Genomic DNA, 72,089 nt, shown 5'->3' on the forward strand with positions numbered 1-72,089 from the left:
GGAAGAGTTTATACTCTCAGAGATGGCGTATGTCAGCTTTGGAAGGTAATAATGTAAAACGATCTCCTGAAAACTGATTCCCTTCACACACATCCTAGAGCTGGGTCAGTGGTGGTGGTGGCTGTTATCACCCTTTCATATCCCAGAAACCCCTTGAATAGTGCCTTACATACTCAGTCCTAGGGACATGTTTGTGTGGAAACATGACTTGTAGGTTTTGAACCAAACCCAACAAAATGTTTCAGGCTTGCTCTTGGCAAAGTCCTTCTTTCCCTGCTCCCTAATAAAGGATTGGAAAGACAAGAGAGGTCTCACATGGCTCTTCTTGGCTGTTGCCTCCCTCTTTAAACAATGGCTGGATGCGTTCTGTAGGAAGAAAAGGAAACATATGGATTGAATTTCCCCCAAGTGCACTGTGGCCTAGGAGTGGATTGGGGGCTGGGTGTGGGGGAGAGTAGAGAGGAAGGCTTTGGCACAGCACACCGGGGAACTTAGTGAAACCTGGGTCCCATGAGAAGTAGTGGGGTGAGGGCAGAGGGTCAATGACTAGCCATGGCCAGGTGTGCTCTGAACTGGCTGCAGTGGGACAGACCTTTACAGCAGACCCTTGGAAATGGAGGAATATGTAGAGTGATGTTGTAATGGGAAACAGGGAGAAGATGCAGTTGTCAAGTCAGGCAGAGGCAACCAAAATTTCTGAAGAGTCCTCAGCGGTCTGAATGTTGAGGGATCCTTCCTGAGGAAGGCAGGTCTGGCTCTATTCTGTGCCTTGTGCAATGGGATTGGAAGTTTGAAATTTCATTAAGTTTAATCAGAGCACCATTAAACAATGTGTGTTAATCCTACATCTCTTGCCAAATTACTCAGGGCTCATCAAATGGAGAGTCATAATGGGGCCTCTCATTGGCATTGCAGATACCTCTGCAGATGGCAGCTTGGAGGGCAAGAAAGAGAGAGGTGGGATTATTTGAGAGTTATAAGTACATCTTTGTGCTTCCACCCACAAAGCCCTCTCATACTTCTCTGTCTTCGTGACCAATGCTGCCTTCCCCTTTGATGTCTGAGTTTCCTGCCATGGTGCCCATGCTAGCAAGATCATGATCCCCCAGGATTGACAAGTCATATAAAGCTCCCTTGTCACATGTACATGAGATTTGGGAATAATCTGTAGCTTTACATGTACATCCCTTATTCCAGTCACCCATGAGCTTGGGGTTGCTGCCTCTTATTTCTGATCCTGGGTGCTTATTTCTGTCCTACTGGTCCAGAGTGAAATACTAAAAGCTGAGAAGTTGGCTGTTGGCCTGACTCTATCCCAGTACTCATTGGCCCTTTCCTCTGGGGAAGCTTGTACCTGACTTCCGTCATCTCCTTTAGAATGAATCTTTTTAGTTTACATGTAGCACCAAGAACAGTAAATGTCTAGAAGCCCGAATGACACTCCTTGCCTCATTTCTTTGTATCGGATTCTCCCTGGTCCTGGACTAGATTGAACCTTGTCCATCTCCTTTGGACCTCGTTTTGAATTTCCAGTTCTAATGGGAAAGGGGCTGACTCTGCTGACCACCGTCCTCTTCCTCAGCTCCTAAGTATTTTTTGGTCTGGCTTTATCCCTTCTCAGAGATGGGAGCTCCCAACATACCATGTCATCAATGAACTCATCATTTAAGACTTATCCTAATGTTACTTGTTCTGTGAAGTCTGTCTTTCCTCATTCAGGAAAAATTAATGGCTTTGTTTCATGTGCTTCATACATCTATTTTGTGTTTATTATTATTGTATTATAATTACCTATGAACTACTTCCCAGAGCAGTGACTAGCATGGTTTATAACTGAATGATTATAGTGACACAGTTCTATTTTCATTCCTTGTAATCTGCCAGAGGGTATGTCAAGATAAAGGAAATCAATAAAAACTTCTCGAGTGGATGAAATATTTAATGCAATGCCCTACTCTTACAGATGAGAAAACTGACCATCAAAGGGGTTCAATGACTTAAACAGACCCTCAGTGAAAACTTTTAGGAGAAAGACCATGTCTGATTTATCTTTGCACTTCCGATGTCCAGCACAGCATCTGGCACACATTAGACAATCAATATACGTATTGTATTGAGTTGAAACAGAATTCTGGAAACCACAAATCTAGTTAGTGGCAAGGCTAGGGCTGTAAACAGGTATTTTGACTTTTAAACTCTTGGTCTGTAGTCAAATTAAATCATAACTAAGATGCTCAAGGTATTACAAAAAAAAAAAAAGTGACATGACAGCATCTCTTAAATTTTAGTCTTGGCAGATAGTTCTTATCTATTTTTTCCTTTTAACCGGATATCCCTCTTTATTGTCCTGTACGAATCATGCAACACTTAAAATATGTGGTTGGCTTAACACTGAGAAAACCATTTCCTTTCCTTTTGATAAATATTCCAGATTTTGAAAAACACCTTCAAGTACCAAGTCTCTAATGAGGTTTATTCAAGAAAGGACATCTATAAAAAGTAAAGGTTTTTTCATAGTCCTCCGGATAACTATTTCTGAAAATACTAGGTGCACACAGATGCTGAGAAATGTCTCAAGTGAGCAGAGTTAAATACAATGGTTAGAGGGGCTAGAACTACAAGAGGGTATCAAAAAGGAACAATGAATTATTTTGCTATATTTCCTCCTGTACACTAGAGGGCTCTGTGCCAATTATGGCTGCCTGTTTTCTTCCTGGAGATCAAAGGTCTAATTAAGCAATCTTTTTCTGTAAAGGGCCAGTAAATATCTTAGGCTTTTCCAGGCATATGATCTATCTTGCAACTACTGATTATAGCAAGAAAGTAGCCATAGACTATGTAAATGAATAAGCATGGCTGTGTTCCAAAAAAACTTTATTTATGGACAATGCCACTTGATTTCACACAATTTTCATGTATCACAAAATAATATTGTTTTTTGATCTTTTTAAACCATTAAAAAATGTAAAAATCATTCTTATCTCACAGGCTATACAAAAACAGGCAGGACAGATTTGGTTTGGGGGCTATAGTTTGTCGACCCCAGGTCCAGTTAATAATACTACTAATGATGATGATGATGATGATGGTAATAATAATTTCCATTTACTGATTTCCTATTTTGTGGCAAGCACTATATCAATTTTCCCACCTGTTTTTCCAAATAAACCTTATTTTGTAGAGCAATCCATTTTTCAAATGAGGAAACAAACAAAGAGGTTAATTTGGTCAATGTCACAAACTTATTAACTAGAAGAGCTGAGAATGAAGTCCAGATCTGTTAGTCTTAGAAGCTATGCTCCTCACCATTATGCCATGTTGCTTCTTATTTTAAAATATGCAGTTTTAGACAGCTCTTTTACTAATAAAACTGTGGTTTAGATTTGCAGTCTTTGGTGGAGAGAACACTCTACTGGGAATTAAGATACTGAGTCTTGGTACCAGCCATGCCAATAACTCCCCATGTATCCTTGACAACACTCTTGAATTTTCTGAGTGTTAGTTTCCTCATCTGTAAGATAGGGGTTAGAGAATGGCAGTTGTTTTCAAAAGCAGTGTTGATTTTGTCCCCCAGGGACATCTGACAACATCTGGATACATTTTTACCTCTATTTTGCCTCACATGACTGGCATCTAGTGGGCAGGGGCCAGGGATGCTGCTGAAAGTCATACAATGCACAGGACTGTGCACCCCACCCCGTGGCAAACACTTAACCAATTCAAAATGTCAGTAGTGTCAAGGTTGAAAAACCCTGGATTGGGGGACCAGTACAGTTTCTTCTATTTCTGAGAATCTGATTTGTTATTTATTTCATTGAAATATAGTTGACCCTTGAACAACACAGGGGTTAGGGGCACTGACTCCGACTCCCACACAGTAGAAGATCCATGTACTGCAATCTCTGCCTCAAAAACAAAGAGACTGATAAATGACTCACCCAAGGGCAAGAATCTGAAACAGTTTGGGTAGAATCAGGACTCAAACCGTACTTCTTTTGATTCCATGTATTGTGATCTCTAATCGAACACAAACATTCCCCCACAGTTAAAGAGCTATAAAATGAAAATACAGGTATATATTTATTTGAAAAAAAAAAAAAACCTGTGTATAAGTGGAACTGCACAGTTCAAACCTGTGTTGTTCAAGGGTCAACTGTATTTTTAGTTAAAATCCAAGTCACTTCTCTCTGAATCACAGATTCTTCTTTTGTTAAACAAGAGAATTACACCATGTAATCTCTGAGATTCTTTCCAGCTTTAAACTGCTCAAGCCTATGATTAACAGGGAAATTTAAAAAATAAATGTTATGCTATTAAATCCAAGATAATACAAATCATTTTATATTTTTGTCTCAAGAATCAGAGCTGCCAAACTCCCTCATCCTCACAGGGCAAAGGTTGCAAACTTGCTGTCTATGGGCTGAACCCAGGCTGCAGATGTGTTTTGTTTGGCCTATAGAGTGTATTAGATCTTTGTGAATTAGTGGCCAACGGGGATACTTCCAGTAAACATCCACATTTCTGGCTTCTCTTGAAGAATCATAAGACTGAGAAATACTGGGCTTGATTTTTGCATAGTGATCATGAGTCAAAGCTGATTAGAATCTGTCCCTTCAGATGGGGCTGAGTTCTTCAGCTCACCAGGTTTCCCCACTCACAGGTTTGAATTAGACCTGCCCACTTTCACTTATTTACCTTACCTCCCTCCCTACCTGCCTTGTCCCTATAGGTGGTTGAGTTTTCTATTCCTGCCCTAGAATTCTCAGTCCACACATGGAGTGCCCAGAAATATACAGGGTTGGCCACTCAGAATTGTTGGCCACTTAGAATAAATGAAATAAATATTAAGCCCTGTAACTGGGTCTAAATAAACAAGCAGATGAGAACAGGATGGGGAGAAAAGTCTTCACAGCAGCTTATGAAAAAAAGCTGTAAGAGTTTTAATGGATAGTATCAGGCAATGGTGTTTTGTGCCTGCCAACTAACTAATGTGATCCCTGGCTGCATTATTAGGAGTTCAGCGTTCTGATGGGGATGAGGTAGTCCTGCTCTTCTCTCTCCTGCTCAGATGCCTCTGAATCATCATGTTCATTTCTTGGCACTACACTCTAAGTGTGATTTTTAACAAGGGGTTGAGCAATGAATTGGTGAGATGACTCGGAATGTCTTTCTGTGAGTGAGATTGGCAAGAGTTGGGGCCATCGATTCTGGAAAAGGACTCAGGAAGCACAGGATGGATCTTTCCGAATATCACACAGTCGTCCTGAGGAGGAGAGTCAGATCAACTCCATGACATCCCAGACATACTCAGACCCCTCACTAAGCTTCAGTTTTCTCACTTTTATAAGAAATCCTTTCTACAAAGAAAAATTAATCTTGAAACAAACAATGTAAATATGTAAAGTAAATCAATTCAAATTTGATTTGATTATTCGAGTCAAGTAAACCAAATCAAATCAATACTCTGGTTGGGTGAGTGCAGAATGTCCAGAGCCCCAGCTGTTTAGCTCGTCCCTTCAGCCCTCTAAGGCCACATTGGATAGCACTTTACAGAGCCTCTGGGATCCCATGCAGTGTGAAAAAAACCTGATCTAGATTTCTAAGATCCCTACTAACTCCAAAGCCTTCATTTCCTGTAGCCTATGTTTTCTGGCTCTGAAACATCAGCATAGACTTTGGAAATTAGCTTGAGGATAAGATGGGCCATCAGAGGCAGGGGGAGAGATGGTCCCAGTGGAAGGAATAGTAAGAGCCAAGGAGAACTGGACAGTGTGTCTGCAACACATTTCGTCTGAAGTGAATCAAGACCTCATGACAACTGTCTAGTAAGAAATGCAGATGGCAGCTTGGTCTTTGTTTCTTTAGGAACTCTTGAAGACTGCCTCTTTTAGACACTGGGGTTTTCTCTTTAACATCATTTGCCTTTTTAGTCACTTCCATTTTGCAGTAGCCACGCAGTTTGAGGATTATCCCAGGGCTGAACCTGGCCCCTGGTTGGTTTAAACAGTTGTGATGATCCCTCCTTCTTGACAGTGATTGGTCCAGGGACCCAGGTATCAATGAATCAATGTTCATTAGACTCCTATAATGGGCATTGTTAAGGAATGGATGCATCGCTCAACTTGGGCAATGAGAAATTCAGGGAGTGTTTACTGAGGGGCCCTTTAGGAAACGTTTCTTTGTTTATAAGAGAGACCCAAATGGAGAGACAGTTTATTTCTTTCTCTGGATATTTGGATGTGGTGGAGAGACCTATAGTTACTGCTGTCATTTTACTACTAGTAGTCATTTCACTACTTTCCTTCTTTCCTTAGTATTTTAGGTAGTTCCCTTTGTGTTGTCTGCCTCTTCCAGCTTAATGAATCCTAGATGTTATGTTGGCTCATCCAAGCTGGAAAGAGTTCCTTCCAGTGACAGAGGAGCATGTTGAAGAGTATATTAGATGCATCCTATGTCCAGCCTCAGATTCTCTTGGTTAGATCTTTTTCTTGAACCTCTGACTACCTGCTCCGTCACAGCTGCTTCAGCTCTCTCTGTGCTGACGTACAGAGTTAAACTACCTGAGGCCGACTAACAACATGCCTGAAAGCATTTATGTCTCACAGCACTTCTGGACTCAGATGAAGACCAAGCTGCAGGCATGAGAGTGGTTTCCTGAGCAGCTGCTACAGGGGCTGAGTAATGCAACCCAGGAGTGTGGAGTTAAATCCCTGGAAGGCAAACTTAGAGCAATGGAACTCGGGAGATGTGAGGGATCTGGCAAATAAATTTACTCTCGTTTCCTCCCTCCAATAGACTGAATCAAGGAGTGTTTTCCCCCCTGAATAACCCATTTGGAGACATCTCATAAACTGCCTCATATAGATGCTTTGCTGGAATGTATCACCTTGCATTATTTCCTATCCTTCTCTGCCTCACTTCCCTTTTTGCTCATTTTTGCAGCTGTAGTATTGTACCTCCTAAATAAAGCATTAGCACGTAATCCTTGCCTTGGGCTCTGTTTCTAGGAGAAGCCACTAAGTTAGAAAGGAAAAAGCCAAAGAAGAAATAATTGGTGGAGAGTTTGCTATTGGCTTGTGTGGTTTTAATATTTAGAAAATCTGATCTTTTTTGAAAATCAACAATCCAGGTACAATGCACATCCTATAGTATAGTGGTTAAGAGCTCAGACATACATGTATTTAAGCCCTAACTCTGCCCTTTACTAATTGTGTGATCTTGTTCATGTTACTTAACTCCTCCGAGCTTCACTTTCCTCTTTCGTAAATAATGAAGATCTTACTGACCTAATTGGGGTATTGTAAAGATTAAAGGAGATGATGCATTTAAAAATACTAATTTACAGGATTTACAACCTCAGCACTATAGACGTGTTGGGCTAGATAATTTGTTGCTGTGGGAGGCTGTCCTGTGCACTGTAGCATGTTTACCAACATCTGGGGCCTCTAACCACCAGATGCAAGTAACTCCCACCCAGTTGTGAAAATCAAAAATGTGAAAATATAAAAACAAACAAAAAAACTGAGCCATTCAAACACCATCATAGGAACCAGACAGCCAAAACAAAATTGTGAGAAATCATAAATCACTGTCATTTTCATCCACTAAACCTTGGATGATTTGTTATGCAGCAATAGGAAACTGAAACAAATTGGTAACTAGAAGTGTAATGCTACCATAACAAAACCTCAACGATGTGGCACTGGTTTTGGAACTAGGTAGTGGGTGGAGGCTGGAAAGAGAACAGAGAAGAGAGGCTAGAGGAGCAGAAAGGAAATGGTTACTGAAGGCAAAGAAAGAAAGGGCGATCCTTGGTATATGGTGGCAGAACTGTAGTAACTTGGAAGATAGAAATGTACTCAGTAAATTTATTCGATCTGGCTAAGGAGATATTAAGGCAGAAGATAAAAATACCAAATGGTGTCTTAAACTGCATATAATAACATGTGAGAAGAGAGATGAGCTAATGAGTGAACTGCAGAGTTTGCAAGCATAATTTAAAGAAAATATAAAAGAACAAGGACTTGCTGGGTTGGAAAACAAAACTACTTTATATTTTCTGTGTCTGCAGCTCACAAAAGATTGCCAAAGTAAAACACAACTTCAGAGCAAATATCAGATCAAGGGTATGGCTGTAATACCTTTTGTTATGATCTCATAAGATTTAAGGTCCCCAGTTATTCCTCTTCACTAGAAAAAGGGGCTTCTAATAATCTCAATGGTATTGTCCCAAAGAAGCTGAATTTTCTAAAGTATAAAGAGGTATACCTCAAAAAGAATTATGGATTTGGCTTTTAGGAGCTTGGAGTGAATGCTGAGAGGATTGATGGGAAGCCCACAAAGATTTTAAGAAAATTATATTTCTAATCATGTTGATAACTTAAACTTTGGTGATTTGAATTGGGAGAGATGGAGATAGTTCAAATGAAAAGAGGCTTGTAAGAAGCAAGAAGTACAAGCTCCTGGAGAAAGCTACTCAAATATAAGCACAAATAAAGAAAAGCCTTTTAGAATGCTAGACCAAGAGCTCAGAAAGTAGAGTGAAGAGCTGAGGAGAACAGTGACACCATTCCCTGGGAGTAGAATCTGTCCTAATCAAGGCACATGTCCCACCCCCAGGGTAGGGAGCCTGACCACATGTGACATCTGGATTTCAGAACTGCTATTGATCAATGACTTCTATGTGTCTACTGGTATCTCATTATCCCATTATGATTGAGATTCTCTACTATACATAATTTTTCCCTATTTCCGTACTGTATGTTGAATGTGTCTGGGGAAGATATATTGTCTTTTTAGTTCACAAATCTCTGGAGATGCTGCTGTTCAAGAGTTCCTGTGCCTGAAAACCACACTTAAGGAGACTCACTCACATGTAGGCTGAGGCAGGTCATGAAATTCTGGACTTTAAGCTTGATACCATAATTGATGTGGTAGCCAGCCTCCAAAATGACCCCTGGTGACCTTGTATAGTTTCCTCTTATACTGAATGGGACTGGCCTGGGTAATGAATGAGATATTATAGAAATAACTATGTTTATCTCCCATGGCAAGGTTGCAAATGACCTCTCTTATGTCACTCACTCTGGAGAAAACCAACTCCCATGTTGTGAGAACACTTAAGCAGTCTTATGGGGAGGTCTGTGTAGTGAGGAATGGAAGACTCTTATCCACAGGTCTGTGAGTGAACTATCTTAAAAGTGAATCCTCCAGTCTCATTCAAGCCTTCAAATAGGACTATGACTGACTGACATTTTGACTGAACCCACAAGAGAGACACTGAGACACAAGTATCCAACTAACCTCCTGAATTTTTTACCAAAAAATTGTGTGAGGTAACAAATGCTCATTGTTGTTTTAGCCAGCTGAGTTTGTGGCTAATTTGTTATGAAGCAATAGATAACTAAAATAATTGGGATGGGACTTTTGGAGGTCTTAGTTTGGAGGTGACCACATTTTACATGTAGGAGGAATATGAATAATTTATGGCAAGAGGGTACACTCTAATAGATTGTTTAATGGCCCCATCCCAGAATTTGTGCCCCTTTTTGCAACGTGGCTTTGCTGCAACTCCCATCAAGAGGTGCAATAGATAGATAGAGAGATAGATAGATAGATAGAAAGATATAGATGTAGATATAGATATAGATATAGATAGATAGATATTCTTGAATCTGGATAACTTAGTGACTTGCTTTTACTAATAGAATATGGCAGAAGTGAAGTTATGTGACTTCTGAAGCTAAGCCTTATAAGACATTGCTGCTTCTGCATTTGCCCTTGAGAATACTGCCCTGAGATGTCACCTAGGGAAAATTAGCCCAGTCTCATAGAGGATGAGAGGCCACATGGAGGAGAACTGAGGCACCAAAACCCATAGCCTCCACCAGCTTTGAGTTTTGTAAGTGAGGCTATCTTGGACCTTCCAGCATAGCTAGATCTCTGGCTGATTGCAGCTGCATGAGAGAGCCTGGGCAAATCTATCTGAGGAATCCTCAAGCCAACCTACAAAATTAGTTGCCATTGTTTTGGGGTTGGAAGTTAAGTAGCAAAGGATAACTGAGAAAAACTATTACAGGAATTTATCATTGAGTATCAGTTTGAGCTCATTGTTTCTCAACAATATCAAAAACTTAATATCAAGAAATGGTTGACTGGGGGGGTCACTGACGTAAATCCAGGGCCTCAGATATGGAACTGGGGTGCAGATGCCTGTCAAGCTCAGGCGGAGTCCCTGGCGCACTGGGTGGTGTGGGTGGCACATATGGCCCAGCTCTGACTCTGAGGAGACTAGGCCACCCCGTACACCTCAGGCCACCACCCTGCCCTCCGGCAGTTCCGGGTTCCCATCGCCAGGCACCAGCCAGGTGGTTCCAGGTATTTGGATGTCTGTGTCTTTGGGGGACCATTACTTCACCTGCCACATGGATCTTGGTGCTCTGGACGAGTGTCAGGTCTGAGCCTCTTAGGTGGGAGAGCAAAGTTCAAACACTGGACCAGCAGAGACCTCCTGGCCCCACGTAATATCAATCGGTGATAGCTCTCCCAGAGATCTCCATCTCAACGCTAAGACCCAGCTCCACTCAACGACCAGCAAGCTCCAGTGCTGGACACCCCATGCCAAACAACAAGCAAGACAGGAACACAATCCCACTCATTAGCAGAGAGGCTGCCTAAAATCATAATAAGGTCACAGACACCCCAAAACACACCACCAGACGCAGTCCTGCCCACCAGAAAGACAAGACCCAGCCTCATCCACCAGAACACAGGCACTTGTCCCCTCCACCAGGAAGCCTACACAACCCACTGAACCAAACTTACCCACTAGGGGCAGGCACCAAAAACAATGGGAACTACAAACTTGCAGCCTGCGAAAAGGAGACCCCAAACACAGTAAGTTAAGCAAAATGAGAAGACCGAGAAATATGCAGCAGATGAAGGAGAAGGTAAAAACCCACCAGACCAAACAAATGAAGAGGAAATAGGCAGTCTACCTGAAAAAGAATTCAGAGTAATGATAACAAAGATGATCCAATATCTTGGAAATAGAATAGAGAAAATACAAGAAACGTTTAACAAGGAGCTAGAAGAACTAAAGAGCAAACAAACAATGATGAAAAACACAATAAATGAAAATAAAAATTCTCTAGAAGGAATCAATAGCAGAATAACAGAGGCAGAAGAATGGATAAGTGACCTGGAAGATAAAATAGTGGAAGTAACTACTGCAGAGCAGAATGAAGAAAAAAGAATGAAAAGAATTGAGGACAGTCTCAGAGACCTCTGGGACAACATTAAACACACCAACATTCAAACTATAGGGGTCCCAGAAGAAGAAGCGAAAAGGAAAGGGACTGAGAAAATATTTGCAGAGATTATAGTTGAAAACTTCCCTAATATGGGGAAGGAAATAGTTAATCAAGTCTAGGAAGTGCAGAGAGTCCCATACAGGATAAATCCAAGGAGAAACATGCCAAAACACATATTAATCAAACTATCAAAAATTAAATACAAGGAAAAAATATTAAAAGCAGCAAGGGAAAAGCAACAAATAACATACAAGGGAATCCCTATAAGGTTAACAACTGATCTTTCAGCAGAAACTCTGCAAACCAGAGGGGAGTGGCAGGACATATTTAAAGTGATGAAAAGGAAAAACCTACAGCCAAGATTACTCTTGCCAGCAAGAATCTCATTCACGTTCGACAGAGAAATTAAAACCTATACATACAAGCAAAAGCTAAGAGAATTCAGCACCACCAAACCAGCTCTACAGCAAATGCTGAAGGAACTTCTCTAGACAGGAAACACAAGAGAAGGAAAAGACCTACAATAACAAGGACAAAACAACTAAGAAAATTGTAATAGGAACATACATATCGATAATTACCTTAAATGTAAATGGATTAAATGCTCCAACCGAAAGACATAGATTGGTTGAATTTATACAAAAACAAGACCCATATATATGCTGTCTAAAACAGACCCACTTCAGACCTAGGGACACATACAGACTGAAAGTGAGAGCATGGGAAAAGATATTCCATGCAAATGGAAATCAAAAGAAAGCTGGAGTAGCAATACTCATATCAGACAAAATAGACTTTAAAATAAAGACTATTACAAGACACAAAGAAGGACACTACATAATGATCAATCCAAGAAGAAGCTATAACAATTGTAAATACTTATGCACCCAACATAGGAGCACCTCAGTACATAAGGCAACTGCTAACAGCCATAAAAGGGGAAATCGACAGTAACACAATCATAGTAGGGGACTTTAACACCTCACTTTCACCAATGGACATATCAAACAAAAGGAAAATAAATAAGGAATCACAAGCTTTAAATGACACATTCAACAAGATAGACTTACTTGATATTTATAGGACATTCCCTCCAAAAACAACAGAATACACTTTCTTCTCAAGTGCTCATGGAACATTCTCCAGGATAGATCATATCTTGGGTCACAAATCAAGCCTTGGTAAATTTAAGAAAATTGAAGTCATATCAAGTATCTTTTCTGACCACAATGCTATGAGACTAGATATGAATTACAGGAAAAAAATGTAAAAAATATGAACACATGGAGGCTAAACAATACACTATTAAATAACCAAGAGATCACTGAAAAAAAATCAAAGAGGAAATCAAAAAATACCTAGAAACAAATGACAATGAAAACATGATAACCCAAAACGTATGGGATGCAGCAAAAGCAGTTCTAAGAGGGAAGTTTATAGCAATACAATCCTACCTCAAGAAACAGGAAAAATCTTAAATAAACAACCTCAGTTAAACCTAAAGCAATTAGAGAAAGAAGAACAAAAAAAACTCCCAAAGTTAGCTGAAGGAAAGAAATCATAAAGATCAGATCAGAAATAAATTAAAAAGAAATGAAGGAAACGATAGCAAAGATCAATAAAAGCAAAAGCTGGTTCTTTCAGAAGATAAACAAAATTCATAAACCATTAGCCAGAGTCATCAAGAAAAAAAGGGAGAAGACTCAAATCAACAGAATTAGAAATGAAAAAGGAGAGGAAACAACTGGCACTGTAGAAATACAAAGGACCATGAGAGATTAACTACAAGCAACTATATGCCCATAAAATGGACAATCTGGAAGAAATGGACACACTTGTAGAAAAGCAAAACCTTCCGAGACTGAACCAGGAAGATATAGAAAATATAAACAGGCCAGTCACAAGCACTGGAATTGAGACTATGATTAAAAATCTTCCAACAAACAAAAGCCCAGGACCAGATGGCTTCAAAGGCGAATTCTATCAAACATTTAGAGAAGAGCTAACACCTATCCCTCTCAAACTCTTACAAATTATAGCAGAGGAGGAACACTCCCAAACTCATTCTATGAGGCCACCATCACCCTGATACCAAAACCAGACAATGATGTCACAGAAAAAGAAAACTACAGGATAATAACACTGAAGAACATAGATGCAAAAATCTTCCACAAAACACTAGCAAACAGAATCCAACAGCACATTAAACGGATTATACACCATGATCAAGTGGGGTTTATCCCAGGAATGCAAGAATTCTTCAATATACGCAAATCAATCAATCTGATACACCATATTAACAAACTGAAGGATAAAAACCATATGATCACCTCAATAGATGCAGAAAAAGCTTTTGACAAAATTCTAAACCCATATTTGGTAAAAACTCTCCAGAAAGTAGGAATTGAGGGAAATTAGTCAACATAATAAAGGCCATATATGACAAACCACAGCCAAAATCGTTCTCAATAGTGAAAAACAGAAACCATTTCCACTAAGATCAGGAACAAGACAATGTTGCCCATTCTCACCACTATTATACAACACAGTTTTGGAAGTTTTAGTCACAGAAATCAGAGAAGAAAAAGAAATAAAAGGAATCCAAATTGGAAAAGAAGAAGTAAAACTGTCACTGTTTGCAGATGACATGATACTATATATAAAGAATCCTAAAGATGCTACCAGAAAACTACTAGAGCTAATCAATGAATTTGGTAAAGTAGCAGGATACAAAATTAATGCACAGAAATCTCTGGCATTCCTATACACTAATGATGAAAAATCTGAAAGGGAAATTAAGGAAACACTCCCATTTACCATTGCTACACAAAGAATGAAACACCTAGGAATAAACCTACCTAAGGTGACAAAAGACCTGTATGCAGAAAACTATAACACACTGATAATAGATATCAAAGATGATACAAACAGATGGAGAGATATACCATGTTCTTGGATTGAAAGAATCAACATTGTGAAAATGACTATACTCCTCAAAGCAATCTACAGATTCACTGCAATCCCTATCAAACTACCAATGGCATTTCTCACAGAACGAGAATTAAACAATTTCACAATTTGTACGGAAACACAAAAGACCTTGAATAGCCAAAGTGATCTTGAAAAAGAAAAACGGAGCTGGATTAACCAGGCTCCCTGTCTTTAGACTATACTACAAAGTTACAGTAATCAAGACAGTATGGTACTGGAACAAAAACAGAAATACAGATCAATGGAACAAGATAGAAAGCCCACGACATAAACCCACACACATATGGTCACCTTATCTTTGATAAAGGAGGCAAGAGTATACAATGGAGAAAAGACAGCCTTTTCAATAAGTGGTGCTGGGAAAACTGGACAGCTACATATAAAAGAATGAACTTAGAACACTCCCTAACACCATACACAAAAATAAACTCAAAATGGATTAAAGATCTAAATGTAAGGCCAGACACTATAAGACTCTTAGAGGAAAACATAGGCAGAACACTCTATGACATAAATCACAGCAAGATCCTTTTTGACCCACCTCCTAGAGAAATGGAAATAAAAACAAAAATAAACAAATGGGACCTAATGAAACTTAAAAGTTTTGTACAGCAAAGGAAACCATAAACAAGACAAAAAGACAACCCTCAGAATGGGACAAAATATTTGCAAATGAAGCAACTGACAAAGGATTAATGTACACAGTATACAAGCAGCTCATGCAGCTCAATATCAAAAAAACAAAAAACACAATCCAGAAATGGGCAGAAGACCTAAATAGACATTTCTCCAAAGAAGGTATACAGATTGCCAACAAACACATGAAAAGTTGCTCAACATGACTAATCATTAGAGAAATGCAAATCAAAACCACAATGAGGTACCACCTCACACTGGTCAGAATGGCCATCATCAAAAAATCTGCCAACAATAAATACTGGAGAGGGTGTGGAAAAAATGGAACCCTCTTGCACTGTTTGTGGGAATGTAAATTGATACAGCCACTATGGAGAACAGTATGGATATTCTTAAAAAACTAAAAATAGACTACCATACAACCCAGCAATCCCACTACTGTGCATATATCCTGAGAAAACCATAATTCAAAAAGAGACATGTACCACAATGTTCACTGCACCTCTACTTACAATAGCTAGGACATGGAAGCAACCTAAGTGTCCATCGACAGATGAATGGATAAGGAAGATGTGGCACATATATACAATGGAATATTACTCAGCCATAAAAAGAAATGAAACTGAGTTATTTGTTGTGAGGTGGATGGACCTAGAGTTTGTCATACAGAGTGAAGTAAGTCAGAAAGAGAAAAACAAATACCATATGCTAACACATATATGGAATCTGAAAAAAATAAAATGGTTCTGAAGAACCTAGGGGCAGGACAGGAATAAAGACACAGACATAGAGAATGGGCTTGAGGACACTGGGAGGGGGATGGGTAAGCTGGGATGAAGTGAGAGAGTGGCATTGACATGTATACACTACTAAATGTGAAATAGATAGCTAGTGGGAAGCAGCCACAGAGCACAGGGAGAACAGCTCAGTGCTTTGTGACCACCTAGAAGGGTGGGATAAGGAGTGTGGGAGATGCAAGAGGGAGGGAACATGGGGATATATGTATACGTATAGCTGATTCACTTTGATATACATCGGAAACTAACACAACAATGTAAAGCAATTATACTCCAATAAAGATGTTTAAAAAAAAATAAAATAAAGAAATGGTTGATTTTTGCTGACTTCCCGGAATGCTGCATTGAGGAAGATTCTAAAACCATGTAGATGCTCATTTGAAAGAGAACTGTTATTAATTAGAAGTGTCTTCCATAGGCATGGATAGGGCAGAAAAATGGTATATATATTCTGTATTGACACAAGTTAAAAATGAGAATAACCCACGTTTTCTTTGCGGAGTCTGCTGTATACTTTTATTACTTGCTTTACAGTGTTCATCTGGGTACAAAGAAAAAACTTTCCAAATCTCTAATATTTTGTTATACATTTTACAGGATAATTTACTTAAAGATTAACTTTTAAAAATCCTTAATGAGCCCAACAAATGTTTGTATTTGCTTTTCTTCTCTTACGTACACAAGTCTATACTTAGATTAAAGCAGATGATCACAGAAGCACACACACACACACACACATATTTAGATTTTATTGAAGTATAGTTGATTTACAATGTTGTGTTAATTTCTGCTGTACAGCAAATTTATTCAGTTGTACTTATATATTCTTTTTCATATTCTTTTCTACTATGGTTTATCACAGGATATTGCATATAGTTCTCTGTGCTAACTGTAGGACCTTGTTGTTTATCCATCCTATATGTAATAGTTTGCATCTGCTAATCCAAAACTCCCAATCCTTCCCTCCCCCTTGGCAATAACAAATCTGTTCTCTATTTCTGAGAAGCACATGTATTATTTGATTTAATTCTCACACCAACCCTATGATGCAGGAAGGATGGGTATTGTTTTTTAATCTTCAATCTTCATTTTATAGATAAGGGCCAGTCATATAATGTCCTTCAACTAAGGATATACATTTAACATAAAGGGCTTTGCTCCCATGCATTCATTCTTTGAATCTTGTTCCCTTCCCACTATAATATAATATGAGCACGTCTAGATGACTGGTAAGGTCCTTCCAGATCTAGCATTCAGTGACTTGAATGAACCCAGTGTACCCCATGCTATAATTCATCTCGTGGGAACTGAATGCCAGAAGAGTGTTAGCTTTAGCAAGTGGTTACTGAGTTGCTTGGTTGTCTAGGCAGTTTGACTGGTGGTTGGAGATCCTGTTTCAACATCTGTCTGGGAGGCAAACAAACAGAGCTTTACACCGTGTTGACACATGTGTCCTGGGTGATTCAAGATTATGACAGGAAGATAATCACTGGAGTCCAGTTACATTATGACTGGAGCAATTTTCCACTTGATGTGGAATTCCTCAGAGAGGAGCAATGTAGTTGGTTAAATTATGGGCACTGTCTTTACAATGCAAATCAGAAGGACTGTAGGTTCAAAGCAGTCACTTAGGGGAATGGGTGGGTTCAAGAGACTGAGTCAGGTCTAAGGAAATGGGAGATGCAGACTGGGGCAAATCATACCATTTATTTTGCAAAGTGAAAAGCAATAAGGTATGTAGACCGCATTTATCTTGTCTCCTCTGCCACATCCCCAAATACACACTTATAGATATAACTTATTTTCCAACACTACAGGGCTCTTGCCGTTCTCTGAACACAAATCCTCCCATAGAGTATTTCAGTCTAGGTAGAAAATCAGGTAGGAAATATAATAATGCTTCTGCCATTTAGTGGTTGTGCCCAAAGCAAATCACTTATTCTCTGAGCCTCAGTTACCTCATGTGTACAACGGTGATGATAATATTATTTATTTAACAGAGTTTTTGTGAACAATAAAACATTTAACAAAATGTCCAGTGTATAACTACTAAACAATAAATATTCACTTGTTTAAAAATGAAATTACTTGCAAAAATCTAACAGCTGTGAAATATAGAACTAGGTCTACACTCTACTGAATGAACTTATACATATTGAGTTCCAGTTATGTGTGAAATGCTTTGCTAAGATCTTTCATACACATTTGTCACATGTAACCCTAATAAAACCCCCAAGATACTAGTATTTTTTAAATCAAGTTTCAGAGAAAGTAAATAACATGAGTAAACCATGATGGTGTACCATTTTAAAATTGGATTACATAAAACAATACTTAATAATTACAAAGAAAAGATTATTTTTATATAAGACAGCACACACGCAATTGATAAATTCTATCTCATTAAAATTAGATATTCTCAACATAATAAAAGCCATATATGACAAACCCACAGCCAACATCATGCTCAATGGTGAAAATGAAAGCATTCTCTCTAAGATCAAGAACAAGACCAAGGTGCCCACTCTCACCACTAGTATTCAACACAGTTTTGGAATTCTTAACCATGGCTATCAGAGAAGAAAAAGAAATAAAAGGAATCCAAATTGGAAAAGAAGAAGTAAAACTGTCACTGTTTGCAGATGACGTGATACTATACATAGAAAATCCTAAAGATGCCACCAGAAAACTACTAGAGCTAATCAATGAATTTGGTAACATAGGAGGATACAAAATTAATGCACAGAAATCTACTGCATTCCTATACACTAAGGATGAAAAATCAGAAAGAGAAATCAAGGAAACACTCCCATTTACCACTGCAACAAAAAGAATAAAATAACTAGGAATAAACCTACCTAAGGAGGCAAAAGACCTGTATGCAGAAAACTATAAGCCACTGATGAAAGAAATCAAAGATGATACAAACAGATGGAGAGATATACCATGTTCTTGGATTGGAAGAATCAACATTGTGAAAATGACTGTACTCCCCAAAGCAATCTACAGATTCAATGCAATCCCTATCAAATCACCAGTGGCATTTTTCACAGAACTAGAACAAACAATTTTACCATTTGTATAGAAACACAAAAGACCCCGAATAGCCAAAGCAATCTTGAGAAAGAAAAACGGAACTGGAGTAATCAGGCTCCCTGACTTCAGACTATACTACAAAGCTACAGTAATCAAGACGGTATGGCACTGGCACAAAAATAGAAATATAGATCAATAGAACAGGATACAAAGCCCAGAGATAAACCTATGCACATATAGTCACCTTATCTTTGACAAAGGAGGCAAGAATATACAATGGAGAAAAGACAGCCTCTTCAATAAGTGGAACTGGGAAAACTGGACAGCTACATGTAAAAGAATGAAATTAGAACACTCCCTAACACTATACACAAAAATAAACTCAAAATGGATTAAAGTGTAAGGCCAGACACTATAAGACTCTTAGAGGAAAACAGACAGAACACTCTATGACAAAAATCACAGCAAGATCTTTTTTGACCCACCTCCTAGAGTAATGGAAATAAAATAAAAAATAAACAAATGAGACCTAATGAAACTTAAAAGCTTTTGCACAGCAAAGGAAGCCATAAACGAGACAAAAAGACAACCCTCAGAATGGGACAAAATATTTGCAAAGAAGCAACTGACAAAGGATTAATGTACAAAATATACAAGCAGCTCATGCAGCTCAATATCAAAAAATCAAACAACCCAATCCAAAAATGGGCAGAAGACCTAAATAGACATTTCTCCAAAGAAGATATACAGATCGCCAACAAACACATGAAAAGATGCTCAACATGACTAATCATTAGAGAAATGCAAATCAAAACCACAATGAGGTACCACCTCACACTGGTCAGAATGACCATCATCAAAAAATCTGCAAACAATAAATGCTGGAGGGGGTGTGGAGAAAAGGGAACCCTCTCGCACTGTTGGTGGGAATGCAGATTGATACAACCACTATGGAGAACAGTATGGAGGTTCCTTAAAAAACTAAAAATAGAATTACCATATGACCCAGCAATCCCACTACTGGGCATATACCTAAGAAACCCATAATTCAAAAAGATACATGTACCACAATGTTCATTGCAGCAATATTTACAATAGCCAGGACATAGAAGCAACCTAAATGTCCATCAACAGATGAATGTATAAAAAAGATATGTGACACATATATACAATGGAATATTACTCAGCCATACAAAGGAACAAAACTGAGTTATTTGTAATGAGGTGGATGGACCTAGAGTCTGTCATACAGTGTGAAGTAAGTCAGAAAGAGAAAAGCAAATACCGTTTGCTAACGCACATACATGGAAAACAAAAAAACGGTACTGATGACCCTAGTGGCAGGGCAGGAATAAAGACGCAGATGTAGAGAATGGACTTGAGGACACAGGGGCAGAGGGGGAAGCTGGGATGAAGTGAGAGAGTAGGATTGATATATATACACTACCAAATGTAAAATGGTTGGCTAGTGGGAAGCTGCTGCATAGCACAGGGAGATCAGCTCTTTGCTTTGTGAGGACCTAGAAGGGTGGGTTAGGGTGGATGGGAGGGAGGCTCAAGAGGGAGGGGTATGGGGATATATACATACTTATAGCTGATTCACTTTGTTGTACAACAGAAATTAACACAACATTGTAAAGCAATTATACTCCAATAAAGATATAAAAACAAACATTAAAAGGCAATGAAAATAAAAAATAAAATAAAATAAAATAAAATTAGATACTTCTATTTACCAAACATACCAAAACCAGAGCTGAAATTAAAGCCCTAAACTGGAAGAAGATATTTGAAATTCATATACATGACAAAGGATTATAATCCAGAATGTATATATTTTAAAACTCTTATAAATTCATAAGAAAAAGATGAACATTTTAAGAGGAAAATGGACAAAAATGCAAATAGAAATTTTACAGAAGAGAAAACATGAATGTCCCATGAAGTTATAAAAAGATGCTTAGGCTCATTGGCAATTAAGGAATACACATTAAAACTAAAATGAATATATTTTCATATATTTTTATGGCCACAAGATTGACAACGATAAGAAGTTTGACAATGTAAGTGTTTCCCAGGATTGGGACAAAGGGAAATATCATACCTGTGGGAGAGAGTGTGAGTTATTATTACTTTGGAAAACAGTTTGGCACTGCTTCAAACAGAAGTGGGTCTGTACCATATGATTCAGCAATTCCAATCCTAGATATGTTCCATAGATAAATTCCTGCCCAATGGCACATGGAAGCATGGGTCAAATGCCACCACCAGCAACAAATCCGAATGATTACCTATGGTAGATAGATAAGCAAATTATAGTATGGCCATACAGCATTATATTCTACAACAATAAAAATGAATAAATTACAGCTACACCAACCACATGGATAAATCTCAAAAAAAAAAAATAATGTTGAGCAAAAAGAGCAAGTCATAGAGGAATACATTCTGTATGATTCATTTACATAAAGGGCAAAACCAGGCAAATAAACAGGATATTGTGTAGAGATGAAACAACGGCAAGAAGAAAGTGATTTAACATAAAGTTTCGCTTTGAGATTCTTTCAGTGGGGAGAGAGAATTGATATCATGGAAGGCCACATAGCAGGCCCTCAAAGTTCATGCACTCTTTTTATGTGTGATATGCTTCAAAAGAAAAAAAGGTTAAACAAAACAAAAACCAAGTTCTCCCATACCCCCAAAATCCTATTGTTTTTTTTTGTTTGTTTGTTTTAGAAAAATAACAAAATTTTTATTAAACTGCTGGATACACCTCTCTAAAATCCTATTGTTGAGTGACAAAAGAAGCAGAATGAGATTTATAATACCATATGTTTTCTATAAAATTAAAAACATATATGCATCTAAACCAACACTACATATTTTACAAGTATACACCAGTATTTAAGGATATATTTCAGACTCATTCACATGGACACCTGTGGCAACAAGGGGAAGAAGAATTAGATTGGGTGTAGAGATGGAGAGGGTCAAGCAGTTATTCACCATGCATGAATTAATTTTGTAAAGTTATGTAGGGTTATTCACTGGCTCCCAAGTTTGTTCCCAAAGGGATTTGAGGAGGCAGAAAGACTGTTGAACTTCTCAGATCCATATTCCACTTTTTGAGCCCCTCAATTTCCTAGATTCCAAGGAGGCCAGCAGGAGCAATCTGTATTATAAAGGAATCTAAATGATTTTGACAAGGAGCAATTCATTTTCTGAAGGCTAAGCTGAGTCTTAGGAAATGGCAGACCCTGGAATGAGAAGGAGAAGCTGAGGACGGTACATGTGTTGGGCATGCCTTCGGCGTTTCCACACCTCATTCCAGTCCTGCAAGACCTCTTGTTTGTTCTTACCCTGTCAGGGCTGAAGAGAAGAAGACAGGTGTCCCGTTTCCCAGGTTAATGTTACACAATTGATCATGCAGAGCGGAGTCCTTTGCCAAGCCAGATGGGATGCCCTGTGTGAGCCAGAACTGAGGGCTCATTCCGGATCCTGCCCTTTATCCCAAGGACTTCTTAGGGGATAAGTGGAGTAGGATGGCCCAAATTTCAGGACGCCCACCTAGCCCAAATATCTGCTACACAGACAATTGAGAGAAGGGATGACACTGAAGGAGTGAGGATTCCAGGATAGAGGCAAAGTCAGCAGCATCGAAACTGTGGGCAGATGAGTTTACCTTAATCAGGGAAAGGAGAAATCTCATTCTTGTAATTTCCAAGACAGAAATAACAGATGTAAGGCCTGGTATATATACAAGAAGATAACTTTATAGATAGGGAAGGGAGGGAGCTCATGCACGAAGCCTTCAATTTTTCTGGCAAAAGTAGACAAAGTCATAATTAGGTACAAAGCTTGGTGCTAAGTACTAAAGGAGATGAAAAGACTAAGTTGCAGAGCCTGACCCCCCCAGAAGTTTGCAAGTTACTTTCAAGTGTTCAACTTACACATTTGTATAGGGCAGACTACGCCTGTGGAATGGTTACTTAATAGGTATTCAAACAAGGAAAGAAGAACTCTGAGTGGCTGGGCGTAATAAGAGCCGCTGTTAGACACAACATTAGTGCTCCATTTGCCCTGGGCCCCGCTCCAACCTCAGCCTACCTCCCACTTCAACCATAGTTGTGATGGACAGATCAGACTCACCTCCCTCTGGCAGTGTTCTTGTCTTTCAGCTTCTTACCTCAGGGCTTTCTAGACTTTGGGAGCTTTTTCTGCCAGCTGGGAAGCATAGCCTGGGGGCAGCACCACACCATTGTCCCCTGGCTTGTATACGGACCTGAATTCCAACAGCCAGTAGCTATAATTCTTTGCCTGTGGGCTTGCGCTGACAGCCAGACCCCACTTGGTCTGTATGCTGGGAATGCTGGAAGTGCCAGGGAATTAAATCCTCACCTCCACCCCAGGGGCAGGCTTCAAACTTCCAAGCAGGACTGATGGAAGTGGTGGAGAGAGACTCTTCAGCATCCCGTCCTCTCTGCAGGGATAATTCTGAGATGTAGTTCCACACTGGCTCCCAGAATTCCCCAATAGGACTGAGCTCCAGGTGCCCACAGGGGCGCCTAGCTTGCTGACACACCTTCAGTGGCTTCCTTTCCTCTCAGTGACAGTTTCCTTCTCTCTTGCTTTCTTGCCTGACCTCTCACATGACTTGCACTCAGATCCTTGTCTAAAGGTCTACTTCTAGGGGAACTTAAATAAACCAAGGTAATGCTCTGGGGCATCCCTCATCCAGGGATGGGGTCTGGGAGAAGGAGGGGAAGAGACAGGGGAGAAGCTGGTGGACAAGCACGCCAGTCTTCCATCCAACTGGCGGATGATGCTGGGAGGCATGCTGTACGCTTCTCAGGAGGTCCTGGCAAAGGCAAACTTCACAGTGCACCTTATGTTGGTTTTCCTTCCTCCTTTCAATTCACCACACTCCTCACTTCTGCTTGCTGGGCTGGATCTCAAATAAAGTACCAGCATTCAGGTCTCTGAGTTGGGCTCTTGTTTTCTGAGGAAACCAAACGAAGACAGAAAGCTTTGTGGGAGAGAAGGTGTGAAATGGGCTGGAAAGTTAACTGTGGGCAGGAGTTAGGGGAGAGGTTGGAGAGGATGCCAGGCAGGAAAAGGAAATGACCAAGCAGGGAGGTGGAACTGGCTAGAACATTTTCTGCTGGCTCTCATGGAAGGTTCTTGGTGGTGAGCCATGATGGAGAACACCAAAAAGGGAGTCTTGTTCCTTTTCTTGGCCTCTTGAGAAGAAACCACCTCACCCAAATAAGCTGGCACTAAGAAGACACATAAAGCCACTGCAGATGGTTATAACCCTTGTGTGAAAGTCCTCCAGACCTCCCTGTTGTCTGTCCCCAAAGTTGTCTGACCCCTTTTAGTTGTAGCCTTATAGTTTCTCCTCTGTTCTTCACCAGACACACGCACTTGGCCACCCAGGGTGGACTTACCCTCCGTCCTGTGCGAAGAACAGGCTCTTGGGATCTTCTCTAGTTGAGCGAGGGCACGAATAATTGGCCGCAGGCAGTGCCCTCCCTGTTGCTGGTTCCCCTCTTCAGAGGAGAGGGGTTAAATAGGATGTTATCAGCACTCTCTCTGCTGAGGGTCAGGGTTCATGGGTTGGCTGGAAGGAAAGGCAAGCTAGCCAAAAGAGCCTCCTGGATGCTGGGCAGGTGGCCACAGGAGGTCAGTGGGAGTCTGTGCAGGATGTTGGAGTTGGTGTGGTCATTGTTTAACACAGAGCAGAATCTTGAACAAGCCACAGTCTCCAGCAAGAGAGCGTCTCTGCACAGTGTTCCTTCATCCCCCTCACCGCTGCTGGCACACAGAGGAATGTAAATTCTATTCCTAATACTGGCTGCACTTGGGCCTCTGCCTCAAAGCCTGTCATGGGAATTGCAGGCTCCACCATCCTGCTTTTCCTCCTCACCTGATCCTGCTCAGACAATCTGCCTGCTCAGCGAAGCATGAGCTCGAGGAGGGTTTGCTTTGCCTCAGCTCGTTTGGGGAATCACTGGGGGGTTTCCCTGAACATTTGTTCATTGTTATGGGCTTCCTCCTGCCAGCCTTATGAGATGGCTGGATGTTGTCCATGTGCTGGGAGATACTCCAGGATGACTTGGGGGGAGAGAGAAACAGCTGCAACTCATAGGAGGGAATGTCCATTGATGTGGTGGTGGAGGGAACCCTGGCTTATAGCACCCATGAAGGGCTGTCAGAAGGGAAAAAGGGCATCAGACCCCAAAGGTCCAGAGATGGGCTTGGGCTCTGGGGCTAACACCCTCCGTGTCCTTCCTCATCCTCTCTCTGGGCCTCAACTTTCCATCTACAAAACACAAATGATCTCAAAGCACAGTCACATTTTATTGGGGAACCCATTGCAGAATGTGGCTCCCGTTCATATTGATTTTGCAAATTCTATCCTCATTAAATACATTCTTCATTCATGTCTCAAATGTCTTTTACCTGGATGGAGGCAACAGCTTTTTGATGGGTCTCCTTGCCTTCCATCTGCTTCCAATTTTTTCTCTTCACTTCTGCAATAATGACATTTTTAAATTAGAAATCTGATTATGGCTTCTTCCCAGTAATCACAAGGCAAAAATCTAAATGGGTGACACATACGAGGCCTTTCAAAATCTGAGCTCCATGTCGTCTCTCAGCCTCAGCTCTCACACCTTTCCTCCAGCGGCTGTATGTTTCAGCTACTGGAAACAGCTCACTTTTCTCTGAAGATATCATTCTGCCTCTCTTACCCTCATTGGAAATGGAAGTACCAAAATAATACAGTTTTTAAAGTGAGGAACACCTGGGCCCAGACCTAGCTCTGCCTCTTACTGCCTTTGTGAATTTGGACGTGCTATATTCCTTCTCTAAGCAATAGTTTCATTGCCCCTAAAATGTAATCAAAGTGAGAATTAGTGACAAAGGCTATGAAGTTCCTCGCCTAGTTTTTGGTTCATAATCTGTAGTCAGTAAATTACTAGAATTATTATTATAATTATTATCCATTTTTGGTAAATTCCCACTTATTCTTTTTTTTTAATAGATCTTTATTGGAGTATAATTACTTCACAATACTGTGTTAGTTTCTGTTGCGCAACAAAGAGAATCAGCCATATGCATACACATGTCCCCATATCGCCTCCCTCTTGAGTCTCCCTCCCATCCTCTCTATCCCACCCCTCCAGGTCATCGCAAAGCACCGAGTCAATCTCCCTGTGCTATGCTGCTGCTTCCCACCAGCCAACTATTTTACATTTGGTAGTGCATATATGTCCATGCTACTCTCACTTCGCCCCCTCCCACCCCATGTCCTCAAGTCCATTTTCTATGTCTATCTCTTTATTCCTGCCCTGCAACTAGTTCATCAGTACCATTTTTTTTTTTTTTTAAGATTCCGTATATATGTGTTAGCATATGGTATTTGTTTTTCTCTTTCTGACTTACTTCACTCTCATGAAGGAGGTAACATTGGAGCTGGGTTTTAAAGAATAAGTAGGTTTACTGGGCATATACCCTGAGAAAACCTACTTATTCTTTAAAACCCAGCTCCAATGTTACCTCCTTCCTGACGTCTCCACATTCCAGAGAGAGGAGCTTGTTTTTTCTTAGAGCTTTGTTCCAAGTTCTTAGAGTACTCGCCACCTTGTATCTTTATTGTCTATTCACATGTTTGTTTCACCCACCAGACTGGAGGCTCCTTGCAGGGAAGAATTGTGTTTTGTTTATCTCTTCATCTCTTGTGCCCAGCACCAGACCTGTCCTAGGGTCCGTGCTCAGTGCATGTTAAATGAATGAACAAATGACGGGTTTTGTTCTTGGGTAGAAAGAACTTTCGTTTAGAACCCAGAGGAAGGAAGAGGTCAGAAAGTGTAGGCTTGTTTAGTCTGCTCTGCCCTATTAACTAGACACACCCACCCCCTCTGGATCCCCCTGCTACTCTGTTCTTTGGCAAATGTTGGAAGGTCACGTAACATCCGGTCTCCTTATCTAGGTGGGTGTGATGTTGTTAGGGAAGCCTCCACACCCTCTATCCAAATAGACTGGCTAGCTCTAGCCACCAGGAGTACTTGAAAAACAAATTCAGTGTTTGTTCCTGGGAAGTCTGCAGGGATAAATATAATGATCAAAACTTGTCAAAAGTGCATGGTCGAACTTGCCTGCATGGAACATATACAGCAAGGCCTAAAGTCTCTGGGAATAAGCTCTTCCTTCAAGCTACAACGGATATGTTCATATGTGAAGAGAAGTGGCCCAGAATAGGAAAAAGAACAAGGGTTTTAGAGCTGGAGAGATCAGAGTTTGAACACCATTCAGTTGGGTGAAAATTAAGCTTTCTGAGTTTGTGTTTTTTTTAATTGAAGAATTCTGATCTTATAGGTTGATGGAATGGTAAAAGGAGCAAGATAAGAAAAGTCCTTTGTCATCCTGAAACGGTCAATACTTTATGTTTTCTAAGTACTTTATAAACAACAATGCTCATTCACAACAACTCTGAGAGGATAGGTAGAGTCATTATTAATGTCGGATATTTTTCCTTGCCCCTCTGGTTGTACTCTCATTCTTTTCTACCTTGCTCTGTTCCCCAGGAGACTGATCTCTAAGGACCCAATGGGCTTCCATGTCTTCTGGTTTCCCATAAATGATAGAGTTCTAATCCTGGCTCCAGCCTGAGCTGGTCAGTTGACCACAGGCTCATGGCTTTACTTCCATGAGCCTCTACTTTATTATAAAAAAAGGGGAGGGGGATATCACTTCTGTTCCTCTCAGGGTACTGTGGTTAAAACGAGATCATTCCTAATTGCTAGAACATTCTTGCTTAAATCCAAATTTTCTTATTTCTTACTTCTCATTGCCAAAAGATACTATACTTAATAATGATTCAATAATTCATAGATTCATTCAGCCAATGTTGCATGCATTCTTTTATTTCTCCAACATTAATTATGCATCTACTATGTCAGAGGCTGATAATCATTTTCTGTAAAGGGCCAGATAGTAAATATTTTAGGATTGCAGACCATAAAGTCTTGGTTGTAACTACTCACCTATGACGTTGTAGTATGAAAGCAGCCATAGATAGTATGTACATGACTAGAAGTGGCATTGTTCCAATAAAATTTTATTTACAAAAAACACTTGGCAAGCCAGATTTGGCCCATGGGCTATAGTTTGCCAACCCATGTACTATATACCAAAGATGATAATAGGTCCTGGAGACAAAGATGATCTCAAGAAGCTCACGTACAGTCTTATGGGACGGAAATTAACAAATATGATGAAATTGGGCTGGTGCTCTGATAGAAGCCTCTACATAGTTTAGTGAGGGTGCAGGAGAAACAACAGGCAGTTCTTCAGGTGTGAAGGGGGGGGGAGGGGGAAGGAAGGGTAAAGATTTCATGTAGAGACTATGAGAAACTAGGATATGAGCAGGTTTCCAGGGAGGTGGCCTGTTAAGGAGTCTGGACTTATCCTCTGGGCCATGGAGAAACATATTAGTAGATGGACATAGAACACAAAGCTTTGATTTAATTGCTGATTTGCCCATTTAGTAGTTTCATGGCATTTTTTTCTGAAAATGTGAATATCATTATTTCCTTTATAGGGTTGTTATGAGACTCAAATAAGACAATGAATGTAAAGAATGGCATGATTCCTGACACATAGTGAGTACTTAAAAAAATGGCAGGAATACTGATAGACATTTGTTTTAGAAAGATTACTTTGATATGATGACTGTATCAGAATGGTCTAATACTGGAAGAAGGAAAAACAATTAGGAAATGATAGCAGCAATCCATGGGAGAGAGAATGAAAGCCTGAACTCAGGCAGAGGCAGAGAAGATGGGGAGAAGAGATGTGGCCATGAGGGCTAAGTGATGTCACAGTGAGGGACAGCAAAGGGCCAAAATTACCTTCAGAATTTAGGTGTCTAGTGATATTGCTTTCCAAGGTAAGGAGTACAGGAGGAAATCCAGATTTGGGGTGAACATATTAAATTCCTTTTTGGACACATTGATTAAGTGGAAATGTCCAGTAATCAGTTGACTGCACACTTGAGGTTGAAGTTTCCTAATTGGAAATCATTATCAATGAAAGAATCATCAGCACAAAACCCCTGGAGCAGATGAGATCACCAAGGAAGTAGTAATATCTTTTTTAAAAAGTCAAATTAGGCTTGGGAAACACAGCATTTCAGGCAGTGGCAGATATGAAGAATCTAATATATATATATATATCCAAGGTATGATGAATCTGGTGTGTGTGTGTGTGTGTGTGTGTGTGTATATATATATATATATATATATATATATATATATATATATAAAGGAAATATATATATAGATATAACCAAGAAGGAAATGTCAAGAGTGGGTCAGGGGATTCACTAAGGAGTCATATCTCAGAAGACAATGAAAGAGAGGGTTAGAAGAAGAAGAGGCCAGAGTATCAGTGAGATGGTGCAATGTGATCCACCAAGAGTCACTAGCAATTAGGCAATTTGCAATTAGAATGTGACTGGTAACTTCAACCAAGATAGATTCAGCAGAGCAATGAGGGGGAGCTGATTGTCATGGATTGAAGACTGAATGGGGAATTGGAGAGATGAAGTGATTGTAGATTATTCTTCGGGAGAATTTGATTGTGAAGGATAAGTGAAATGAGCAGAGGTGCTAGAAGACAAGGGTGGCTTTCTTTTAACCTTTTAGAGACTTGGTATCCAGGAAAGAGGAAATCTCTAGGGGAGTTGGGTGAAGATCAACAGGGAAAAGAAATGGAGGAATTTGCCTTGGATAGGAGAAGAATGTTTATTGGTCTGTTATAGGATCCCAGGAGGTAAAGTTGGACTGAGATGTAGATGTTTAAGTTTGTGGTTTTGGAAGGAGAGTTTTCAAGTGCTTATCTGATAGCCTCAATTCTCTCTGAAAAGTCAACCAGTTTATTACTAAGAGAAAGGAGCAGCAATTAGGAAGGTAGTTTGACCGGAGTAAGATGTGGAATATTTGCTCTGGCAATAACGCCCAATGAATTTGGAGACCATAAATTTGGAATGGCTCCAGTCCATCCAATTGTGTCATTTCTTCCAACAGTGCTCAATAACCAGGGGATGAGATGGGGAGAAGGCAGATGGTTACATTGATATAAGACAGCATTTGAGTGCAAGTATGGTGGAAGAACAAGAGATTGGGAGAGTGAGAGCATTTGCAACAAAATGATTACAGTGATAAACACATAGTTCTAGTGGACAGGGAAGGAAGTGAAGGTAGGAAGAAGCTGACAGTGGAAAAAAAAGGGTCAAAGAACTAGAGGGTTGTGATGAGGTCACAAAATATATGTGGTAGGCATAAAGAAGGGAAAACTGGACTGAAAGGAAATTAGAATCAGAGATTTGTATATTAGAGTTTAAGATGTCAGGGGTGGAACATTTCCTTTTAATGATAAGCTGCAGGATGTAGCCATAAAATACATTAGTAAATCGGGGCTATAGAAGTTGGTCAAGGAAATTAGAAGTGATGACGAAAACATAGAGTTCACATCTGTGTGATATTTTACAGATTGCAAAGCACTTTAACAACCATTATCTCATTTGACCTCATCCTATGAGATGGATAAAGCAGGAATTATCTCAATTATTATTTTAATTTGACACATGAAACAACTGAGGATTGATGATATTAAGTATCTTGCCAGACTGGTTAAGTGATGGAAATTCCACCTGGGATGAAATCAATAGCATCTGGATTAAAGGTGAAAAAAAATCCAATTATTTTCACCAATTCAGACACTTCAGTGTTACATATCCACTGAATGAATATTCTAGATGGGATTGGTTTGACAAAAAACAACACAGCAATAACTTCTTTGGAAAAGTTGGTGGACTCAGAGTCATGGAGGGATTTTGTGTTGTTTTGTTCTTTTTTTTTTCTCCCTAAACAAAATATTCTTTACCTGCTCAGTCACACCTGGTAATTTCACAAGGATTAGGTGATCCTGTTCCCTGACTCTACTCACCAACAGCAGGTCTCCTGGAAGTTCTGCTTCTCATTCCTACTGTGGACTGGAGCCTTTCCAGAGCTCCCTGGGGCTCTCAGCCTGGGTGAAGATGGATGGAGATCAGATCCAGGGGCTGTGGGTGGAGGAGGGACCAGGAAGCAGACGCTGAGCTAGGTAATTCATCCAAATGGCAAAACAGAGGCGGGATCTGCAGGAACTAGAGGTGGCCCAAACAGGGTAAGGGAGAGAGATGCCCTTCCACCTCCAGCTCAGAATTCTCCTTTGCCTCCTGTGCTTCATGCTGGCCTATTCTAGTCCCAAACTGGGTGTCAGATTCCATCTCAACCCCGGTTGTGTGCTGGTTCCTAAACCAGATCCCACATCTTGGCCTATAAAAGTTATTAACTTCCTTCCAGTCCCCACCCTGCCTTTTCACGTTCTGTTCATCAGAATATACTGCTTCAGCCAAACCACTGTGGTATTTGGAAGGACCAAACTGGATTCTACTTTATTTCTGTCACTATTTTGCTCCGTGACCTTGCATATGTCACTTTCTTTCTCTGGACGTCATTTTCTCATCTGTGGAATTAGTTGGTTGAATTACCCATGATGACAAATAGGTCTCTTTATAAGCACTAACTCAGGACAACTGACTAACTAGCACTTCCTGCTGCCTTTAAGATAGTGGTTCTCAAACTGTAGCGTGCATCTAATTATCTGGAGAGCTCGTTAAAATACATAGTTCTGGGCCCCATGCCCAGAGTTCCTGATTCAGTGGGTCTGAAGCATGGCCTGAGAATTTGCCTTTCCAGCAAAGTCCTCAGGTGAAGCTGATACAGTTGGTCCAGGGATCACACTTTAGAAACATTGACTGTAGTATTTCATTCCTATGGCTCAATTTGGTTTTCTTGAAACAGTGCAAGTATCATCACTAGCTAGGTGATACAAATGCACAGACTTAGGACCCCCAACTTCTTTAAGGGAGGTTAAGGTAGATTAGAGATTCATTAAGTAGTACAAATTGTATATCAGGTCTTCAAAAAAAATAAAAAAGCTAATCATTAGGTCCATCCATGTTGCTTCAAATGGCATTATTTCATTGTTTTTTAAAAAAATTTTTAAATTTTTAAAACATCTTTATTGGAGTATAATTGCTTTAAAATCGTGTGTTAGCTTCTGCTTTATAACAAAGTGAATCAGCTATACATATACATATATCCCCATATCTCCTCCCTCTTGCGTCTCCCTCCTACACTCCCTATCCCACCCCTCTCGGTGATCACAAAGTACCGAGCTGATCTCCCTGTGCTATGCGCCTGCTTCCCACTAGATATCTATTTTACATTTGGTAGTATATATTAGTCCATGACATTCTCTCACTTCGTCCCCGTTTACCCTTCCCTCTCCCCGTGTCCTCAAGTACATTCTCTATGTCTGCATCATTATTCCTGTCCTGCCCCTAGGTTCTTCATAACCATTTATTTTTAGATTCCATATATATGTGTTAGCATATGGTATTTGTTTTTCTCTTTCTGACTTACTTCACTCTGTATGACAGACTCTAGGTCCATCCACCTCACTACAAAGAACTCAATTTAGTTTCTTTTTATGGATGAGTAATATTCCATTGTATATATGTGCCACATCTTCTTTATCCATTCATCTGTTTATGGACACTTAGGTTGATGCCATGTCCTGGCTATTGTAAATATTGCTGAAATGAACATTGTGGTACATGTCTCTTTTTGAGTTATGGTTTTCTCAGGGTATATGCCCAGTAGTGGGATTGCTAGGTCATATGGTAATTCTATTTTTAGTTTTTTTAGGAACCTCCATACTGTTCTCCATAGTGGCTGTATCAATCTGCATTCCTACCAACAGGGCAAGAGGGTTCCCATTTCTCCACACCCTCTCCAGCATTTATTGTTTGTAGATTTTTTGATGATTCTGACTGGTGTGAGGTGGTACCTCATTGTGGTTTTGATTTGCATTTCTCTAATGATTAGTCATGTTGAACATCTTTTCATGTGTTTGTTGGCAATCTGTATATCTTCTTTGGAGAAATGTCTATTTAGGTCTTCTGTCCATTTTTGGATTGGGTTGTTTGTTTTTTTGATATTGAGCTGCATGAGCTGCTTGTATATTTTGTAGATTAATCCTTTGTCAGTTGCTTCGTTTGAAAATATTTTGTCCCATTCTAAGGGTGGTCTTTTTGTCTCATTTATGGCTTCCTTTGCTGTGCAAAAGCTTTTAAGTTTCATTAGGTCCCATTTGTTTATTTTTTATTTTATTTCCATTACCCTAACCAGGTGGGTCAAAAAAGATCTTGCTGTGATTTATGTCATAGAGTGTTCTGCCTATGTTTTCCTCTAAGAGTTTGATAGTGTCTGGCCTCACATTTAGCTCTCTAATCCATTTTGAGTTTATTTTTGTGTATGGTGTTAGGGAGTGTTCTAATTTCATTCTTTTACATGTAGCTGTCCAGTTTTCCCAGCACCACTTATTGAAGAGGCTGTCTTTTCTCCATTGTATATTCTTGCCTCCAAAAATAAGGTGACCATATGTGTGTGGGTTTATCTATGGGCTTTCTATCCTGTTCCATTGATCTATATTTCTGTTTTTGTGCCAGTACCATACTGTCTTGATTACTGTAGCTTTGTAGTACAGTCTGAAGTCAGGGAGCCTGATTCCTCCAGCTCCATTTTTCTGTCTCAAGATTGCTTTGGCTATTAGGGGTCTTTTGTGTTTCCATACAAATTGTGAAATTTTTTGTTCTAGTTCTGTGAAAAATGGCATTGATAGTTTGATAGGGATTGCATTGAATCTGTCGTTTGCTTTGGGTAGTATAGTCATTTTCACAGTGTTGATTCTTCCAATCAGAGAACATGGTATATCTCTCCATCTGATTGTCATCTTTAATTTCTTTCATCGGTGTCATTGTTTTCTGCATACAGGTCTTTTGTCTCCTTAGGTAGGTTTATTCCTAGGTATTTTATTCTTTTTGTTGCAATGGTAAATGGAAGTGTTTCCTTAATCTCTCTTTCAGATTTTTCATCATTGGTGTATAAGAATGCAAGAGATTTCTGTGCATTAATTTTGTATCTACTACTTTACCAAATTCATTGATTAGCTCTAGTAGTTTTCTGGTAGCATCTTTAGGATTCTCTATGTATAGTATCATGTCATCTGCAAACAGTGACAGCTTTACTTCTTCTTTTCTGATTTGCATTCCTTTTATTTCTTTTTCTTCTCTGATTTCTGTAGCTAAAACTTCCAAAACTATGTTGAATAATAGTGGTGAGAGTGGGCAACCTTGTCTTGCTCCTGATCTCAGTGGAAATGGTTTCAGTTTTTCACCATTGAGAACGATGTTGGCTGTGGGTTTGTCATATATGGCCTTTATTATGTTGACTAAGTTCCCTCTGTGCCTACTTTCTGGAGGATTGTTATCACAAATGGGTGTTGAATTTTGTCAAAAGCTTTTGCTGCATCTATTGAGATGATCATGTGATTTGTATCCTTCAATTTGTTAATATGGTGTATCACATTGATTGATTTGCTTATACTGCAGTATCCTTGCATTCCTGGGATAAGCCCCACTTGATCATGGTGTATGATCCTTTTAATGTGCTGTTGGATTCTGTTTGCTAGTATTTTGTTGAGGATTTTTGCATCTATGTTTATCAGAGATATTGGCCTGTAGTTTTCTTTCTTTGTGACATCTTTGTCTGGTTTTGGTATCAGGGTGATGGTGGCCTCGTAGAATGAGTTGGGGAGTGTTCCTCCCTCTGCTATATTTTGGAAGAGTTTGAGAAGGGTAGGTGTTAGCTCTTCTCTAAATGTTTGATAGAATTCACATGTGAAGCCATCTGGTCCTGAGCTTTTGTTTGTTGGAAGATTTTTAATCACAGTCTCAATTTCAGTGCTTGTGATTGGTCTGTTTATACTTTCTATTTCTCCCTGGTTCAGTCTCAGAAGGTTGTGCTTTTCTAAGAATGTATCCATTTCTTCCAGGTTGTCCATTTTATTGGCATATATTTGCTTGTAGTAATCTCTCATGATCCTTTGTATTTCTGCAGTGTCAGTTGTTTCTTCTCCTTTTTCATTTCCAAATCTGTTGATATGAGTCTTCTCCCTTTTTTTTCTTGATGACTCTGGCTCATTGTTTTTCCATTTTGTTTATCTTCTCAAAGAACAAGCTTTTAGATTTATTTATCTTTGCTATCATTTCCTTCATTTCTTTCCAATTTATTTCTGCTGTGATTTTTATGATTTCTTTCCTTTGGCTAACATTGGGGTTTCTTTGCTCTTCTTTCTGTAATTGCTTTCAGTGTAAGGTTAGGTTGTTTATTTGAGATGTTTCTTGAGGTAGGGTTGTATTGCCATAAGCTTCCCTCTTAGAACTGCTTTTGCTGCATCCCATAGGTTTTGGGTCATCGTGTTTTCATTGTCATTTGTGTCTATGTATTTTTTGATTTCCTCTTTGATTTCTTCAGTGATCTCTTGATTATTTAGTAGTGTATTGTTTAGCCTCCATGTATTTGTATTTTTTACAGATATTTTTTCCTGTAATTGATATTTAGCCTCATAGCGTTGTGGTCAGAAAAGATACTTGATACGATTTCAATTTTCTTAAATTTACCAAGGCTTGATTTGTGACCCAAGATAGGATCTATCCTGGAGAATGTTCCATGAGCACTTGAGAAGAAAGTGTATTCTGTTGTTTTTGAAGGGAATGTCCTTCAAATATCAAGTAAGTCCATCTTGTTTAATGTATCATTTAAAGCTTGTGTTTCCTTATTTATTTTCATTTTGGATGATCTGTCCATTGGTGAAAGTGGGGTGTTAATGTCCCGCACTATGATTGTGTTACTGTCGATTTCCCCTTTTATGGCTGTTAGCATTTACCTTATGTATTGAGGTGCTCCTATGTTGGGTGCATAAATATTTACCATTGTTATATCCTCTTCTTGGATTGATCCCTTGATCATTGTGTAGTGTCCTTCTTTGTCTCTTGTAATAGTCTTTATTTTAAAGTCTATTTTGTCTGAAATGAGAATTGATACTCCAGCTTTCTTTTGATTTCTATTTGCGTGGAATATCTTTTCCCATCCCCTCACTTTCAGTCTGTATGTGTCCCTAGGTCTGAAGTGGGTCTCTTGTAGACAGCATATATATGGGTCTTGTTTTTGTATCCATTCAGCCAGTCTATGTCTTTTGGTGGGAGCATTTAATCCATTTACATTTAAGGTAATTATCAATATGTATGTTCCTATTACCATTTCTTCATTGTTTTGGGTTTGTTATTGTAGGTCTTTTCCTTTTCTTGTGTTTCCTGCCTAGAGAAGTTCCTTTGGCATTTGTTGTAGAGCTGGTTTGGCGGTGCTGAATTCACTTAGCTTTTGCTTGTCTGTAAAGGTTTTAATTTCTCCGTCGAATCTGAATGAGATCCTTGCTGGGTCGAGTAATCTTGGCTCCAGGTTCTTCCCTTTCATCACTTTCAATATTTCCTGCCACTCCCTTCTGGTTTGCAGAGTTTCTGCTGAAAGATCAGCTGTTAACCTTATGGGGATTCCCTTGTATATATTTGTTGCTTTTCCGTTGCTGCTTTCAATATTTTTTCTTTGTATTTAATTTTTAATAGTTTGATTAATATGTGTCTTGGCGTGTTTCTCCTTGGATTTATCCTGTATGGGACACTCTGTGCTTCCTGGCCTTGATTAACTATTTCCTTTCCCATATTAGGGAAGTTTTCAACTATAATCTCTTCAAATATTTTCTCAGTCCCTTTCTTTTTCTCTTCTTCTTCTGGGACCCCTATAATTTGAATGTTGGTGTGTTTAATGTTGTCCCAGATGTCTCTGAAACTGTCCTCCATTCTTTTCATTCTTTTTTCTTTTTTCTGCTCTGCAGTACTTATTTCTACTATTTTATCTTCCAGGTCACTTATCCATTCTTCTGCCTCTGTTATTCTGCTATGCATCCTTGTAGAGAATTTTTAATTTCATTTATTGTGTTGGTCATCATTGTTTGTTTGCTCTTTAGTTCTTCTAGGTCCTTGTTAAACGTTTCTTGTATTTTCTCCATTCTATTTCTGAGATTTTGAATCATCTTTACTATCATTACTCTGAATTCTTTTTCAGGTAGACTGCCTATCTCCTCTTCATTTGTTTGGTCTGGTGGGTTTTTACATTGCTCCTTCATCTGCTGTGTGTTTCTCTGTCTTCTCATTTTGCTTAACTTACTGTGTTTGGGGTCTCCTTTTCGCAGGCTGCAGGTTCGTAGTTCCCATTGTTTTTGGTGTCTGCCCCCAGTGGCTAAGGTTGGTTTAGTGGGTTGTGTAGGCTTCCTGGTTGAGGGGACTGGTGCTTGTGTTTTGGAGAATGAGGCTAGGTCTTGTCTTTCTGGTGGGCAGGACTGTGTCCCGTGGTGTGTTTTGGGGTGTCTGTGACCTTATTATGATTTTAGGCAGCCTCTTTGCTAATAGGTGGGGTTGTGTTCCTGCCTTGATAGTTGATTGGCGTAGGGTGTCCAGCACTGTAGCTTGCTGATTGTTGAGCGGAGCTGGGTCTTAGCATTGAGATGGAGATCTCTGGGAGAGCTTTTGCCATTTAATATTATGTGGAACCGAGAGGTCTCTGGGGGACCAATGTCCTGAACTCAGCTCTCCCACCTCAGAGGCACAGTCCTGACACCTGGCCAGAGCACCAAGACCCTGTCAGTCACATGGCTCAGAAGAAAAGGGAGAAAAAAAGAAAGAAAGAAAGAAAAATAAATAAAATATAATAAAGTTAGTAATAAAAAGTAATTATTAAAAATATAAAAAGAAAGGGCTTCCTTGGTGGCGCAGTGGTTGAGAATCTGCCTGCCAATGCAGGGAACACGGGTTCGAGCCCTGGTCTGGGAAGATCCCACCTGCCGCGGAGCAGCTGGGCCCGTGAGCCACAATTACTGAACCTGCGCATCTGGAGCCTGTGCTCTGCAACAAGAGAGGCCGCGATAGTGAGAGGCCTGTGCACCACGATGAAGAGTGGCCCCCGCTTGCCACAACTAGAGAAAGCCCTCGCACAGAAACGAAGACCCAACACAGCCATAAATAAATAAATAAATTAATTAATTAATTAATTAAAATAAATAAATAAAAAAAGAAAGAAGAGAGCAACCAAACTAAAAAACAAATCCACCAATGATAATAAGTGCTACAAATTATACTAAAAAAAAAAAAAGGACAGACAGAACCCTCAGACAGATGGTTAAAGCAAAGCTATACAGACAAAATCACACAAAGAAGCATACACATACACACTCACAAAAAGAGAAAAAGGAGAAAAATATGTATATCATTGCTCCCAAAGTCTACTGCCTTAGTTTTGGGATGGTTCGTTGTCTATTTAGTTATTCCAGAAATGTTGGGTACATAAGTTGATTGTGGAGATTTAATCTGCTGCTCCTGAGGCTGCTGGGAGAGATTTCCCTTTCTCTTCTTTGTTCACACAGCTCCTGGGGTTCAGTTTTGGATTTGGTCCCACCTCTGCATGCCGTGTGTTCTCCCGGGGAAGTTGTCCCTAGATCCCGGGACCCTGGCAGTGGCGGGCTGCACAGGCTCCCGGGAGGGGAAGTGTGGATAGTGACCTGTGATTGCACACAGGATTCTTGGTGGCTGCAGCAGCAACCTTAGTGTTTTACGCCCATCTCTGGGGTCCGCGCTGATAGCCGTGGCTCGTGCCCATCTCTGGAGCTCGTTTAGGCGGTGCTCTGACCCCCCCTCTCCTCGTGCACCCCAAAACAATGGTCTCTTGCCTCTTAGGCAGGTCCAGACTTTTTCCTGGACTCCCTCCCGGCTAGCTGTGGTGCACTAGCCCTCTTCAGGCTGTGTTCACCAGCCAACCCCAGTCCTCTCCCTGGGATATGACCTCCAAAGCCCCAGCCTCAGCTCCCAGCCCCCACCCATCCTGGCAGGTGAGCAGACAAGCCTCTCAGGCTGGTGAGGGCTGGTTGGCAGCGATCCTTTGTGCGGGAATCTCTCCGCTTTGCCCTCCGCACCCCTGTTGTTGAGCTCTCCTCCGTGGCTCCAAAGCTTCCCCCCCACCACCACCCCTGTCTCTGCCAGTGATGGGGCTTCCTAGTGTGTGGAAACCTTTCCTCCTTCACAGCTCCCTCCCACTGGTGCAGGTTCCGTCCCTGTTCTTTTGTCTCTGTTGTTTCTTTTTTCTTTTGCCCTACCCAGGTATGAAGGGAGTTTCTTGCCTTTTGGGAGGTCTGAGGTCTTGTGCCAGCGTTCAGTAGGTGTTCTGTAGGAGTTGTTCCACATGTAGATGTATTTCTGATGTATTTGTGGGGGGAAGGCGATCTCCATGTCTCACTCCTCCACCATCTTGAAGGTCTTTGTACTCTACATCTTTATAATACATCTGTACATAAACACACACATCATTCTCAACATAAGTATATTTGGTTTAAAAATGTAAACATAAATTGTTCATGGTGTCTATTTCATTCTTTTTAATGCACCTAGAGATTATCATATTAAGTGAAGTAAGTCAGACAGAGAAAGACAAGTCTCATATGATATCACTTATTTGTGGAATCTAAAAATATGATACAAATGAACTTATTTACAAAACACAAATAGACTCACAGACATAGAGAACAAAGTTATGGTTACCACAGGGGATAGTGGGGGAGGCGGAGCAGTGATAAATTAGGAGTTTGCGGTTAACATATACATAGTGCTACATATAAATTAGGTAAACAACAAGGACCTACTGTATAGCACAGAGAACTATACTCAATATCTTGTAATAACCTATAAGGGAAAAGAATCTGAAAAAGTATACATATATATTTGGCTGAATCACTTTTCTGTACTAACAGAACACTGTAAATTAATTATAACTCAATAAGAATAAAAAGGAAAAAAAATAATGAGACCCCAGAAACCTAGAGACCCTTGCCCCTCCCACCACATGAGGACACAGTGACAAGATGGTCACCTGTTAACCAGACACTAAATCTGCCAGGACCATGATCTTGGAAATAAATTTCTGTTGTTTATTTTTTTAAAAAAGAGCTGTAAGCATAAAATTCCATATTTTTCTAGTTCATACTCAACTAGTATGATGAGATGGAAGAGGATGGGCTTTGGAATCAGACACACCTGAATTTAAATCCTGACTCTACAGTTTATTAATTATTTGACCTTGGACCAGTTCCCAAACTCCTGAGGTTCACTTTGTATAGTGAATTAACTACCTTTTCTGTTTTGTTCACTATTCAATCCCAAGGCCTAACTTATAGTAGGCAGTTAAAAATATTCTTTGAATGAATATGCAATGATTTGTAATAGACAAATTTGCAGTTCTTCTGCAGAAATTATGTTCGCTTTTTGCCCTCTCCATTTGTAGGGATTAACACATAAATTCTCAATTAGTTTTAGGAAATATCATGTTTAAGTGAGCAGGAAGACTGAAGTCTATATTTTGACTCAGCCGTGATAAGAAAATGCAGCTTCTTTATTTCCTACAATGACTCTGATTTTACTCATGAACCTCACACTTCTGCTTAGCAGTGAGGAGTGGCAGAGAAGAACTGAACGGTGAAAGTTAGCTCAGTTTCAGCTCTTTGAAGTGACTTAGTCTCTTTCTCATAAATATTTCTCTTCCAGAACTCCCTCTGCCCTCCTCCTCTTTCAGATGGCACTCAGGGCAAAGGGGTAGCTATGAGATTCCATGTAGCCATGAGAGGACCCCTCGCTGGTCCCTGTGGTTTAGTGGTTGGTCTGAAGTTACCTCTGGAATGGTGGTCATGAAGGTGCAACTTGTTTAGTCTTGTTCTTTGGAGCATATCATTCAACACTGCAGTAGAGTCCATCGTCCTGACTGTTTACTTTTGGTTGCTAAGCCCAAGTTCTCTGTGGTCTCCTTGTCCTTTTTCTGGGATCCTGTAGCTCTCTCATCATTCTCAGGACCCCTGTGTCTCCTCACCTGAGTAAGGTGAATTTCTGGTCTCCTGTCTGCTGTGTAACTGGACTGCTTGTTAATCTCTAAGGTACAGCTATGCTCCAACAGTTCAATATGGCTTATTGGAAAGAACTCAGAAATGAGCTCCAGAAGACCTGTGTTTGAGTCCTTTCATTTCCTCCTACTAGCTGTGGGATTTGGAGGTAATTCCACACTTCCCTTCACTTCCATTTCTTCATCTCTACTGAGAGGATTGTATAGCGGTAGTGAAGGAAGAGCAGATATGTTGATCAAAAGAAATGTGATTTGTAAAAATTCTTGGTAAAAGTGGACCTTTCTTCCATTCTTTGGCAGATATTTTTTGAGAAGTTGCTATGTATACTAACTCTGGAGAAATAAAGGAGTATAGGATACTGACTATATCCTCCTTTTGCCTACAGCCTTGTGGGGGTACCTGACACGCAAACTAGATCACTGGGGAGAAGCACAGGGGATTGTATGAAATCAAGCATAGACCCAAGAGCCTGTGTTACCTGGTCCTGGTGCTTCAGCCCTCAGAGGCTCTGGGCATCAAACGTAATGGGAGTAATACCAGCATCTTAATAACAGTGTACTGTGTGTGCCAATGTGCATGAAGATTAAATGAAATGTCAGTGAAGGCATTTTGTCACTAATATGGAAGTAACGGTGCAGAAGTTGTAATTCAAATACTAATTATAATAAATTATCCTTCCTTTCATGGAGACACAGTCATCTCAGAGTTGGAAAAAAAGAACAATGACCTTTCATTAAAAACTCAAAGAAAACAGAGGGAAATTTACTCAGCTTTAAAAAGGCAAATACATTAAAACAATTTTTTTTTTTTTTTTTTTTTTGCTCTAATTTTGAAAGACAAAGCTCGCTAAATTTAAGGACTAGCAAGGGAGATCTGAAGTTGTGTGGAATGTTCTGGAGGCTTCTAAAATAGAGAACTTGATATGAAAAGTAGGGAATCTAGAATTACCAACTTGACAACATAACAGATGCCTCATTTCATGCAGACCTGCTTCCCTCCCCCCTGCCCAAATTCCTGACCATACTTTGCAAATACCATATTTTTAATTGTCAAGCAACTCTATCCTGTTTTATGTGTGCCACATAATTAATATGTACCACTAGCATCTTTGGTTGAGCAGATATGGTATCTAACCTTGAATATACATAGGGTATTTTCCTGTGGAACAGGAACAAGAGTGAAGGACCTGCTGAATACATCTGAACCTTCAAGACTGAGGAGTTTCCCAGGGGGAGGAAGTGCCTACTTTTGACACGATATCCAGCCCTGAATGTCTGCGTATTATGATCATAGGATCATATACAGTTCTAGCCAGAAAGAGCTTTAGAGATAGGCCAGCGTAATCCATTCTTATACAGATAGAATGGACAAGAGAAGCACTTGGAAGCAGCATCTACCAATGGCACCTACTGTGCTGTGCTATTCCACTCAATCCTGGAGACAGTTTTGTGACACAGCTGTTCCTACCCCTATTTTCCAAGTGAGGAACTGTGATTGGAAGGAGAAAGCCACTTGCTCAGAGCTACACTCCTGACTTGGTAGAGTCAAGATTCAAAGGGAACCAGAAACTGATATGGGTTTGGTGAGTCATAGCAACATTATAAAATCACTTTAGAAGTTACAAAGAGTGGCAAACCTAGCATATTTGACACCTGAAACAGATCACTTCATACCCCCTCACCACAAAATGTCAAAATTATTTTTAGTAATAGATATGGAACAAAACACATAATGATGAGAAAAGACAGGCAGAATATGACAATTTAAAAAATTCAGTTGCGTATACATTATCTTGCTAGTAAAAACTAAAAATGAATATCATAGTGTAAACAAAAACATTACACCTTTCTGCTTCACTGTTTTAAATTTTAAATGCAAATGTAAACTCTAAGTGGTCAATAGATGGAATCATATGATGGAATTGGGTCACAGGATGGAATTGTATTAACTCAAATTTTGTGCCTTTGTCTTTACAATTACTGCACTGTCATTGTTTATTTTTAACCTAGAGTTTAAAAAATTGCATGGGTTGGAGACATGAATGGCACCCTAGGTGAGACTGAATGATACCACTAGGAAATTATACTCAAGATAAACATGTGTGGCTAAGTTTGGGTGTATTGCGAGCCAACCACTTTATGCATATGATCTCAGTTTAATACTAAACACAAAGAAATAGGTATATTATTATTACTCCCATATTATTGGTGAGGCAGCCAAAGTACAGAGTTCAAATAACCTGACCAAGGTCATAGGGCTAGTGATTAGAAGGGATTAAACTGTTGGGTGGGCTCTGGGGTCAACCCTCTCAACCCCTCTGCCTTAGTCCTCCCATCTCAATTTGCAACTGTCAACTATCCCTGTGCTTCCCCCATTACCCCATACTGAAGTCACAAAGTAGATACTTTATTTCAATGATGAAAGCTCTCTAGGTAAGCTTTCTGTTTGTTGTTTGTTTCATTTGCCTTCTTGTATTACCCATGAATGTAAAGGCTAAGAAAGATAGCAAACAGGGATTAGGGCAGATTAAAAATTTCTCTTTCAGAGGAGTCTGCTCCTAATTAATTAAGTAATCAAGTAGCACTAATTCAAGATACACTATCCCAGGAACAGTGCTAAAACCCTTGGGAAAAGGATGGTATCAAAAAGTATAGGACAAGATTACCATTTTAAAATACTGTCTGGTTAAATACTAATAGAACTTTCCTTACTATTTCACTATAAAATGAGACACAGAAAAAGGCTAGAACTCACAATACTGAAACATCAGACTGACAGTTAACTTTTGGCCAGAAATTTGGAAACAAATCAATGTCAACAAATCAACAAATCAACAAATGCTAGGAATAGGTATCTTCTATTTGTTATTGAAACCACAGCTCCTGGAATTGTTGTTGGGGAAGGGGAGAGGGATTATTGCTGATGGTGGTACAGAGCATCCTCCTGGAAGAATTGGAGACGATGAGCACCAGTATTAGTGCATCCAGGGAGCCTTAACTTCTTGAGTTCTCTCTATGTCTCTGCTGCCAGTCAGAGGGTGGGGGGTAGGAAGAGGTCCCATTTCAGCCTTCTTTATACTACACCTGACCTGGGAGCCATGAATTATCAATTTGCTCTTTAGATAATGGTGGTGAGAAGGTAATTCCATCAGCACCTAGGAGGTTGGAGAAAGTCATCAAGGTCAACCTACTTTCTCGTTGACCGATACCAATAGGAATTCTGCTTAAGCTTTAGAAGCACACAGACATGTGTCCATGTTTTGATTCTGCCACTATGGAAAGAATAATAATAGCATTGTGATAATCCTCATTTGCAATATGGGAAGAATAGTAATAGCACTGCCCTCACTGGGGGTTAAGAACATTAATTGTGAGGCTAACAATTGTAATACACATCTATAATCTTTCACCTGGAAACTTTAGGTCCAGGTGTGTTTTATAATTCAAAAAATTTTTTTGAATTTGCAGTATCATAAAATACCATCAACAGGGTCTAGGGAACACACCATGATGAGACACATCTTTTTTTTCCCTGAAACAAAATGTTCGAATTGTTACTCTAAGTGGGATATATAAATACAACAAATTGCCTCACATAAATTTAGGGTGGGTTTTGCTGCCAAATGAGTTTGCCACAGACATGCAAACAAAACAACCCCTTCAGTTTTTCAAAGTTTCACAATTGCAGATGAGGGATTATGGATCAAAGATAACATCAAAGACCAGGCATCTCCTGAGTACTCCTTCTGTGCTGGTACTGGTGGTGCCTAATGTGGCCACAGCAGCTCCACTGTGTGTAGGTCCTGGTCTCTGATCCCCAGCCCCAGGGACTGGGTACAGCCCAGCCCATTCCCAAACCTCCTGTGGTAACAGTTTTTTCCTTCAACACAGCAGCTAAGCAGGCCAAGGAGTTCAGACACAAGCTGTTTGTGTTCCCACGACTTTGACTCAAGTTGGTCATGCCATTTGCATGAGGTCCAGTGTCCACTCAACCAAGTACATCTCCCCACTATGGTTCTCATCTCTGTTTTAAACAGTTAGCACCCAAGGTATATGCTGTTCCCCCTGCCCTATTGTCTTCAATTATACCAGCATCACCATAGATTAGATTAAAGCCTTCATCCCTGACCCAGCGCACTAATTCACTGAAACCTTCCAAGTTCTTCCTTCCTGTCTGTGGAATCGCCACCCCAGAATCCACCAAGTCCTCCTCCCAGTCTGTTCTCAGACAGTTCAATTCACTCCTTCCCTGAACTGAGACTTGGCTTTCCCCTGTTGCACTTTACTTCCCAGACCATCCTCTCAAGCAGAGTCCTCGAGCAGGGGCTCTTTATTCTCTCCCATGAATCTTGAGATTGGAGTGGGATGGTTGAGTACCTTGTATCTTATTTCTGCTCCCAGATTTCTGTTTCTTCCAGTATCCTCTAAGAATCTGGTGCCCATGGGGCCTGTGCTCATCCTCTATACCACCCTTCCCTCACAGCTAGCATCTCCTGATCTCTCAGTCTCTCCCACTCACTCACTGAACATTCGCAACCTGAATCAGAGTCCTCCCCATCCCAAGCCCTTCCCTCATCCCAGGAGATCTCACCATTTCAAGGGTGACAGCACCAGTGCTTTGACATCTCAATTGCTCCATTTCCTTCCTCACTCCATTTCAACCATCTACTCTGTCAGTCCTATTCTGTACCTTGTCACCATTCAAAATATCCCCACCTTCAAAATAACTAGTTCAGGCATACTGCTTTCTCTCTACAACCTTGTGCCCTTCCAGTGTGTTTGTTAAATTCCTATTAGCACAATCATTCTTTAATCTCTTTGGGGGCTCCAGTGAATTGATTCTTCATTACTCCAATACATCATCCCTCTGTATTTTTTTTACTTTGTTCCTTATAAAGTTTAGACTGAATGGTCTATCAGCTCCATGATTCTGTTGCCAATACCCTACATACCTTCTTCCTTTCTCTTGTATCATAGCCACTTGGCCAAATTTCAACCCTGGATTAACCTTCTATCTCCTTTCTCTTCATCTGCATCAGAGGAACCGAAGCTCATAGAATAAATTAATTGATAGGGGAGAATTGTATCTCTATCAGGCCTTTGTAGGGTGCTATGGATTGAATGTTTGTGTCCCTCCCTAAATCCATATGTTGAAACCTTAATCCCCAATGTGATGGTTTTGGGGGATGGGGTCTTTGGGAGGTAATTAGGTCATGATGGTGGAGCCCTCATGGTGGGATTAGTGTCTTAATAAGAAAAGGCATATGAGAGCCCCTCACCCCTCCACCCTCCATGTTAGATGGCCATCTATCTGCAAATCAGGAAGAGGGCTCTCACCAGGAACTGAATTGGCCAGCACCTTGATCTTGGACTTCCCAGCCTTCAGAACCAAAAGAAATAATTTTCTATTGTTTAAGCCAACCAGTCTATGGTATTTTGTTAAAGCAGTTAACTGCTTTTACTGACATAGGAAAATGATAAGGAATCCAACTCAAACTGACTTAAACAAAAAAGGAAATTATTGACTGATGTAACTGAAAAGTCCAGAAGTAAGGCTGGCTTCAAGAAATATGTAATGTAAAGGCTCAAAGGATGTCATCAGGATTCTGGTGTCTTTATTTTCTTTGATTCTCCCCTGTCTCTGCCTTCCTGGGTTACACCTCCACCCTCAGATTTACACAGTGCCTCTGACATCTTTAGCTCCTCCCCACTGTTATGAACTGCCTTGGCAGTTTCCAGCCTTGTACTGTCAAGCTACCCCATGCAGGGAATGGGAGGGCTCACAGAGATGCTTCTTTTTCCCCAAAGCACCTGTGACTGTCTGCCTGTGTCTCCTTGCTTCTGATTGAGTCACACCTTCATCCGCTGTGGTCTGAGCTGGGAGATGTTGATTGGCTTCAACTAATCAGAGCCCAAACCTGGAGCTGAATATGAAAAAGGGAAAAATTTCTCAAAGGAAAATTGGAACACGTATTCTATCTCCTACTGAAGGCTGATTCCTTCACTTCTGTTTTGGATTCCACTTGGCTCCTTCTTCACCTGCCTGCCACCCCCTCGCTCTCCAGTGTCCAACCATAACAGAGCCCAGCAACTGTCAAACGCATCCTTGAATTTCTCCTGAGCCTGTGTACTTATCATCCCTGCTGCCAGCACTCTAGAGCAAACTATCCCTATCTACTCTGGCCTTTTCAGTCTCATCACAACATTGTAGGCAATGTTATCTTTAAACATGTAGATCTGAACATATTACCTCCATGTTTGCAAGCCATCCAGTGAATTTCCATTGCTTTTATGATAAAGACAAAAATTCTTGCAGAGCTTATAAGCCCCTGCCTGGTCTAGATTCTCCTTACGTCTACAGCCTGATTTCACACCACTCATGTTTTCCCTTCAATCATACTTTCTCCTCCTTTGCCAAATTAACTGCCTCTCACATGCAGACCTTAGTAAATGTTTATTCCTCAGGGAACCTCCTATACATCCCTAGTCTTGGGAAGGTTTATCTGCTATAGATACTCTCAAAAACAACGACCCTTTCTTTCAGAGTCCTCAACCAACTTGTAATTACTTAGTTGTTAGCATGATCATTTCATTTTCCCACTAATCTCTAAGCTCCATGAGACCAAATCAAGGTCCTTCTCAGATTGGTTCTTCTCTCGTTATTGCATTCCCCAAAATTAGAAGGTAGCCCACATTTTTTGAATGCATGGGTGAATACAAGTGATACTGATATGAAGTGGTTAGCACAGTCTCAGGCAAACGGTGCTGTTTTACCCTCTAGTTATAGATATCATTATTCACCAACCCTTTCAATATAATCTCACATCCAGGTTCTCTCTATAAAGTGTCTCAGTGTTAACTATACTTAAAAACCTCTATAACACAATATAGATTTAACTAGGTTTAAAAAAAAAAAAAGAAAAAATCCTAAAGGAATATGCCAATATATATATTTTGTCTTTGGGTAAATGGATTTCACATCATTTGTTTTCTTTTTTACTCCTCAAAAATTCCAAATTCACTAGAATTAGTCTATAATAGTATTATAATCAGAAAATGGAAACATAATATTTTAAAATCTGCATACTATGTCTTGTATGTGATATTTGATCACAAATATGTAAAAAAAAAAAATGCTATAGAAGCAGACTGGAAGAAAGTACAGTGAACCCTTTTTTTGTTTTTTGAAAGTACAGCGAACTCTTAACAGAGGTTATACTGCATACTAAGACTATGTGACATTTCCTCTATTTTTCTGAATTTAATCACCTTCATAATGAAAATGATCTTTAAAGGGAAATAAACATATATAGGACCATATATATACCTTCAAGAGCTTGCGCAAAGTTGATGATTGAATTCCTAGCACAAAGTTGATGATTGAAAATAGAATGTGGTCTTATATAGGTCCAGGCTGGGAAAACATTTCACTAAAAGTTGAAATACTTTGGAAAAATAAAGTTTCCACTTAAAAAAATTACAGTGAGACAAATTGTCACTTGTCTTGCAAAGATAATTTTAGAGTGGAAAGTTACTCTAAAGCCAGAAAGTTGTACACTGGGTTATATCAATTGTCTAATTTCTTCTCCACCCTGCAAAGTCTACTTTATAAATATAAATCTTAAGGAACTGAATGATGAAAAATAGTTTGCTAAAATTACTTAAATTATGAAAGTAAAATTAATCATTATGCTTTAAAGTACAGAAATATCAATTACATTTTTTGAGAATTTTCACATAGTATATCCTCAATAAAGTTTGAAATTTACAAATTATTTCCTGGAAATTTTATACTGGGAAGGATACATATCTGCCATCTGACAGGTAAGGGTAAAATTCTTGATGATTATATAACTAGTACTATATAAATATTTTTTCCTCCTCTCTCTGGCTATTTGAATCCTCCCTGACTTCAAGACTGGATTCATATCTTGCCTCCATAACTACTCTAACCTATAACTTTCACTCCCTCTTAATGACATTCTTTAGCATTTCTTTCCTTAGCACTCATTTGAAAACTTATTCTCTCTTTTATTAAGCTGCATATTTTCTTAAGCAATTCTTTAAAATAGTTATGCTCATACAAGATTCTAATCCCCTTGTAAAATGGCCTTAGTTTTGGATTGCTTTCCCTCTCACTTTTGTCCTTCCTAAGTCTATCTTATTCCTGATCTCCCAAGTAATCATATTGCAGCTGTATTTCCCTCTTAACTTTCCGAACTCTTTTATTTCTGTTGCTCAGCACCATTTTCCTGGTCACTCTACTACCTTGGGTATTACGCATATCAATACTGGTTACTAGTCTGATAATTCTTGGACTCCTGACCCCTTCTTATCTCCATTCATACTGCATCCACTTTGGCACTTGGGTAGGATTGAAGCAACAGGATTTGGCTAAGCACCATGGGATATGAGTCTATGTTTATAGTCAAAAAATCACACAGGATATTGAAAAGATATCTGCACTCTCATGTTTATTGCAGGATTATTTACAATAGCCAAGACATGGAAACAACTTGAGTGCCCATCAATGGGTAAAGAAGATGTGGTACACACATATGGTCACCTTATCTTTGATAAAGGAGGCAAGAATATACAATGGGGAAAAGACAGCCTCTTCAATAAGTGGTGCTGGGAAAACTGGACAGCTACATGTAAAAGAATGAAATTAGAACACTCCCTAACACCATACACAAAAGTAAACTCAAAATGGATTAAAGACCAAAATGTAAGGCCAGACACTATAAAACCTTTAGAGGAAAACATAGGCAGAACACTCTATGACATAAATCACAGCAAGATCCTTTTTGACCCACCTCCTAGACAAATAGAAATAAAAACAAAAATAAACAAATGGGACATAATGAAACTTTTGCAGAACAAAGGAAACCATAAACAAGATGAAAAGACAACCCTCAGAATGGGAGAATATTTACAAATGAAGCAACTGACAAAGGATTAATCTGCAAAATTTACAAGCAGCTCATGCAGCTCAATATCAAAAAAACAAACAACCCAATCCAAAACTGGCCAGAAGACCTAAATAGACATTTCTCCAAAGATTGCCAACAAACATATGAAAGGATCCTCAACATCACTAACCAAACAATTAGAGAAATGCAAATCAAAACTACAATGAGGTATCACCTCACACCAGTCAGAATGGCCATGATTAAAAAATCTACAAACAATAAATGCTGGAGAGGGTGTGGAGAAAAGGGAACCCTCTTGCACCGTTGGTGGGAATGTAGATTGATACAGCCACTATGGAGAACAGTATGGAGGTTCCTTAAAAAGCTAAAAATAGAACTAACACATGACCCAACAATCCCACTACTGGGCATATACCCTGAGAAAACCATAATTCAAAAAGAGTCATGTACCACAATGTTCATTGCAGCTCTATTTACAATAACCAGGACATGGAAGCAACCTAAGTGTCCATCGACAGATGAATGGATAAAGAAGATGTGGCACATATATACAATGGAATATTACTCATCCATAAAAGGAAACGAAATTGAGTTATTTGTAGTGGGGTGGATAGACCTAGAGTGTGTCATACAGAGTGAAGTAAGTCAGAAAGAGTAAAACAAATACTGTATGCTAACACATCTATATGGAATCAAAAAAAAAATGAAATGGTTCTGAAGAACCTAGGGGCAGGACAGGAATAAAGATGCAGACGTAGAGAATGGACTTGAGGACACGGGAGGGGGAAGGGTAAGCTGGGACGAAGTGAGAGAGTGGCATTGACATATATACACTACCAAATGTAAAATAGATAGCTAGTGGGAAGCAGCCGCATGGCACAAGGAGATCAGCTCTGTGCTTTGTGTCCACCTAAAGGGGTGGGATAGGGAGGGTGGGAGGGAGATGCAAGAGGGAAGGGATATGAGGATATATGTATACATATAGCTGATTCACTTTGTTATACAGCAGAAACTAACACACCATTGTATAGCAATTATATTCCAATAAAAATGTTAAAAAAAAAAGAAGACGTGGTATACATATACAATGGAATATTATTCAGCCATAAAACATAAATCCTGCCATTTGTGACAACATGGTTGGACATTGAGGGCATAATACTAAGTGAAAAAAGTCAGACAGAGAAAGAAAAATACTGTATGATTTCACTTATATGTACAATCTAAAAAACTGAACTCATAGAAACAGTGACGGATTGGTGGTTGCCAGAGGCAGGGGGTTGAGGAAATGGGTGAAGGTGGTCAAAAGATGCAAACTTCCAAGTATAAAATAAATAAGTCCTGGGGATGTAATAATGTACATCATGGTGACCGTAGTCACCGTGCTATATTGTATATTTGGATGTTGCTAAGAGAGTGGATCTTAAAAGTTTTCATCATAAGAAAAATAATTGTAACTATGTGAGGTGATGGATGTTAATTAAACTTATTGTCATAATTGTTTACAATACATACATTGATCAAATAATTATGTTGTACACCTTAAACTAATACAATCTTATATGTCAATTATAGCTCAATGAAACTGGAAAAAAAAAAGCCCTCCCTTTCTTGTGCATCAGTTTTCTCATATGTATATGAAAATAAAATCCTACATATTTAGGTGTCATAAGAATTAAATAAGATTATGTGCATCCAATACAATGCTACTATATAGTAGGTACTTGTAAATGCTAGTTCCTTTTTCTTTTCTTTGGGATTACATATAGTTCTATTTTCCAAGAATTGGAATACTGATTATGCAATTTGTTAGTGGGTGTGTTGGAAGTAAGGGTTCTGTGGTAAATAATTTTGAGAAACACTGGAGTAAAGTTAAATTTGAAAGATTTCTCCTCAGAATTGTCAATATGTAATGCTTCTCTAGTACAATACATCAGCCAAATTTCCTCAAATATATTTGACAGAAGATGTCTGCTTTTCATGGAATGTTTATAAAATCTTGGATTAGAGGATCATGTTGCCAATTTAACTGCTCTTTATGCAGACCTCAAAGAAAGCTTCCATTTTATTGATTGATATCCTAAGATAAATTGTTTTTAAAAAACCTCTATGTTTTGCAACTATATACCCATATAAAACAGGATTTCTCAATACTGTGCAACCAAAACAAAATAGGAAATTAAATTGGATGCTGAGGATGAAGTAAGATGGCAATTTGGGAATCATAAAATGTTAATTTCAGACTTTGTATGTTTAGGAAAACATCCCTATTGTTCTCAGTTAATGACTTTGTAAAAGTTTAAAGTTATAAACTTGCACATGAAATATATGAAAATTGTTAAATTTGAAAAACAGAAGTAAAATTTCACCTCCAATATGAAGTAGTAAACTGCTGCAAATAATAGAACTTTAAAAAATATATACAACATGAACTAAAGGCTTTGGTGACTGAACAAAAGCAGCAGAGTTTAGAGGGGAATTAAAACTTGAGAAAAGGAAACTAAATAGAATGAGTTCCTTTTTTGTGTGTCTTCGCTTTGAAGGCACTCACAATCATGGTGGAGATGATGCCACTTGACTAAAATTCTGATAGAAAGCCCTGCCATGGTTTTGGCCAAATGGACTGGGTGAAGGAGCCCTGGGGCAACCAGAGCCACCAGAGAGTTAGGGCAAAACCCTGACAAGGAGAGAGTCAAATAATAGGGAACCCCTAATTCAGTGTTTAAACTCAACCTCAAGTTTTTAGATGACCCCTGAACCATGTATGTGTGGGGCAATGGAAAGCAGCTTCCAGCAAAGGCTTAAATATCTAATATGAGATATGAGCCTCCACCCATCACAGGTATGACAGTGTGTAAGTTTAGGATAACCAAGTTAAATTCCTGCTAAACCAAACCAAAACAAAACACCCACTCTTTAGAGGAATTTAACAAAATTAAAATCTGCAAAATAGAAAACTTACAATGCCCAGGATACAGCCCAAAATTACTCAACATATTTGAGTCAGAAGAATCAAGAGTCAGAAAAATATAAACCTTTCCTGAAGGGAAGAAAAAAATCAATAGATGCCAAACTCTGAGATATTCCAGATACTCAACTTATAAGATAAGGACTTTAAAGAATGTATCTGAGTGAGATAAAGTTAAATATGCTTGAATGAATATAAAGATAGGAATTCTCAGCAGAGAAATATAAAATGTTAAAAAAAGGAAAATTTTAATGTGAAAAAATACAATATCTGAAATTTAAAATTTACTGGATAAACTTACTGGCAGAATGGAGATGACAGGGGAAAAAGCGATTTTGAAGGTAGATCACTAGAAATTATCCAACCTGAAGAAAGAGAAAAAAATTTTTAATTAATACAGACTGCAAGACCAGTCCAGAATTTCAAAAGGTCAAACATGTGAGTAATTGGAGTCCCAAAAGGAAAGGAAAGAGGGAATGGGACAGAAGAAGTATTTAAAGAAATAATGGCTGAAAACTCCTCACAGTGTGTGAAGGAAATAAACTGATTCAAGAAGCTCAGTGAATTCCAAATAGTATAAATTTGATAATAATGATACTTGGGTACAGTATAGTCAGATTGCTAAAAACCAAAGATAAAGAGAAAATCTTGAAAATAGCCAGAGAAAAATTAACACACTATAGAAAGGGGAGCAAAGGTTTGAATAACTGTGGACTTTTCATGACAATCAAAGGAAGACTTTCATGAAGCCCATGAAAAAATATCTTAAAGAGATGGAAGAAAAAAAGAAAACAAACAAAAAAAACTGGTCAGACGTCTATAGCCAATGAAAACGTTTTTCAAGATTGAAGGCAAAATAAAGACATCTTTCAGATAAAGAGAAACCAAGGGAATGTGTTGCCATCTGAACTGTGCTACCAGACATGGTAATGAAAGTTGTTCAGGGTGAAGGGAAATGGAACCAGATGGAACTCAGATCCTTAGGAAGGAATGGGTAGCATTGGTAAATATATAGGTGGATATAAAAGTCTATTTTTTCTCTTAATAGCCTTAGAATACATATCAACATGTAAAGCAAAAATTATAATGTTGTCTTAAGAGGTTTATAATGTATGAAGATAACGTGGCAGCTACAACATAAAGGGTGGTAAAGAGTTAAGTGGACTTAAATGGTTGCAAGGTTTTTATATTATATATGAAGTAGTACAATATCAAGTCTAGGTAGAGTAAAAGGTTAATGATATATAGTGTAATCCTTAGAAAACCCACTTAAAAATGAAGTAAAGAACTATGGCTAAATAGCCAATAAATGAATTAAAATGGAATTTAAAAATATGTAAATAATTTAAAGAAAGGCAAGAAAGGGGATATAGTGGAACAAAACACAGAGAGGGGACAAACAGAATAATAAATTCATATGTATCAACAATTACACTAAATGTTAATAAACTAAATACTCCAATAGAAAGGTAGTTTTTAAGAATAGGTTAAAAAGCGGGACCAATTGCATGCTGCCTAGAAAAACTTGAAATTTTAAAAGTTCAGTTTTCTCAAAATTGATAAAAATGATATGACATGCAAACAGTAACTGTAAGACTAGACTGGCTATATTACTATTCGATAAAGTGTACCTCAAGATAGAGTATTACCAAAGATAAAGAAATAATTTTATAATGATAAAAGTACCAATTCATCAGGAACATATAATAATCATAAATACGTATGTACTGAATAGTAGAGCTTTAAAATACATGAAACAATAATACAATTAAAGAAAAATAGACAGGTCCACAATAATATTAGGTAATTTTAACACCCTTTGTTCAACAATGGATAAAACAACTAGACCAAAAAAGTTATTAAAAGACATGATCAGTCACCTTAATCTAATTTTATGTATGTGTTTAATCTAAGTTATATATAAATATATAAATTTATGTATAATTATATAAGTATAAATAATTACATTAAAATTTATATATACATAAGTACTGTGTATATATAAATGCCATAACTTCAGAACACACATTCTTGTTAAGTGCACATGGTATGTTAAAAAAGACACACTACAGGATGAGTCATAAGGCAAGTCTCAATAACTTTAAAAGGATTGAAATTATACAGGATATGTTCTCTGACCTTGAGAAAATTAAATTGGAAATCAGTAACTGTAAAATATCTGTGAAAACCCATATATTTATAATAAGTAAAACACTCCCAAATATTCCATAGGTCAAAGAAGAAATCACAAAGGAAAATGAAAGTTATTTTGCTTTGAATAATAATCAAAATACAATGTATCAAACTATGAAATACAGTTAAAGCAGTGCTTAGTGGAAAATTTGTAGCTTTAAATATTTATATTAGAGAAGAAGAAAAGCCTTCTTTAGTAACCTCAAGTTTTACCTGAAGAAGCAGCAAAAAGAAATGCAAAGTAGAAGGAAGAATATAAAAAAGAAAAAGAAGAGAAACCCGTGAAATTTGAGAAAGTCAAATGCCGGAGAAGCTCAATGAAACCAAAAGCTGGTTCTTTGAAAAGATGGATAAAATTGATAAACTTGTAGCTAAGTTAAATAATGAATGAAAAATAATCAGCAATATAAGAATAAAGATAGAACTACCATATGACCCAGCAATCCCACTACTGGGCATATACCCTGAGAAAACCATAATTCAAAAAGAGACATGTACCACAATGTTCATTGCAGCACTATTTACAATAGACAGGACATGGAAGCAACCTAAGTGTCCATCAACAGATGAACGGATAAAGAAGATGTGGCACATATATACAATGGAATATTACTCAGCCATAAAAAGAAATGAAATTGAGTTATTTGTAGTGAGGTAGATGGACCTAGAGTCTGTCATACAGAGTGAAGTAAGTCAGAAAGAGAAAAACAAATACTGTATGCTAACACATATACATGGAATCTAAAAAAAAAAAGGTTCTGACGAACTTAGGGGCAGGACAGGAATAAAGACGCAGATGTAGAGAATGGACTTGAGGACACGGGGAGGGGGAAGGTAAGCTGGGACGAAGTGAGAGAGTGGCATGGACATATATACACTACCAAATGTAAAATAGATAGCTAGTGGGAAGAAGCTGCATGGCACAGGGATATCAGCTCGGTGCTTTGTGACCACCTAGAGGGGTGGGATAGGGAGGGTGGGAGGGAGGCACAAGAGGGAGGGGATATGGGGATATATGTATACATATAACTGATTCACATTGTTATAGAGCAGAAACTAACACAACATTGTAAAGCAATTATACTCCACTAAAGATGTTAAACAAAAAAAAGAATAAAAGAAAAAGCATTACTGCAAATCTCATACACATTGAATGGATACTAAGAGAATACAATTAACAGCTGGATACCAACAAATTTGACAACTTAGAAGAAATAGACTATTTTATCAAAACGCACAAAATATCAAATCTCACTCATGAAGAAGTAGATAACCTGAATATCTCTGTACACATTAAAGAAATTAAATTGTTTGTTAAAAACTTTCACACAAAGAGAACTCTAGGTTCAGATGGAATTACTAGAAAATCCTTCCAAACATTTATGGGAAAAAGTAATAACAATTTGACACAAATACTTTCACAAAGTAGAAGAGGAAACATTTCCTAACTCATGCTGTAAGTCCATCATCGTCATTGGCAAAACCAGGCTGACACTGTAAAGAAAGGAAACTACATTATTTCTTATGATCATAGACACAAAACTCCTTAAGAAAATTTTAGAAAATTAAATCCAGTGATATAATAAAGACGACAATGCATCCTGACCAAATGGGATTTATTTTAGGAATGCAAAGTCGAACATTTGAAAATTAATCAGTACAACTCACCATACTAACTTAATATAAGATTTAAAAAATATGATAATTCTAATAAATGCAAAAAAACCACACTTAACAAAATTCAACACGCATTTACAATAAAAACTCAAAGGAAACTAGAAATGAAAGAAACATGTGAATTCATAAAGGACATGTACAAAAACCTACAAGTAACATCATGATCAATGATGAAAGACTGAATGCTTTGCCTCTAAAATCAAGAACAAGACAAGGATGTTCACTCTTGCTACATTTATTCATAAGGTATTAGCAGTCTGACCACGACAATTAGGCAAGAAAATGTAGAATGTGGTATTAGCATAAGGATAGATAGAGAGATCAATGGAATAGAACTGAGGGTGCATAAATAAACTCTTGTATTTTTGGTCAACTGATTTTTAACAAGAGTGTTAAAAATGTTCTTCCCCAAAAACATTCAATGAGGAAGGAAGAGTCTCTTCAACAAATGGTACTGGGACAACTAGATATTCATATGCCAAAGTATGAAGTTGGACACTTTCTTCACACTATACACAAAAATTAACTCAAAATGGGTCATAGACCTGAATGTAAAAGCTAAAAACTATAAAACTCTTAGACAAAATTATAAGAGTATATCTTCATGACCTTGAGTTAGCAAATCTTATGTAGAATTTCAATGTTTTTCTTATTAACTTTATTCAGGAATAATTTACATACATCAAACTGTATCTATTTAAACTGTATAATCTAACGAATGCTGAAAATTGTATATACTTATGAAGCCATCACAACTATCAAGATACAGAACATTTACATCATCCCCAAAAGGTTGCTCTTTTTTTTTTTTTTGCAGTTCATCCCTTTCTCTACCTCTTCAACCCTAAGCAGCCATTGATATTATTTTCCCCCCATGAACTGATTTGAATTTTGTATAAATGGAATCATACAATATGCATTCTGTTGTGACTAGCTTCATTCATTCAGCATATTGATTTTGAGATTCACCCATATTGTTGTGTGTATTAATAATCCAATCATTTTTAATTACTTGAGTAAAATATTTAGGAGTGGAATGGCTGGGAATTATGGAAGGTGTTAGACATTTTAAGAAACTGCTAAATATTTTTCCAAAGTAGATTTACCATTTTACTTTTCTATCAGCAAGTTAGAGTTCTACTTGCCCCATCTCCTCATCAACACTTGGCATTGTCAGTCTTTATCATTTTAGCCATTCTAATTAGCAAAGAGTGGTATCTCATTGTATTTTTAATTTACATTTTCATGTTGACTAATAATGATGTTGAGTATCTTTTTATGCATGTACTGGCCATTCTTATATTTTTCCCTGTGAAATGTCTATTCAGATCTTTTACTGACATTTTATTGGGTGTGTTAGTTTGCTAGGGCTGCTGTATCAAAGTACCACAGACTGGTTCGCTTAAAAAACAGAAATTGTTTTTTCTCACAGTAGACCAGAAGTTCAAGATCAAGATGTTGGCAAAGTTATTTCTTCTGAGGTCCTTCTGTCCTTGGCTTTTAGATGGCCATCTTCTTTCATTGTCTTCACTTGGTCAGCCTTCTGTGTCTTAATCTTTTTCTTCCTATTTATTTATTTATTTATTTTTCTTCCAGTTTTAGAGATATAATTGACATACAGTACTGTATAAGTTTAAGGTGTACAGCATAATGATTTGACTTGCATACATCATGAAATGATTATCACAATAAGTTTAGTGAGCATCTATTACCTCATATAGATATAAAGTTAAAGAAATACAGAAAACATTTTGTTTGTGTGATAAGAACTCTTAGGATTTACTTTCAACAGCTTTCATATATAACATACAGCAGTGTTAATTATATTTTTCATGTTGTACATTACATCCCTAGTACTTATTTATCTTGTAACTGGAAGTTTGTACCTTTTGACTACCTTCATCCAACTCCTCCTCCCCTAACCCCCTACCTCTGGTAACCACAAATATGATATTCTTCTTCCAGGAGTCTGTTTGTTTGTTTTTGAAGTATAATTGACCTACAACACTGTGTTAGTTCCTGTTATACAACATTAGTGACTTGGTATTTCTATACATTTCAAAATGATCACCACAATATGTCTAGTTATGATATGTCACCATACAAAGATATTACATAGTTATTGACTATATTCCACACAATGTACATTTCATACCCATGACTCATGTATTTTGCTACTGGAAGTTTGTACCTCTTAATCTCCCTCACCTAATTCTTTTCTCCCCCCAGTCCCCTCCTCTCTGGCAACCACCTGTTTGTTCCCTGTATCCATAACTCTGTTCTGTTTTATTATGTTTATTCATTTGTTTTTTTAGATTCCACATATAAGTGAAGTCATAGAGTATTTGTCTTTCTCTGCCTGATTTATTTCACTTAGCATAATGCCCTCTAGGTCCATCCATGTTGATGCAAATGGAAAGATCTCATTCTTTTTTATGACTGAGTAATATTCTATTGTATATATACCACATCTTCTTTACCCATTCGTCTATTTATGGGTACTTGGGTTGCTTCCATATCTTGGCTATTGTAAATAATGCTGTAATGAATATAGGGGTGCAATATTTTTTCTAGTTAGTGTTTTTGTTTTCTTCAGATAAATACCCAGGAGTGGAATTGCTGATCATATGGTAGTTCTATTTTTATTTCTTTGAGGAATCTCCATATGGTTTTCCTTAGTGGCTGCACAATTTACATGCTCACCAACAGTGCATGAGGGTTCCCTTTTCTCCACATCTTTGTCAACACTTGCTATTTGTGGTCTTTTTAAAATTTATTTATTATTTATTTATTTATTTTTGGCTGTGTTGGGTCTTCGTTTCTGTGCGAGGGCTTTCTCTAGTTGTGGCAAGCGGGGGCCACTCTTCATCGCGGTGCATGGGCCTTTCACTGTCGTGGCCTCTCTTGTTGCGGGACACAGGTTCCAGACACGCAGGCTCAGTAGTTGTGGCTCATGAGCTTAGTTGTTCCACAGCATGTGGGATCTTCCCAGACCAGGGCTCGAACCCCTGTCCCCTGCATTGTCAGGCAGATTCTCAACCACTGCGCCACCAGGGAAACCCTATTTGTGGTCTTTTTGATAATAGCCATTCTGACAGGTGTGAGGTGATAACTCATCTTGGTTTTGTCTTTTCCTTGATGAATAGTGACATTGAGTACCTTTCCATGTGCCTGTTGGCCAACTGTATGTCTTCTTTGGAAAAATGTCTATTTAGATCCTTTGCTTATTTTTTAATCTCTTATATAAGGCATTTAGGATTTCAATATGTGAATTTGGTGGTGGGGAGCACAATTCATCTCATAACAGTCCTTTCTCTGACCCATAAAATTCAACTCCTTCTTGCATGCAAAATAAAGTTTCCAAAAGTGTGATGCCTGTTGATTGTTTGCACATAAAGTTGATTGCCATCAAAGAAACAGGAGATTAAGAAAGATTTTGGAATAGTTGTACTGCCAAAAACAAAACAAAACAAAAACAAAACCCTTAAAATTCAAAAAGGACAACAAAAATTTGACTACATTAAAAGTGATTCTGACTGTTCAAGCTTTAAAATAATCCCTGAGACCACTAAATTCTACGGGCAGACAGTGGACTGATAAAACAGCTTAGCCTCTGCAACCCCAGAACATATTGCCCAATACTTACTTCATATGTGGTCAAAAGAATAATAGAAAAGGAATAATATGCAGACATCAGAGCCAAGGACAATGGAGAAGAAGTACAAGGGACTTACTTTGCAAGTGTGGACTCAGGACATGATTTAGGCCCATTCCCTACTCCTAAGTAGGGACTGTCAAGATTTCTGCCCAGTAGGATTTCAGATTTACTATGGGACAGTGTCTGCTGTGTGTTTCCTATAGTTTCCCTTTCTAAATGGGGTTATTTATTGTGGCTCTTCCATTCTGTTGTATGTCGGGTGTGTGGAGAACAGATAATTTGTCTTTTTAGTACAGTGGTCTCTGGATCAAGAGAAGCTACATCTGGAGCTAATAAAGAGACTATTTTTCATAGTGCTCTGATGAAGAGATTGCTGCAGATCACACAGAGTTCTGGGCTGTACTGTGTTCTTTTAAAATTCATATGTTAAAATCCTAACCCCAGTACCTTAGGATGTGACTGTATTCAGAGAAAGGGCTTTTAAAGAGGTAATTAAGGTAAAATGAGACCATATAGGCTGGCCCTAATCCAGTATGACTGGTATCCTCGTAACAAGAGATTAGGACATAGGCAAGAGGGAAGACCTTGTGAAGACACAGGGAGAAGACAGCTATCTAAGAGAGAGGTTTTGGAAGAAATCAACCCTGTTAACACCTATACGTCAGACTTCTATCATACAGTAATATGCAAAAATAAATTTCTTTTGTTTAAGCCACCCAGTCTCTGGTATTTGCTATGTTAATTTCTGCTGTACAGCAAAGCTATTTGGTTATACGTATATATACATTTTTTAAAATATTCTTCCACTATGGTTTATCACCAGATGTTGAATATAGTTCCTTGTGCTATACAGTTGGACCTTGTTGTTATCCATCCTATATATAATAGTTTGCATCTGCTTACCCCAAACTCCCAATCCATCCCTCCCCTACCCTGCCTCTCCCTTGGCAACCAAATTCTGGTCTCTATATTTGTGAGTCTGTTTTTGTTTCATAGATAAGTTCATTTGTGTTATATTTTAGATTCCACATGTAAGTGATATCATATGATATTTGTCTTTCTCCTTCTGACTTACTGCACTTAGTATGATAATCTCTCCTTCCATCCCTGTTGCTGCAAATGGCATTATTTCATTCTTTTTATGGCTGAGTAGTATTCCATTGTATATATGTACCATATCTTCTTTATCCATTCATTGGTTGATGGACATTTAGGTTGTTTCCATGTCTTGGCTATTGTGAATAGTGCTGCTATGAACATAAGGGTGCATGTATCTTTTTGAATTATAGTTTTGTCTGGATATAAGCCCACGAATGGGATTTCTGGGTCATATGGCAACTCTATTTGTAGCTTTCTAAAGAACCTCCATACTGTTTTCCATAGTGGCTGCACCAACCTACATTCTCACCTCTTCTCCACACCCTCTCCAGCATTTGTTATTTGTAGACATTTTAATGATGGTCATTCTGACCCATGTGAGGTGGTATCTTATTGTAGATTTGATTTGCATTTCTATAATAATTACCGATGTTGAACATCTTTTCATGTGCCTGTTGGCCATCTGTATGTCTTCTTTAGAGAAATGTCTATTTAGGTCTTCTGCTCATTTTTTGATTGGGTTGTTTGTTACATATGGCTGTTTTTGTGCTACCGTGGCAGAACTGAGTAGTTGTAGCAGAGACCTTACAGCCTGTAAAGCCTAAAATATTAACCATCTGGTGCTTTTTTAGAAAATCTTTGCTAACCCCTGGTATATATTATCTCATCCTTTAAAAATATATATTTTTTCAAAATTTACATATGAAATATATAAATTTATAAATAAACATCTCATCCATAAATGAAATATATTCATAAATAAATGCAATTTTCATGTGTAGTAGTACAGAATCAAAAGAAAGATTGGAGAGTCAATGATATATCAATAAAAAGAAATTGGAGAGCACTGCTATAGGCAATAATGAGTCCCAGAAGTATTTGATCAAGGCAATGGCATAATCATAATAGCAGGACAACTACAGTGTCAATTTGAATGCTTGTTTGTGTTGAAACAGGAGAGAAAGTTAATAAACCTGATATAAATGTTTTGTAATTCAGACCAAAAAAAAAACCCCAGCCAAAACCTGGGTAGAGGAATGGCAGTTGGGATAGAGAGGAGGGGATTCATGCAAGTGACTCAGATGTGACCTTTCAGCAGTCCTTCACCTACAGATGACAAACTCCAGGTTTGGGGGAACAGATTGTTTGGCTACAAGAAACCATCAATAATGATTTCCGTGATCATCTCGTCTTGGCCCAGACCCCATTCCAACCAAGTTATTAATACATGCATTATTCTTCTAAAAGAAATAGAGAAATGCATTCCAGATTGCCAAAGAAAGGAATTCTCCATGATTTATACTGAAATGGTCCTCAAACATTTTTTTTCTTCCAATCATCCATCTTCAAGAAATACTAAAGACAAATATTTCATGAATCCAGAGGTGCTTCTGGCCAGCATCTGGAGATGATCTTGAGAATACAAATCTGTTATCCTTTTTCACCACAGGCTCAACTGTCAGAACATGTAATAAACATAACCAGCCAAAGGGCTGGAGGGAAGCAGAAAGCATACAGTTAACCACTGTAGCAGATGGCAGCAGAAATGAGGGTGTATTTGCCCATACTTTCCCCATACCTACTTTTTATAGCTCCACTTCATCCCTTTTCCTAACAAATGTTTGAATGCTAGTTAAAGACACTCCTATTGCTGATACTCTCCAAAAGTGAAAGTCTTATTAAATTGTCATGCGGGGATACGACTCCGTGCAATAGAAGGGATACAGGCTATGAAGTCAACTGGATCTGAGTTTGATTTCTGGTTTTTCTATTTAATATCTGTGTGACCTTAAAGTTTCTTAGCCTTGCTGAACACTATTCCCACATCAGTAAAATGGACTTGTCTATAGTGTGATAATTTAGGTAAAATTATTAGCACAGCATTTGGCATAACCTTAAAATAAATGTTGTAATTATCATTTCAAAACCATTCTCATGTTACCACTACCCTTTCATCAGATGGTTAAATGAAATAGATAGACTATACCAATTATTGGTGAGACTATGGAGCAACTGGAGTTCTCATACACAGCTCATACATATATATTTTAAAGTATAAAATTAGTACAAACCTGCAGTAATACCTACTAAGCTGAACACAGCCCAGTACTCAGCAATTCCACTCCTATGTATGTACCCAAAATAAATGCTTACATCTGTTTACCAAGAACATGAACCAGAATGTTCAAAGTAGAACTATTCATAACAACACCCAACTGGAAACTACTCAAATGCCCACCAATAGTATAGTACAGAGCTCAGCAAAAATTTTCAGTAAAGATAGTAAATATTTAGACTCTTCAGGCAAAGAAGCAAAATCAACTTATTATTGCATCACTTCTCTTTGTAGTGCCCCAACAGTAGTGCAAAGCAACAGAGTGCTGCACTGGTCTCTGCTGCAACTACTTAACTGCCATTGTAATGTGAAAGCAGCCACAGATAATGCAAAAAGGAATGAATGTGATGTGTTCCAATAAAATGTTATTTATGAACACAAATTTAAATTTCATATAATTCTCACATGCCAGGAGGCATTATTCTTTTGATTTTTTTAAGCATTCAAAAATGTATAAATCATCTTCACTTGCAGGCCGTACAGAAATAGGAGGTGGGGCAAATTTGGATATAGTTTACCAACACCTGGTAGAGTAGATAAATAAATTATATATTCACACAGTGGAATACTATACAACAGAAACAGAAAACTACAAGTATACTACACAACAATATGGATGAATCTCATGAATACAATTTCAAGTGAAAGAAACTAAGTGCAAAAAGTATAAGATTAGATTTATATAAATTACAAAAGCAGGCAAATGAATCTATGATTCTGTAAGTTCGCATGGTGGTTACTGCGTCAGGGGTAGTGACAGAAAAGTGGAACAGAGGGGATTCTGGGGTGAATGGTAATTTCTGCCTCTTCATTTAGTTTGTTTGGTTTATAAAATTCAAAAAGCTATATACTTATGTGCACTTCTCAATAAGTATATTATACTTTAAGAAACATTGGAAAAACCCCAGCAAATTCTTTTCCTTTGATGCAGGACTTCGCTACCTCACACCTAAGCAATTAGGTTTCTAGGTGCTCTTCCCCACTTCAGTTACCTTATTTACTATTCCAGAGAATTGGGAACACCAGTTGGTCCTTTGGTTTAGTGGAGAGAGCAGCTAAGGTATAGACAAGAGCCCTGGACTTGGAAATGAAGACCTGAGCTGAACTCCACTCTGTATTCATCGCGCTTTATGGGCAAAGCACTAAGTCTTTCTGAATTTTCTTTTGTCATCTGGAAAATGGGAAAGTAATTCCTTACTTATATGTTTGATGTAATGATTACCCTTGATAATAAGGAACTGCTCTGTTAAGGTCTATACTTCTGTACAAATTATGACCACCTAAGACATTCTTTTCTTAACAACCAAGAAGTTTAAACACATTTGTCTTCTTTCTTCTTTGACTTCCATTCCTCCACTTGGAGAGACAGCTTCATGTAAGGGTTTGGAACATAGACTCTCAGTTCATATCTTGTCCAGTAGCATCTCTGTGCCTTGGTTTCCTCACTGGTAAAATACTTGCTTCATATTGTTCCTCTGGAGGTTGTGGGAACCAGCCTCTAAGGTGGTCCCAATGATCCCTGTCTCCTGGTAGTCACTCTTGTATAGTGCTCTCCCACACTGTACGAGGGTTGGTCTGTGTGACAATAGGATATGGTATAAATGAAGGCATCGTGCCTGAGATTAGGCCATTAAAGACTGTGGCTTCCACCTTGAGTCATCATTCTGTCTCAGATCACTCACTTCAGGGGAAGGCAGCTGCTGTGTCAAGCCACCCTATGGAGGGGCCTGCATGGTAAGGAACTGAGGCTCACCAAAAACCACAGGCGTGATCTTGGATGTGGACCCTCCAGCCCCAGGAGTTTTGAAATGACTGCAACCCTGACTGTCAGCCTGTCTGCAACCTCACAAAAGACCCCGATCCAAAACAATCCAGAAAGTTGCTCCCAGATTCCTAATCCTCAAAAACCATACAACAGTGACAGTGCCTGACGCATACTGAGCGTGCAATTAAATATTAGCTGTCTTTATCACCTGCCCCCTAAAAACTGGCACTTCCACATCTGTAAATTCATTGCCGATGTCGCCATATTGTGCTGTGGAATCGTGTCAATGGCTCGAGCATGGCGGTTTCTCTTCCTTTCCCTGGCTGCCATAAAGACACAAGACTATTAGATGGCTTCTGGCTGAAGAGCATTGGCAGGGTGGTTGGGAGGCCCAGTGGAAACACTCCCTCCCTCTAGCACATTTCCCTCAAGGGATCTCTCTAAGCTCTGCCTCTTAAAGCCTCCCTGCTGCCCTCTGGTCTTTGTTGCACATCCTGTTTTTCAGGTGTCTTTCTTGTTTTCTCAGTCTCCTCAGACACATTGATAATCCAGATTCTTCTTCTGTGGAATGTGGACTTTTGTTTCCTTTTACTGTGGGCTCCATAGTTGCTGGGTTTTCCTAGAAGCAGAGGTTGAGACTGAGTTAGGAGTGTAAGAGCTTTATTAAGAGTAATGTCTATGGGAGGTACTAGAAAGAGAAGCAGGATTAGGCAGAGAAAGCCTCAGGTTGTGATGTAGATCTGACACCTGGGAAAGGAAAGGAGGGAAGAAGCAAGACTGAGTTGAGATAGCCTGAGGTCACAATGCAGCTCTGAAAATTCACGGATCCAACAGTGAGCTATAGAGAAAAGAACCTGAAAGGAGTCCAAATTCAGGCTGAAATGGCCAGGCCCTAGTACCTTTGCCATGCTTATGCTTAGTGAGAGCTCCCTGGGAATCATGGGGCCTCAGTTTGAAAGCTGAAATGGATTCTAAAGATGCTAACAGCTGGAGGCTGTCAGCTCACTGCTTTTTGCAGCTGAATGGCAGGTTCTTTCTTGAAGGGAGGTCTGAGTGGTGCACTTCTGTGACTGCTACAGCCATGTTCATTCCCATAGGCAGTTCTTGCCTCCTGGATCCCTGACCTGTGTCAAATGCCTGAGCTTCCAGCTTGCTTGGCAACAGGGATCTGACTGGCCCTGAATGGAGCGTCAATATGAAGAAAGAAGGTACTTATAGAAGATAGAATTAAGTATCTCTAGGGCAACCTTAAGTAATCAATCATTATGTTTTCATTGAGCATATACTATATGCTCTGTACTGTGCATGGTGGTTGCTTTTGGAAACCCCCAACTGTAGAATCATAAAATTAGAAGGGACTTGAGTTCCCAATTAAGTCTCCCTCCCGTGAGCAAGAATCCCTTGTATAACACCCAATATAGGGCAGTATCCTCTTACATACCTCCAGGGATGGCAAGCTTATTACTTCAGTCATCCTTTTGGTTGTTAAACAGCTCTACTTGATAGAATCTTCCCTCTTAAGTGACACTCAAAATGCTCCCACCACCCTTAATTTATGAAGTCACTTTAATAAGACGTCTGCTCTCTCATTCATTAATCCTTTAAGTATTTGAAGACAGTTGTCCTGGTTCTTAAAATGCTATTGGAGAAGGGAGGCTATTGGAGTCTCTGATTCCCTAACTGTAAAACAACAGGGTCTGACTACTCCTGATCACCAATATCTCTTTATGACCTAAAAGTCTATGAAGCCATGAAAACTTCATGGAACAATTCTCAAATAAAAGAGAAATCCATATAAATTAAAAGACAATGAGCGCTCTCTCTGAAGTGTTTGTTGTACATTTCCTCTGAGGCACACTGGGACTCAGGAATAGCGGGACCATCTGCTGAGCTATTGCCCATTTATGTTGAAAGAAAACAGGCTCTTGCTAATTAGAAGCATGCTCTTCAAGATGAAACAATACAAAGTCTTCAACATTTCCCCACCATTAGCAATTCCTGATGTTGACTGGACATGTTAATACAACCCCACTCTCCATCAGGAAAACAAATAAAACAGACATGATGGTTCACAACACAAGAAAGAATTCTTTATCCTTCTACTCAACCATCACACATTGATGCACTAAATACTCACTATACAGTGGTCTCCATGATAAGTTCTTTCACATGTATTATTTTATTTTATTTAATACTCACAAGAACATTACGAGGAAGATTTTATGAACTCCACATTCCCAATGAGGAAAGTTGAGCCTCAGAGTAATCAAGTGACTTGTTCAAGGTTACCTAGCTGGTAAGTGGATGAACTAGGACATTCTGACTTGAAGTCCAGTGCTCTGCCCACTCTAACGTTATGAGGAAATTTCTTAATAAAAGACCCATGCCCGTGTATGTAGAGTATGCAACTGTTTTAGTTTGGGTTTTCCCAGAAGCAGATCCTGAAACAAGGATTTAGGTTACAGTTGTTTATTTTAAGAGGATAAGGAAACACCAAAAGAGAATGGGAAAGTGATTCAGAGAAGGGAAGGTAACCAATACATTGTGCATTATCAAACCAGCTGCCACTGTGGGCAACTGGAACTAAATCCTGCTGGGGAAAGTCTGAGAGCCAGTATAGGACACAGGGCACAGAGTTAACCCACCCAACGGGGAAGGAGCTGGGATATTTATAAACCAAAGCTGCCAGTCATTGGTTCAGGTCTTCTTCTAGCAGATGTTAATTTTCTGGCACTACCTGCCATTCAGGGAGACAAAACATGCTTCATAAGCTTGAGAAAGACCTTATTTAGGCAGAGATATTCAGGAGCTGGCAATTGGGGATTGGGTTGTTGTGCACTGAAGTAAAGGGCAAGAGGATATGGGCAGAGCCCTGACAGCACCTGCTCTGGCAACTAAGTGCCAAATACTATGGAACCTGTCAACAAACACCTTGATCACCTACTGTGTGAAATAGCACAAGGGTGAACCACACAGATGTGGACCTGCTCTCATGTGCTTCTTATCCAGGCAGTAGGACAGAAATAAGTTATTCCAAATAAATATGTAATAATTTAAATGTGCTAAGTGTTGGTAAGGAGAAGTTCTGAACCCACTTAGCTAACCCTTACTAACAAAGGACAAACTCATTCGGTCTTACCCTCTGTCTCCTTTTACCTCTGATTCTGTTTTTTAAAATTAATTAATTAATTAATTAATTTTTGGCTGTGTCGGGTCTTCGTTGCCACGTGCGTGCTTTCTAGTTGCAGCGAGCGGGCGCTACTCTTCGTTGTGGTGCACAGGCTTCTCATTGTGGTGGCTTCTCTTGTTGCGGAGCGTGGGCTCTAGGTGCTTTGGCTTCAGTAGTTGTGGCCCGCGGGCTCTAGAGCACAGTCTCAGTAGTTGTGGCACACGGGCTTAGTTGCTCTGCGACATGTGGGATCTTCCCAGACCAGGGTTCGAACCCATGTCCCCTGCATTGGAAGGCAGATTCTTAACCACTGCACTACCAGGGAAGCCCTGATTCTATTTCTTTTCTCCTTGTCAGAGCCAAACTCCCTAAAACAGTGTGTTTAGAAGTCTGTCTCCCTACAGTAGATTATGAGATCCTTTGGGCATGGAACTTTTTTTTGTTATCTTTAATTGTATTATGTAATATTTGATACATAAAAAGGAATATATGGACTTTGGCATTAGCCAAGATAGAGTAAGTTCACTCCAGCCTCTCTCCCCCACTGACGACAAGTAAAAACTTCTGAAAAAATATATACAAAACATAACAACTCTGAAACAACAGTTAGGCAGATTGGGAGGGAAGTCCATTCTTGAATAATGACTCATAATGGGGGTGAGTTTCAGGGTTTTTTTTTTTTTTTTTTCCTTTTGTCTCTCCCAGCATTGACCTAAGGGTACAGAGAGTCCCAGACTGCAGAGAGGATACATATACCAAAAGTTCTGAAAAAAAGTTTCCTGCTTAACCAGAAGACTGGGAATAGGCGACCTCCATGAGCTGACAAATGTAGGGAGAGATTCCTGGGGTTTCTTGTTTCTTTTTTTTCCGCTTGGTTCTTCCCTGAGGCCAGACCCATTTGGGAAGAAGTGGTGGTCATGGTGAGGGCATCTATGTGATGAAAAGTAAACCTTTCTTTTCTGGTCAAAGGAACTGGGAAAAGGATCCCTCTGGCCCAAAGAATATAATGGAAATTCCTATCTTTTCCCCCTCTCTTTTCTTGAAGTACTTTGTCACAAAGGTAGGCACATTTCTGTGGAATTTCTCAACGGCACAAGGGGATACCATTCTAAAAGTTATCTTGACTTTCTAGCTAAAGGACTCAGAAAAGAAGTCCTCTGGTTCTCATGGGAACCAAAGAGTGTGAGCGGAATCTTGGAGAGAAGATCTCTGGCAAAGGGGATCCCCTACATCTGTGTATGAACTGACACAAGTCCCTAACCCACCCCTGAAATGCACATTTCACCCTGAGATGCATGTAACGGACCTAATGAAACAAAACAAAGGCTTTGAAAACTGAACTGATATTGGAATCACCACTCACAGAAGGTGAGATAGAACTTGTGGTCTCAACCTAACTGGATTGATTACCTGCTAAAACAACAACAACAACAAATCAACATTCATTAGAGGATGTTAACAAGACCGAGAGTCTCACAACAAAATATTCAAAATGTCCAGGATATAATCCAAAATCACCTTACATACAAAGGACCAGAAATCTCTTGCCCACTCTTAAGGGAAAAGACAATGAATAGATATTAACCATGATATAACCCTGATGTTGGAATTATCAGGCATAGACTTTAAAGCAGCTATTAGAACTATTCTCCATGAGGTAAAAGTGAATACTTTAGAAATAAATGGAAAGATGGAAGCTTTTAACAGACAAATAGAAATGATAATAAAGAATCAAATTGAAATGTTAAAATTGAAATACTCAATAAAATTGAAATATTCAATAACTCAACTGAAATACTCAATAACTAAAACTGAAATACTCAATTGAAGTAAATGATTCATGGTATAGTCTCAATAGCAGAATGGAAGGAACAGAGGAAAGAGAAAAAAGATTGAAAAAAATTTAAAAAGCCTTAGGAATCTGTGGGACACAAAGAATATGTGTAATACAGTTATGATGCAACATAATAAAATGAATACTTAGGAACTTATAACCAAATTTAAGAAGTAGAACAGTATTACAAAGGATTAATCCCCAAAATATACAAACAGCTCATGGAGCTCAATATCAAAAAAACAAACAATCCAATTAAAAAATGAGTGGAAGACCTAAATAGACATTTCACTAAGGAAGACATACAGATGGCCAAGAGGCACATGAAAAGATGCTCAACATCACTAATTATTAGAGAAAAGCAAATCAAAACTACAATGAGGTATCACCTCACACCAGTCAGAATGGCCATCATCAAAAAATCTACAAACAATAAATGCTGGAAAGGGTGTGGTAAAAAGGGAACCCTCTTGCACTGTTGGTGGGAATGTAAATTGATACAGCCACTATGGAAAACTGTATGGAGGTTCCTTAAAAATCTAAAAATAGAACTACCATATGACCCAGCAATCCCACTCCTGGGCATATACCCTGAGAAAACCATAATTCAAAAGGAGCCATGTACCACAATGTTCACTGCAACACTGTTTATAATAGCCAGGACATGGAAGCAACCTAAATGTCCATCGACAGATGAATGGATAAAGAAGATGTTGCATATATATACAGTGGAATATTACTCAGCCATAAGAAGAAATGAAATTGAGTTATTTGTAGTGGGGTAGATGGACCTAGAGTCTGTCATACAGAGTGAAGTAAGTCAGAAAGAGAAAAACAAATACCGTATGCTAACACATATATATGGAATCTTAAAAAAAAAAAAAAGAAGTTCTGATGAACCTAGGGGCAGGACAGGAATAAAGATGTGGATGTAGAGAATGGACTTGAGGACATGGGGAGGGGGAAGGGTAAGCTGGGATGAAGTGAGAGAATAGCATCAACATATACACTACCGAATGTAAAATAGTTAGCTAGTGGGAAGCAGCAGCATAGCACAGGGAGATCATCTCGGTGCTTTGCGATGACCTAGAGGGGTGGGATAGGGAGGATGGGAGGGAGGCTCAAGAAGGAGGGGATATGGGGACATATGTATGCACATGGCTGATTCACTTTGGTGTACAACAGAAACTAACACAGCATTGTGAAGCAATTATACTCCAATAAGGTTCAATTACAAAAAATAAAGTAGAACAGTATTAATATACTAGTTGCCCTTTCCCATTGTTAGGCCTACTTCTCCAAGGTAACCTCTCTCCTAATTATTGTATTTTTCATTCCTTTTTTTCCCCATAGCTTTGTCACATATGTATTTATTCTCCAAATAATTTGTTTCAACATTATTTTTGTTACAATAGTGAGTTTAATATTTTGAAATTTTTAATAATTTTATAACATAATGTCTAAGATTCATCTGTATAGTAGTCTATATCTATAGTGAATTAACTTTCATTGTATAATATTTAAGTATATAACTATGCCACAATTTAAATGTCATTTTCCTGTAGATTAAGATTGTGTTATTTTCAGTTTTTGTTCATTTATTTATTTTTCTATTATAAGCAATGTTGCTATCTATGATTATTCTTCTGCTTGTCTCCTGGTACCCACTTGTATGATTTCTCTAGGGAGGAATCTCTAGGAATGGAACTTCCTCTGGACCATAGGTTATGTGAGTATTTAATTTTATAAAGAATGCCAACTAATTTTTGTTCCTATTTACACTCCCTTTCCTTCATATCCTCACCAACACTTGTCAGACCTAAAGATTTTTTGTTAGTGTGTTGAGTAAAAATCACATCACAGTTTGCATTTCCCAGACTTCTAAAAAGTTGAACATCT

Source organism: Eubalaena glacialis, chromosome 3 (genome assembly GCF_028564815.1).
Source record: "Eubalaena glacialis isolate mEubGla1 chromosome 3, mEubGla1.1.hap2.+ XY, whole genome shotgun sequence".
Classification (NCBI taxonomy): domain Eukaryota; kingdom Metazoa; phylum Chordata; class Mammalia; order Artiodactyla; family Balaenidae; genus Eubalaena; species Eubalaena glacialis.